Source organism: Xiphophorus hellerii, chromosome 3 (genome assembly GCF_003331165.1).
Source record: "Xiphophorus hellerii strain 12219 chromosome 3, Xiphophorus_hellerii-4.1, whole genome shotgun sequence".
In the NCBI taxonomy this organism is placed as follows: domain Eukaryota; kingdom Metazoa; phylum Chordata; class Actinopteri; order Cyprinodontiformes; family Poeciliidae; genus Xiphophorus; species Xiphophorus hellerii.
The window spans coordinates 2,588,229-2,650,978 of NC_045674.1; the positions used below are offsets into that span (position 1 = coordinate 2,588,229).

The 62,750-nt window shown below is 38.8% G+C and overlaps 3 protein-coding genes across 6 annotated transcripts; 1 reads left to right on the top strand and 2 right to left on the bottom strand.

The window, feature by feature from the left end:
• Nucleotides 1-324: 324 nt before the first annotated feature.
• On the bottom strand, nucleotides 325-34,005 carry otud7b (OTU deubiquitinase 7B). Of its 3 annotated transcripts, XM_032559378.1 has the most exons (13): nucleotides 33,808-34,005; nucleotides 31,802-31,937; nucleotides 11,886-12,115; nucleotides 10,709-10,879; nucleotides 9,024-9,254; nucleotides 8,841-8,942; nucleotides 8,394-8,521; nucleotides 7,029-7,135; nucleotides 6,676-6,803; nucleotides 6,075-6,224; nucleotides 5,246-5,363; nucleotides 3,909-3,987; nucleotides 698-2,140 (listed from the first exon to the last, which is right to left on the bottom strand). In XM_032559378.1, the coding sequence occupies exons 3-13, from the start codon at nucleotides 11,968-11,970 to the stop codon at nucleotides 698-700; spliced, it is 2,742 nt and encodes a 913-aa protein (XP_032415269.1). In that variant the 5' UTR covers nucleotides 11,971-12,115; nucleotides 31,802-31,937; nucleotides 33,808-34,005. The 3 variants fall into 3 exon arrangements, with proteins under 3 accessions (XP_032415270.1, XP_032415269.1, XP_032415271.1); XM_032559379.1 differs by lacking the exon at nucleotides 31,802-31,937 and having other exon boundaries at nucleotides 325-2,140; XM_032559380.1 differs by lacking the exon at nucleotides 31,802-31,937 and having other exon boundaries at nucleotides 5,246-5,360.
• Nucleotides 34,006-35,126: 1,121 nt separating this feature from the next.
• rbm8a (RNA binding motif protein 8A) lies at nucleotides 35,127-38,403 on the bottom strand. 2 transcript variants are annotated; one of them, XM_032559479.1, is made up of 6 exons: nucleotides 38,246-38,403; nucleotides 37,117-37,176; nucleotides 36,939-37,016; nucleotides 36,551-36,687; nucleotides 35,718-35,854; nucleotides 35,127-35,455 (listed from the first exon to the last, which is right to left on the bottom strand). In XM_032559479.1, the coding sequence occupies exons 1-6, from the start codon at nucleotides 38,310-38,312 to the stop codon at nucleotides 35,407-35,409; spliced, it is 528 nt and encodes a 175-aa protein (XP_032415370.1). In that variant the 5' UTR covers nucleotides 38,313-38,403; the 3' UTR covers nucleotides 35,127-35,406. The 2 variants fall into 2 exon arrangements, with proteins under 2 accessions (XP_032415370.1, XP_032415371.1); XM_032559480.1 differs by having other exon boundaries at nucleotides 38,252-38,380.
• Nucleotides 38,404-42,428: 4,025 nt separating this feature from the next.
• afp4 (antifreeze protein type IV) lies at nucleotides 42,429-44,866 on the top strand. Its single transcript, XM_032555886.1, has 4 exons — nucleotides 42,429-42,531; nucleotides 42,650-42,724; nucleotides 42,885-43,035; nucleotides 44,481-44,866. Exons 1-4 carry the CDS (start codon nucleotides 42,444-42,446, stop codon nucleotides 44,734-44,736), a joined length of 570 nt encoding a protein of 189 aa, XP_032411777.1. The 5' UTR covers nucleotides 42,429-42,443; the 3' UTR covers nucleotides 44,737-44,866.
• Nucleotides 44,867-62,750: the final 17,884 nt, after the last annotated feature.

A 62,750-nucleotide genomic window follows, 5' to 3' on the forward strand; every position in this document is an offset into this window, starting at 1 on the left:
AACAGCTGTTTATTCATTTTGGGAATGAAGGGAGTTTTCAGAACGCTGGTTTGTAATCTAGTTTGACTGACCTATCTGACTATTTTGTTGACATTCCCTTTAGCGCAGCTCCATCTAATGGATGCATAATGTAACCCCAGCCTCTACTGTAGCGTCTGTTCTATGCGGAAAATACGGTAAATAAAAATAGTTGCACAAACAAGCAACCAGCAGGTTGAGCTCAGAACTTTTCTTTTTAAGCCTTAAAAATAAAAGATAAAACAACATTTCTTGATGCATGAACCAGCAAATGTAGCTCAGTTGATTGACACCATGTTTCCTTTGATTCTGTAAATGTGGACTGACTGGTTGACCTTTGATGACCTCTGGAAATATTCATTAATATCTTTAAAATGATAGTGGCACAAACGTAAATTTGTGCTGCACAAAAATGTAACATTTGACACAAATATTGTTTAATTAGAAGAAGCGGGATTTGGGCATAACTTCACTCAGGTGGAGAGTTGAAGTCCACACACACACACACACGCCCACACACACTCAACAGCTGCATAAGAGCAAAAACGTAACAGAAGTGCAGTCAGTTTCTTCGACAGTCTACCCCCCAGTTTCTTCTCGTCGCCTTCAACAGGAAATGACACGGTAAGGGGTCATTCCCGGTTCTGTTGAACTGAAACATAAAAAGGCCACTCTTCGCTCAGAAGCGGTGGACGGCCGGCTCCGTCTCCCTCTTCCTCAGCTCCTCTCGGTAGCAGTATGAGCAGTAGTTCCCCGTCTCCGGGTGGCCGTAGTAGTTGCAACTGGGTGTCCGACAGCGGCTGGACTGCAGGCAGGACAGGCCGCCCGCGCTGCCCAGAGAGTAGTGTCTGATGGGGGGCTGCCCGCTTCGACAGTCCAGACCGGCGTTCAGCTCCCGGAAACCGTTGGTGTAGCCGCCGGCGACGGGCTCAGCGCCGGGGTAATCGGGCGGGTCAAACTCAGGCGGGTAAGAGGGGGCGAGCCGGGAGGGGCTGAGGGACGAGGGGATGTACTGAGGATGGGAGGGACCCGGCGTGGCGGGGCAGTGGCGGGGCAGCGTCGCGTAGGCGGGGAGGCCCGGGTAAGAGGCGGCCGGAGAGCCGCCAGCCAGCTGGCGCCGTGCGTCCAGGTGGCCGTGCATGTGGAGGTGCTGAGTCAGCGGCGTCGGCACGTGGGGCTGGTCGATGAACGACGGGCGAGGGATGGGGATGACCGCGGAGTAGAGGGAGGGGCTCAGCGGCGTGGGGTTGAAGGAGGGCGGTAAGGACTCCGTCCGCTCCTCTTTGGCGTCAAACGGCCGGTAGCTCAGCTCCTCCTTCTTTGGCGGCTGGAGGTTACTGGCGACGCCTTTCCGCTCGGCGTCGCGCCGCTGCTGCTCCTGCTCAGCGCGGAAGCGGTCCTCGGCGTCGGAGAGGTAGCGCTGGATCATCTCCTCCTGGAAGGGCTGGCGGTTGCTGGTGGTGAGGAGGCTGGCAAAGATGAGCTTCCTCTCGCCCTGCATGGCGGCGCGCAGGATGCCCAGGCTCACCTTCACGTCGGCGCTGTACTTGTAGTGCTCACTTTCTGTGCTGCTGCCGCCGCTGCTGCTCATGCTGCTCATGGTCCCCAGGAGGCGCTCGCTGCCCGACGACGGCGATCCCTTCCCGGAGTCCTCAGAGGCCTGGGTCGACGGCGAACTGTCCTTGCTGCCCTTCCTGCCCCTGAACGAGCCCTTCTTCTTCTCCCCGCCTTCCGGTTTGGCGCTGGCCGCTCCGGCGTTCTTCCCCGTCATCAGCCCGCCGACGTTCTTCTTCAGCTTGCTGCCCAGCGTCTTCCCAAAACTGCCGAGCTTGTTTGCCACAGTGTCCGCCCTCTTCTTGTCTTTCTCTTTATCCTTCTTGGTTTTGTCCTTCCCGCCCGTCCCGGTGCCGGCGGACCCGCTGCTGGAGGAGCTGGAGGAAGAAGACGAGCTGTTTTTGGCCAACGACCCGCTGCCGTTGGCGGTGGAGCCCGCCGTTGCTTCTCCGTTGCCGTTGGAGCTGCTGCTGACCGACTCCTTGTCCGACTCTCCGGAGTCGGGAGGCGTTCGGGCGTCCTCTCCGGCAGACGCTGTGGGGGATTCGGGCTGGGCCAGAGGGGCTTGCTGCAGGCAAACCAAGCATAAAAACATTTAGTGCACCAGATTAACGTTTAAATAAAATGTAATACAACTTTAGCTCTGGTTTTAGTTCAGCGAGAGAAGAAAAATAAACAAAGGTGTAAAGAAATAACACATGTCAAATAACCGTGTCCCAATAAGCAATTAATCACATGATGAATTAAAATAAGCTTGAAAAGTTTCATTCTGATGATTAATATTTTTACAGGATTTTTTTTATGGAGAATTCATAATCCATTTTATTTATTGTAACGGTTGTGTGTGGTTTTTATTTTCGGTTATATTTTATTTTGAATATTTAAAATTTCTTTCAGTTCCAGACGGGGTGTTTTGTACAAAACTAAACTGCATTAGTCATTGAGAGGACAAACTTACATTAATATGCCATTATCAATATATTGCCAGAACTTTTCAACTTTTAATTTCAACTGCAACATCCAGTGTTAGAACCAAGTCTAAAGGATTCAAGGGCCAAAAAAATATATAAAAGGAACAACAAAATAACGTGATTTTTTTTTTAAACCAACATTAACAACAAACTGAGCCGCAAAACTATATTTCAATGAGTAGTCACAGTTTTTGGGATGTGTAAATGATTGTAAAATCAAAACATATTAATAGTTTTGCAGGTTTGCCTCATTAATAAAAGGGTCCTCTGTAAATTTTTAAAGGTCTGAAATAAAAATTGTTTTACATAACAAGATTTAGGCCTCATTTATTGAGACGTTTATAGGCAAGTTTAGCAAATTCATTAAAAGCAGATGTGGGAGAATCAAACCCTGTTGTGATCTTCACCAGAGAATACAACAATTGCATTGTATTTACGTAGTCATTTGTGTTGCAGCCATTCTTTTAAATTCAAAGATTTTAATTTGTCTATACTGATTTTATTCTGATTCAAAACAAAAGCCTACATCTGCAATTGCAGTCATGTGCCTCACAAAATCAGTTCAGGAGCCACAAACGGCCCCCAGGCCACACTTTGGACACCATTGCTTTAGAAAAAGGAGACGAATGTGAAGAAAATCTAACCAGAACATCTAAACCTCGATTCACGTTCGTCAGATAATCTGGAAGTTTAGAAGAATGAACAGGGACAAAAACAAAAGTTTTTAAGTTTTTTAATTGGTGAACAAAAGCCAGAAATGTTGACATTTTTAAATCCACTGTCTCTTTCAGGTCAGATCCACCTAGATCAGAATTAATTTGTATCCTGAATCAGAGGTGTGGTTTTTACTGATAATTTGAAGGAAATGCATTTAAATATTTGTCCTGACTGTGGGAAACTGATGCGACTGTGAATGTGTGCGCTGTGAAAGGGAAGCAAAACTGGTCCGTCGATCTCTCATCCTGTGGTTCAGGAAGGCCGACAGCAAACTGCTGAGCCTGTAGCTTAATGAGGGAGTGCAGCAACGTCTCATTAGAACCTGGCGCTGATCCATTCTGAGCGCTCAGTAAACTCAGAGCCAACAGACCACTACACGTTTGATTGCTTTTAGACTCAGCACACACAGAAGTACGGCTTCTGTGTTTTTTAAGGGAATTTTACAACACTGCACATGTTGCAAACATGACATGCATGAAAGCGCACATCATGATTGGATTCATTTATTTTACGCCCATATAAACGATACATTTGGACTTTTTATTCAAAGATTTTTTCACACTTAAACACAGCTGCTGACATAAATGATTTATTTTGGTTTGTTTTCAACAGGATGAGGTGAGTTTGATGGGAGCAGCTCGTTTTTACCTCACACGGCAGCGGCAGCCAGGTTACCGTCAGATAGGTGTGTAACATCTGGAGCTTGGCCTCCAATGAGAGCGCCACACTGGGTAAGGAAGGAAAAAATAGATAAACAAGTTCAGTTGTGAGACGGACTCTGCTGCTAAATGTCCACTTTCACCACATGTTGCTCAGCAGGAATGACTGCTGCAACCGGCTGGGCTTCCTGAGATTAAAGAAAAAAACTTAGTAAAACTGGCTAAAAAAAAAAAAGATCTGGATTGAATCTGAACCTCAGTACTGATCTGATTATATATTTCTATAAATAAATTACACCTGTTAGTGTTTAGGGAGGAAACAAATAATTGCATCAATTGCTTATTAAAATAATCATCAACTTTAATAATTGATTAATCATTAACATAGATTCCACAGACTCTAAAAAAGGCCTATTGTTAAAAGAACAACAAACTCAGAGCAGATAATTGTAAAGAAAAAAAAAATATATATATATATATAATCTAAAACAAAAATTAAAAACTTTTGTAAATATGTTCTTCCCAGAAATCAAATGGTAGTTTTAGCTTACCCAGGTTCAAATTCTGTAAAAATAAAAATAATAAAATATCTGTCTTTAAGCACCTTTTGTTATCCAATTACTAACCAGTAAACTAAAAAATAATCAACAGATCAGCCCTGCACTGTATTGTTGTCAAGTCAAAGACAAAACAAAAAAAATGTTGTGTCATTGCATTTTAGCCAAAAATATATTTTTTTAATGAATCAAATTATTTATTTGCATCTTTTATGCATTTCTAAAAAATGAATGAAAAATCTGCATAATGTGGCAATTTTATTATTCAATTAATCACTACTTGCAGCCCTATTTGTTTTGTAAAATGAGGTGAAATGGTTTGTTTCTGAGCTGCCAATTCTAATGTTTCAATACATTTAATAAAACACAATGAGATAAAATAGATCATAATGTCTTGTATTCACATTCTGCTGTAAACCTTCAACTTCATGACCTTTAAACACACTTGCAGATGAGACAGTCACCACTAGCAGCTGAGTTAATAAGGTTCTTTTTCCACAGAGCTGCTATTTTTGGCGCTTGCACCTCTGGTTCATTCACTCAAAGTATTTACGGCTAATCTCATTGTCACTGTCAGTGGGTATCTGTAATCTGGTGTCAGCGGCCAATCTCTGCACGCCTCCACCTACTGCTGAAAGCAGCGCTGCTGTTTACGGGCCTAGGAGCACGCTCACACCCGTAAGCATGTGACGCAGCATTTTGTCACATTTTGTTTGCATTGTTTGTGACCTTTCTATAGAAAGTGGACGGTTTCATTTTGTGCGTTTACCTCGCCAGCATCACATTGTCTGTGTCATCTTTTCCCCATTCCCAGTCCTTCCCAGGATCCACAGCAAAGTGCAGAGGCAGCATTTTGTGCTCCGAGTCAGTGAGTGGAATCACAACTGCTGGTAGAAAAAGACAAAAAATGAATAAAACTGTGTTGCAGTTTTATTCCTCATGCTGAGTGTGACCACTAATAATCCAGGATATTTAAATTTGACCATGTCATTGATTTCCAGGGACACATTCTGGACTGGTCTACGTCTAATCGTAAGCATTTGCAAAAATGCTGATGAGAAATTGCCAAGATTATAATATGTTTGGCACAATTACACATTTTATGGCATCTTTTTAAGGATCTTCAAAGTTATCTATGGAGTTGTTCTTAAATAAATGAAGAATTGCCATCATCTTCCTGCTTATAATTTTATAAAACTGGGTTGTTTCCAGTATTTTTTCATCAGTTTTAGACATTTACAGGATACAGTGGCATTCTAAATGATGAAAAACCTTTGTTAGACATCTTGGTGGGTTTCACCGTGAATTTTTTTTTCTTTATTCCAACTCTGATTTTATGTCTTTATTAGCTAAAGAGCTAACATGTAATAACACAATACACAAACAAAAGTAATACGTGTAAATTTGCAGAGTTCAAATTTCATTTTACGTGTAAATTTCACTTTCAGGTTGTGTTGAACTTGAAAGTGACATCACATAAGGCAATAATAATGGTTTTTATTGGGAAATGTATTTATTTTTTTTCCTCCTTGAAATCCTGGCATCTGAACAGGGCTGTGTGCCGGTTTTAGAGCCACTGCAGACATTAGGGGTCTCACCTTGATCTTTGGAGCTGTCCTTCTGCTCCATGGAGACCAGGGCAGAGAAGTGTGCCTGATCGTATGCCAGGACCAGGGGAGAGCGATGGCACTTGGCAGCTGGCACCTCCAGCGGTAGGTAGATGCCTCCAAATGGGATGGGAGCAAAGGCTGCAGCAGAGAGACGGGCACAGGGGACATTAGATGACAAAAGGTAAACTATTTATCAACAAAACAAAAGGAATAATTAATAACAATAACAATTGAAAAAAACATGGAAGACAGATGTTCTTCCATGTTTTTGTGAAAGCAATGTCAATAGTGTGTTGAAAGGTAAGGAAATAATTATAATATTGGGAAATATCGGTTATTGATAGTGGTGTCCTGACCATTGTATATCCTCATAAAGCTACTACAGCAGTGGAAACGCAATTATCCTGTTAGTTGGAAACTTTATCAGTATCGCTTAATTGTTATGTGCCAAAAATTAAAAAACGACAAAACCGTGACATACGTGTGATAATTTCATTCATGTCTAGAGTGGAAGTGAAGCATGGCGACCCTCTGCCTGAATCCCTCCACGTTAAAAAGCATTACAAGGCGGAGGTTCTGCCGCACCAACCTTCTCCTCCAGAGTCCCTCAGCATGGTGTCGGCCACCACCACGATGGGCCTTCTGAGGACGTGAGCCAGGACGAAGACGTGAAACTCCTCTAAGCTCTCATAGACCGGCTCGTCAGACGATTCCGCCCTGCAGAAACCAACAATAAACACAAACAAACAGTTGTTTACTCTGGAACTGACCCAGACCGTGTAAAAAAGCGTTTCATTAAAAAGCATGGCTTGCATGGCTGTTTATGCGTCTCAGAGGACATGTCACAGTGACGCGCCGCAGTTGTTTGTTCGTGGAAAACAAGCAGCGTGTGACTAAGTGGCGTGGGTTAACAGTCGGTGCATTGTCCGTGCCAGACCTTACCCGTTGGTGCCGTTGGTGCTGTAGTGGATTCTTGGCTCGCTGGAGGCCAGCTTCAACAGCTCGTTCCACTCTTTCTGCCACTCCTCCTCCGTGTACACCAACCCGGACTGAGAAGGGGGGGAAACGAAGGACACAGCTTTGTCATTTAGAGAGACGGTGTCGAATGACACAAAAGCATGAGCCGACGTTCCTGCGTCTTACCACGAGGCTACAAACTGACAACTGAGCCCGGAGCGTCTGTGCTGCTCAGACAGCAGCGCCAGAATTTCTCATGGAAAATAAACGCTGCAAGAGTCGCAGCGGCCGTTGAAGAACGACCAAATATTAAGCAGTTATTGGTGTGGCCTCTGCTCTGTGGGCGTCTGGTCTGCAAGCCGGCTGCTGCCATGTTAAATCACACACTTGTTGCACCACAAAGCTTGCTTTCATACCAAAAAACTACAGTCTGGAAAAAAATGAAAACAACCCCAAAACAGCCTGGTTTTGTTTCGGAGTCACAGTACTGAACATTTATAGCCTTATGAGAGGATCAGGAGTTACAGCCGCCTATCGAGAATACTGTTAAACATTACCATCAGCATGTTAATAATGTGGGTCAAGTTAAAAAATAACTGCAGGCATGTCTAAAATTAGAAAAGATTTAATGTTCTTAATACAGTTTAACAGAGTTGGAACAATTAATCATTGAAATAATCATAAGCTAAATTAGTAATCGATTATTCACTAATTGGAGTACACAAACTCAAAAAAAAGCCATTTGCTGAAAGAACAACATTATTATAGCAGTAATTAAGCCAAAACTGTCCAAAAAATAAACACATAAAAAAACATTTTATTTTATTTTATGCCTCTACGTATGTTCTACCCATTTTTCAGCTTTGGAAAGTGTCTCTACATTTTACCTTTAAATTCCTACTCACATTTATACCAATTATTGGGCTTTGGCCCAGCTATTGAAATCCCTGTTATGCAGCCAAGCCTTGTTAAATATGGATGCTGCATTGCTGAAGCAGCTGGCGATGAATAATGTACCTGAAAGTTTGGGTTTAATTGCAAAAAAACACAGTTTTAAGCTTCGGGAGCCGTTTTCTCTCGCAGGTTGAGGCAGATTCTTTTATCTGAGGCTCATTACTGAAGCAGTTTGTAGTTTTGTGTAAAGTGGGGGTTTCCAAACTTTTGGTCACATGGACCAAAATTGTCAAGGCAAAAGTGAACAACTAAAATCAAGCAAAAAAAGTAAACAACTTTTTTAAACTAAATGGATGTTATTTATGGTAAATCAAAAACTGTGCTTTCTTTTTACTATGACTTTAGCCAGACAATAGCTGATGTGTCTCCGAGCGACGGGCAGTCAGGGTAACGCACCTCTTTGTTCTGCTGGGTCTGCTGCCACCTCCACCTGCGCTTCAGAGCTTCTCTCTCCAGGCCGTGATCCATCAGCGCATACAGAGACTTCCGCAACATCAGGTCACGATCATGGAAGCCCCACATTCCTGAATTAGAAACGCACAACATTTTGTTTCTCTCTCCTACATAAAACATAAGAGAACCAGAATTTCTACAAATGTAGGCCTACATTTATGTTTTTCTCATGAGACGTTAAGCTAGTGAACAGAACAAGGTCTAAATTGATGTGTCCACATCAGCTGTGGCCTTATTAATTTCTCTGAACAGGCATTCCTAAGAGGGCCACAAAGGGGAGGTGGATGCGCTCAGCAACACTGCAATTAGTTCCTCAATCAACAGCAAAGCTCTCCTGTTGAATGCTAATGGAGAGTGAACCTGAACAATATTGGAAGGTCTGAGACTCACCGAGCGAGGCGGCGTGCAACAGGCAGTTTCCGTCTCCGCTCGTCGCTAGCGGCAACAGATTCTGACAGTTTGGGACCACTTTCGTCCACCAGTTCAGTCGTCCTGCAGGCAGAAAACTTTGACTTTAACCCCTGTGTTTAAGACAGCGTTCACCTTTATGAGACACATGAGTGAAAGTCTGACCGGCGTTCTCCAAGGCCACCATCATGGACTGCTCGATCAGGTCCCTCTCGATGAAGCTGCGGAAGTCGTCCCTGTACACAGTGAGGTCCGGTAGTTGGAAAGTGCAGAGCGGCGTGTCGAGGAGCGGCTCGCTGCTGCTGCCGCCAGTGCTGGAGACGTGAGAGCGGGCCAGCGAAACGATGGTGGAACTGGCGTGAGAAATGCCCCTCGACAGACGCTTCTCTGACGCCGCTGAAACACAACGGCAGAGAGGAAACGATGGGAAGTAAACCTAGAAACTGTTATACTGTTTTACAATTAGGTATGCAGTTTACTGTATTATTTTTAACAATGCAGTTTATTAAAAGATGGAAAGGTTAAAAACTTTGTGGGGGTTATATCATTCAGGTTTTCTAATAAATATTGAAGAATAGAAAGTTTAGTGGAAGGAAAAAGTTGGGTAGATAAGTAACAGAGATAGTTCAAACAGACTTTGGTTGGATACCAAACTTAACACCCAGTGCTGCCATCTACCATCGGACCAGACTGTGAAAACTAGAAATAGATGCTTTAAAAATGTTTTTTTTTCCTCATTACTTCTGTTATAAACTGTTAAACATAATCATCAAAATTACTAGAAATATGTTGGCAGGGGTGCATAAATTTGTGTGTAATTCATGTATGCAACATAATTTTTGCTTTTGACTTAATTATTAAAATAAATGAACTTTTTCATGATATTTTATTTTAATGAATCTGCAATACTTCCCTGTTTTTAACTTTGATTGTTTTACACTGTATTGTAATTTCAACCCAACCTGAACCAGTCGACATCGTGTCTGAACTCGATCCAAACCAACTCATTTACCTCAATTATAGGCCTGAGGCCAAAGTAAACCCGACATAATATTTTAATAATACATAATTTTTAGGTTATAATTTGAGTAAGTAGCGTAACTGTTTCCATTTCTAGCTTTTATTTAACTCCATTTTGTCACTTGTTGTCGGTCAGGTGAAGATCATCTGAGATGTGTGAGTGATAGGAGCGAAGCAGGGCGGGGCGCTTGTTACAGTCTAATGAACTTCTGCCTTTTTACTTTCTTTCTTCACAAGTCATGTTTATTTGTACAGCACATTTCAGCAACAGGGCAGCTCAAAGTGCTTTACACTGAAAGTGTCATTACCTACTGAATGACACTTAATGACAACAGTCATAGCCATTCATAAAGACTCTTTCTTGTTCATGATGTTATGTCATGTTTATGACAGTGTGATATCAGCCTTATGCACACCCGGTCAAATAAAGTGTTACCACACACCTTTATATCAAGTATTCTCGTTTGGCTTTCTCTGTATATGTATCATTGGCTGATTAAATGTGCCACAAAAACCAGAGACTGATCCGACCATCAAAGGAATAGTTTTGGTCCGACCCGGCCTGGACATAAATCTAAACTCCACTGTGTTGAAACTCCTTTGCGTTGTTGTTGTGAGGGTGATGTGTAGCCAGCAAAGTAAAGAAAGCTGTTGAACTTTAGATAAGTCAATAAACACACCTTACAACCTTTGACAAGCAGAACAAAAAAACTAAATATTTTAAATGTTTCAAAATGGCTTCCAAGTCTAATCACAACCAAGCGACCACATAAATAGACTTTGAACTCTAATGAAAAATAAACAAATATTTGCAAATCGTTGCGCCTCACCTTGCACCACCTCATCTTGCCGGTGGAGAACAGGACGCCCCACCCGGGCCATCTCCTTCTCGGGTGGCTGATAGATCCGGTCTTCTGGGAACGAGTACGTCAGGTTGCCAGCGTGGACCTGTCGCAGCTGCTCGAAGTCACTGAGCGCCGCCGTGAAGTCCCAGTTCTTACCTACCCAGACGGAGGCAGAGGGGAGAAAACATTCATGTGACTCAACTGGATGACGGGACTCGACAACCTGGATCTGTTTTACAAGGCGAGCAAATGACGCGTCGTTAATGAGTTTAAATATTTACCACCAGTCACTGCAGCATGGGCCGTCTTATCTCATGCAAAGGTGCATTCCGTCACTCGGGTGAATACCAGCGTTTGCTGCTGCAGCTGCATTACATTTTCAGAGCATATATCTGCTGGCAGCTTGCACTGCTGCTAGGCAACAGAAATCTTCTTCACTTTAGCCATACCTTACTTCTCTCAGTGTTTGGTAGCTAATGATAATAATAATAAAACACAAACAGCAACTGAAACTAAATATCTTCAGTGATAAAGCTCTGCGTCTCCATGAACCCACATGACCTTTGTTCAGTTGCAGGTCGGGTGGGTGGAAAAACAAAGAAAGAGAATCGCAGTCTCACATATTTTAGGTCTTAAATATGTAAAAAAAAAATAACAATAATCATCTTTTTCTCAATGATTATGTTTTGACGGTACAAGAATGATAACTCCAGTACTAACTGCAGAAATACACCACTCAGTCAGAAACAACCAATCAGAGCCAGGAGGAGGGTCTTAGTGTTGTCAATCAATCTCATGTTCACCCCCTCGCGATTTCTCTTTGCTAAGCTACAGCTGGTTGATGTTAGTTAGCATAGCCATTGATGACGGCAGATAAATAGTTTTTCTGTAACAGTAAGTTGTTTTTCCATCATTAACACATTGAGCGACGTACAGGGAGTTGATTGACAGCGCTAAGACCCTCCTCCTGGCTCAGATAGATTGTGACTGGGAGCGTTGCATTTTTAGTAATGGTACCACTGGGAGGTGGTGGAAAAGTTAAATTTTTTTCACAGTACCTGTTTGACAGCATACTGTCTTGACATGATGACAGTTTTAATAAATATGTAAAAAAACAGATTTTTTAAATAAAATGCTGAGGCTTTTAAGGGATAGGTCTCACCTTCTAGAAGATCTCTGGCCAATCCCGGTTCAGCTCCAGTAGAACGGACAAAGTCGGACAGGACTGCGTCCATGTCCACGGTCATGTGATCATGAATTCACAAGTTGAGTGGTTGCTTCCAAACATTAAAAATACAAAAAGAAAAAAAAAACACGGACTCTGCTCTCCGAGACGGGACAGCCAGCGAGGAGGTGGAGCCGTCCTCTGGTGAGCTACTCTACTGGCCACACCTGAGAAAAAAAATGGAAAAGGTTAAACAGAGATGTTATCAGATAGTAAACGATTACATTACAGCTTCTTGTTAAGAGATCACAGATATCTTACAGTACGTGCTTCGTCCAAGCTCCTTTTAAATGCCACGGCTTTAACCCTCTGTAGCCAAAACATTATCCAGAGACGAGGCAATCATATAAATGCCTTCAGTCAGTCAACTCTCAAATACTAAATCCAAAAAACAGGGCCTGTTAATTCTGAACAAGCAGACTGCTTCGTCACACTGTCCTTTATGCATAACCCGATGTTCCTGATTCATATTGGCATTTCAAACAGTCAGACAGAACCAGAATGTATTATGCTCCTCTCTTTACATGCTGCAAGGAAAACAAAACACCAAATTAAATTAAAATGTTTTCTCAAAATGATGTTTTGCTCCGTGTCTTGCCTTATTTGTTACACAACTTGCCGACGTCGAGTTGATGCAAAATGTACAAAAATCCTACATGAGATTGCCTGCACTAAACATGGGCCTGTTACAGTTGTGAAAGTTCAGTTGATAAACTTTGGGAGAGCAGAGATTAAAATTCAACAAAAGCCTGAAATTCAATGTATTTTAAAAATTAGCAGGTAAAACTTTTTAAACATTTTAGCAATTTGTGGGCCCTTGACTCCTGTGAATACTCGGGTCCACTATATTAGCAATAAACAAATTTCAATAAGAAAAAGAAAAGAGCAAAAACAATCTGGCAGTATACACATCTGTTGTGGTATTTTCTGTTTTGATATTTTTCTCCTTTTTATTTACATAAGCCATATGCACCTGCTCTATACATCCTTAAAGCCCTCATACCTGTTAATTACCCCCCTGTGTTCTCAATGCCAGCCTACTTGAACAGTGTGTCAATAGAAACCATTTAGACCCACCAAACGGATCAGTATCAGCAGATTTCTGCTTGTTCTGCTCTGATGGGAATACTCTTGTAATTCATTCATTTTCTGTTGGATTCAAAAACTAATACTTCTAACTAAGAACCCACAGCACATTTTTCCCTCTCTTTTGTGATATTCTACTCAATAAAAAGTTGGAGACTGATTGGTTCTCCTCTAGACATGACATTTTATGAATAATAATAATGCATGCTGATTAAACACAAAAACTTTAATAGGCCTATACAACCTCATAAATCATATCTAAAGTCATCACAAAGACACATTTGTATCTCAGTTAATGTCATATGTAAATTTTCTGCTGGCTATATGAGATATTTTCATCTCACTACAGCTAAATTATGCGTATAATATCAAATACATGAAGAATAATTATGCCTGTCGATGCTTTGAAATCGATCACATAGCTCCACTCCTTAAATTTCATCGGCGGCTCAAAAGGAACTGTGGGGTTGCATCAGTCGGCCACTGAAATCAATGTAGAGACATTATCAAGACCAAAAGAATAAGAGAGTCAGCATCAATGGTCTGTTGACACGAGGGATGTAGAGGGCAATCGATGCAGCAGCCGGACAGAAGGGATGAGTCAGAAGGCAGCCCTGAATCAACGGATGTTCAGTCGAGGCTGAAATAATACTCTGTACGCAGAGACAGGCCTAGCACGCATCCCAGATGGCTCAAAGTTGCACTTTATATCAAATACAAATCTTAAATACACATAACTAATGGGTTTAACCTCATGTTATATCCATGTTCAACCATTTTTAAGCAACAAGCGCATGATAAACCTTCCAGGATTCACAGCCTAAGTCATCATCATTCCTGATGACCGGTTCAGACGCTGCTGGATCCGATCCTGACCCCATCTAGTCATCTCTTCCCCTCTGTTCCACAGCTCATCCACCTCCCAGTGCTCCTGGCTCAGCCGTGACTCAGTGAACTCTTTTCCACTGTGTCTGATGACTCACCAGTTTACTCTTCCCCACCATCCTTCTTGCCTCCCTCAGTTTCTTTATCTTTATCAAAAGCCACGCAGGCGGAGGCTTTCTGAGCCAGAACTGGATTTCTGCAGCATTCCCTGTAAAACGTCAGCCACTGTGCCCTGGCATTCCCACAGTCTGTGGAGAACTTTGATGTTATCTGATTAAACTCACTTTGGTGTGAGGAAACAAACTTTGATCTTATTCACTGCCACACAAATAGAGATAACGCTGTTTAATTACCATCAAGGACACTGCTTACAAAACTCGGGGGACCAGAGGAGGTGGCAGGTGTACAGCAAACTATGCCAAAGGTTAACCATGTTCCTCTTACGACGTTGGAATTTAACAAAAATATCTGCAGGGGGGTATCTCTGATATTATGTAACTATGTGTACCGTGCATTCATGTGCTTGGTCTTTATCTTTGGGGCATGAGGTGTTTTAGCTGCAAATGACATGGAAATGAAAAACATACATTTCATATTAAAGCAAACAGACATCAATACTATACATATAAGTATTTGTTTACTTTTCACAAGATCTATCGTGTGAGGGAAGATGCTTTAAAATGAATATGGAAAAATCTGCACTGATATGAGAGCCATGATATTAATCATTCCATTTGTATTTTAATTTTAAATAATAATAAATACAGTGTAAAGGACAAAAAAATTAAATAAAATAAATAAAATGCCTAGAGTCCGGATGGTTTGGTACGCACATGTACTGAACAACTACAGTGTTGTTTTATACCTGAACACGATGTCCGAAACAGACAAAACTCCCAGTTATTATTAAATCATTTGGAAACATTAAGGTTCATCGTGCAGCTGCAGTGTAGAAAGGAGAGTGGACTGAAAGAAAAATTTGTCAGGGTATGCATTTTTCAACAGCAATAGGGCAGATGGCTCACTCTGCTCTTTACTAAATGACTCACCTGAAAAACCAAACTAAACATAAACACCACTGGTTCTGAAAAAATATTAACTAAAGTCCAAATCCAACTATTGACAGGATTTTACAAGTCCAAAATGATGCACAGCATATGACTTGTAAAAACACGCCAGTACTGTCTGAGCAGAGTGGATTTAAAGAAGATGCATTTTTATGGTGCATTCAAGTACATCTGGTACACACAGTGTCTAAATATCAGGCTATGCAAAAGTGATTTAAACTTTTTTTTTATTCACAAATGTCTGCACTGTCTAATGTATAATTTTGTAAACAATAAAAATTTTCAACAGGGATGCACAATATATCAGTATCAGCAATAGCATCAGAACATGTTTGTCCTCATTTAACATGGTGGCATTGGTTGGATAAGTAAAACTGGGCCAATATTAATAACCAAAATATTACATAAGTGTATCCCCAATTTTCAAGTGTGCTTTTAATTAGAATATTGTCAATCTATTCATCCAGCTATACTTATCCTTTAGTAATAATAAAACACTGAACCAAATCTCTAGTCCATTCTACACTGACCATTTTTTGTTTCTCTTGATTGAAACAAAGTAAAGTTAGCCTAAGACTTTGCAAAAAAAGTGGTCAACTAAACAAGACTACAGCTTCAAAACAAACTTTCAGCAACTCCATCACACTTTCATCTTGTTTAGGCACTAGGATAAACGCCACTATTATAGATTAATAATAAAACCTCCAGCAGATAGTGTAGGGCAGTGAGGGACAGGAGTGAAATATGTTAGAGTGATGAAGGCAAAACGCTACGGACAGAACGTACTGAAGTTAGTCTGTAACTCTTGCTGTGAGCAGCTGATGTAATGTCATTTGTCCCAGATTCAGACACACTTAACTGCTTATCTTCAAATGAAAAGGCCGGTATAAATTGAACATTGTGTCCCAGCAGTCTTGTGGGGTTATATTCTCTAAGCATAAATCACTTGTTCTTTACTAGTCTAATAACATGTGAGTGAATTTTGAAGCTTAGACAAACCTTTATTAGGAAATCAAAATACCCAACATAAACCCGCTCTTCTTCTGTTTTAGTGGAAGAAGAGCATAGTAGCAAGATGGTAGATGTCATGTGTGCCTCCAAGGTCTCAAAGGCCCCCGTTTGCCACAATGCTTATCGTTTCTTTAGGTGCTTTTCACACCAGTCCTGTTTAGTCCCCTTTAAGCACATTGCCTAGAAAGTCCAGTTCGTTTGGAGAGGTGTGAATGTGAAATCAAACTCTGATATGGACCAAAAAAAGCCAACTCTGGTTTGCCTAGTAAAGGTCTTGGTTTGACTAAAGCAAACTCTGGTGAAGTTCAAATGCATATGTGAACACCAAGCGGACTCGAGACTGCTCCAAAAGCAGGATGGGGATTACAACGCAAGGCATTCTGGGTAAATACTACCAAAACAAAGACACATCTAGCAGGAGAACTGGATCAAGCTGAGCCAATTGTTGAAGAGTAATTTGCCAAAGACAAAAGAGAAATCCTCCTACAGCTAAAATCTGACACCATTCCATTTTTGTTTACATTTCATGAATAAGCAAATTGTGCTCAGTGTCTTCTTCAGAGGTTCTCATGTTGTTTCCTTTAGTGGTTCTTGGTGCTGCACCACCATGGGCAAGGGCGTAAACAGGTTGCTCCAAGGGTTTGGGTCGTTTGACACAGAGCAGTATGAAAGATAACTACACCAGCTAAAAATGTAACGTCTTGCAATTTTTGTCCCTAATCAAACCTAGTCTACTCAGGTTTGAAACCATGCTTTGTCTTTGACTTCATCAGCATACAGAGTGATGGCATGGTTCATTTCCAAGAACCAGAAATTTCACGGATCCGACTGGAACACGTTTTGGCATTGGGAACCTTGTTCTTGAGGTTCCCAATGCAGAAATGGACTCCAGACCATGTAGAAAGCCTTTTATTACCCCTTGAGAAGCTGTTCCAGGGTAGAGGGGTATATGGTTTTCTGCCATACTTTTCCAGACTGAAGTGTTGGCAAACATGAATGAATCCATGTGGGTCGGAAACCATGGAGGGATTTCAGATGGGAATTGGGAATTAATATCTAAGTGCAAAAATCAGGAGCAAGTTGCACATTTGTGGTTGTGGGTTTTTGTCTTTAAAAACAAAAGGCAGCTTTGGTCAAACAATCTGCTTTTATATCTCAGTGGACGTCTGGCGAGCTAAACCTGAAGCCAATAATAACGGTATGGTCAAGACCATTTAAAGGCAATGGCGTGAGAACACATAAACGTGTATAATTCAAAATTACAGCCAGTAAAAACACATTCTAAGCAGAAACATCAGTAAGTGGGATTACTAGCTAACATTAAGTGCTCTGCTGCCAGCAAGGGCCAGTCAGTGATTTGTATCTGCGATGGCTGAGCTTTTGTCTGGCAGGAGAGCTTACATAAGAGGAGCTGCTGAAAACACGTGGGTGCTGAGCTGAGGGCTCGGGAGAACCGGCTGGATCTCAGAGGGAGACGGGGAGGTCACCGTTCCACCGCTTCAGCCGTTGGTGAGATGGGAGGGTCAATTCACTGGTGAGCATGCAAGATTGTGTTGCCATGCTTCAAATGAAAAATATGGTTTTGATTGCTCCAACATTCAACAGAAAGAGAGAAGAAAGATGAAGAAATGGAAATACAAAAGTTCTGGCATTCAGAGATTATTTTTAAACAAGGTGTGTTTTGATTTTGAGAAACCGATATGTAGCTTCTGGGTTGTCTTGGTTTTAAAGTTTGAGTTCGATTTGCTTTATGTTTATTGAAGTCATTGCACCAAACCTCCCACTGCTTCCAACTATCACTGCACCACTAAAGCTTTCAGGCTTTGCATTGTTTATTTAATATTTATTAGTTAGATGCAATGTAGACATAATAATAAATGTTTGCATCAGTTTTGTTAGTTTGTGTTATTTAATAAGTTTTCTCAGAAGACTAAGTTCTTGCCTGATATGGTCTCCAAAAAATAATAATAAATGAAGAAAAAAAACTTTAAGATTTTATTTATTTAAAGTAGTATTAGTTCTTATTTTCATCTACATTAGATCTCTTATAGTAATGACTTGGAGTTAGAGATCAATATTCTCCATTACACTAGACCCCCACCAATTCGCATTGGCAGATTTTTGTGTGAAAAATAACTGATTTATTTGCAGAAAGTTTATATCTTTGCTATCTTTTTATATCTTTTTTAATAAAAAATATCTTAAATATAACGGAAAAACAGCATATTGGCACATTTGCAGCAGATGTAAAATCCTTCTTAGCATATTGGTATTGGTCCAATAAGTAACTTGAACAAAGTTCTCAAAGGGGCTGGGGGCTGTATATATTGGCTTCTGCAGTAGTGCTAACACTGTTTCAACTGTATCAATGCATATTAAGATATATTTGGTTTATGAACAATTAAAATGGGCAGTTATAAGAATTTGAGGGGATCTCAAAAATTTGGTTCCTAACCCCCGCGAATACCAGGTGTCCACTGTACATGAAAACCTAAAGTTTGTTATGAGTGTTCCCATCTGTTGACCAGTTGGAATTATACCTAAAACCAAATTTAGCCAAATTAATCATAATCAACATCTAACCTTTGAATGGTAGGTTTACACCTGGATTAAGTCTAATTTGTGACAAATCCTGAAGAAATTATTATTTCCAAAACAATTAGCTCTAAGATGTTGCAGCGCCTTCATATGACCAAGAAAGCCAATCAACACTTAAAAGTTTCCACACCATTTGTCTTGAAGTTTGTCAAGCTGCCTTACAAAAACATGTGCGTACCTTAGAATCGTGTGAGGCTAACAGGTGACTGCCTTTCACTTCTTTTCCACACTTCACAACACAAACAACATAAATTACAGTCACCCGACCATAAACTGAGCCGTGCCTTCCTCCTGTCTGTTGGAAACCAACGTTGGATAGACGACTGCCTGTTTTTCTGCAGTGACTGAAGTAATAGTTTCATCACATACTGAAGATGGAAAAAAGAAAATAACCCTAAAATTTCATGTAAATAAATAGGCAACCCATAAAATAAATAAAAACAAGGAACAATACCGCTGTAAAACTGGGCCTCAAGTCAGTCGTATGCAAAAGGTTGTTTTCCACCAACTCTTCTATAATCATTCATTAAGTGGGTCACTTACAAACACAACTACTATAAATCAATATTTTTCTTAAAAATGGTGGTTCTGTCAACAAACTGGGTCTAACTGATTTATGGGACCAAAGTAAAGATTGTCTAGCTGCACAGCACCATCATAAGAGAAAACTATACAGCATATAAGCAACTCAAATATACAATATTAATTTTTATTTTGACAAAAAAAGTGAGATAATGCGTTTGGATTAAACTCCTGGACAATAATTAGGGGATGGAGCAACATGCTCCATCTTGTGTGTCACATGTCAGGGTTTTATTACCACTGAGGTCATATGTTCATAGAACCTGCTCTTCCACATAGCTTTAAAACTCAGCTACACGTCAATGCTGTACATTTCTGTCACACAAAAACAGTCATGTACTGGAACAAGGTTCTCCCCCTTATCGTTTGGTCCAACTGGGTTTCATTCATCTGAAACATAAGCTTTCTTTTACAATGAGAAGTAAAATGAGCTGCGATTAAGGAATGAGAAGTATTCACACACCACAATGACCCGAACTATTTTTCCTTCCACATATTTCGTGGTCAGACCAAATGAAGCAGAAGTATCCATCCACCTACCTACATATCTAAATGAGGAGCAACATTCGCCTTTAATGGATGGGCCTTGTTAAATGACCATATAAATGTGTCTGTTCTATTTTAGTTCAATCACATAAACCCTTCCTGTGATCTCAGCTAATGCTAGACGCCCTCTCTGAATTGCAAAACCATATGAGTAATGAGATTAAGGACAGAAGAAAACATGGAGAGGCAATGTGACTGGTGGGAGTTGTAACAGGAGTGCTAAGGGTGACCCAACTGCTCCGTTTCCAGTGCAGAGACCGGAAATAGAAACCAAAACTGCCAGCCTGTGAATGAAGCAGTGAGCACTACAGTAAGACCAATAAACCATCTGACTTAATATATCACCATCTGCATTCCTTTAGTAGAAATTCAAGTAAGATTGCTTCAGTTTCTCTGTTTGTTGGGGAAAGTATTTTGGAGTGCAACAATGTTTGGAAAAAGAGAAGGCAGGGGATAGCCAGGTGAACTATGCACTAATACTAAAGTTTGGGCCAATATTGGTTTTGCACTTAAGACACATCAACCGTTGACTGTTTTACTATGGTAGAGAAAAAGCGTTTAAGAAAATTGAGTGAACTACAAATTTTTTCCCTCAATTTTGGGTTAAATGACATTTGAGCCTTTATTGACTTCATGCCACCATTATGAATAAACGTGGTGCCATCACTAGTTCACAATTATTGGAAATACATACATGAGGAGGTTTTAGAGCATTACCACCAAATATTAAAAGCTAAACAGCTCTAAGTTTATTTATTGGGAACTAAAGAACTTGACGAAACAAAATAGCATTCTGGATATTACCAACAAATCAAATCTGGGACGTTATGCACTAGATCCATAGAGGAGCCTAAAAGCTGAAATATCTCCAATAACAAGCAAGTCATTATTTCTATGAAAACTACAAATAGAAGTGTGTTTTTAAAAAGTTCAAAAAGACGAGTGAACTAAAGCAGAGGAAGAAAGAGAAGACAAATAAATAAAGGTGTGGTGAGATGTTTGATAGTCAGCAGTCACTTTGTCTAGTGTGTTCAAATCTGGGTAAGTGACCAAACCCAGTCAGCCTACACTGACTCATTACATAAGAGCTGGGAAGGAGAGGGATCAATGCTGGCTGACTGAGGAGGGAAACCAAAAAATCCTTCATAATAGAGAGATGAAAGCAGGAAGCAAGAACAAACCCAGTCAGTAAACTAAAATACTTTTTCTCACAGAACTGAGTAGTGTTTCTTTTACAGGTTATATAGTTTTGTTCATTCCAAACAGGAAGAAAAGCAAAGTCTGAAGAAAAAGCAGGAAAAATCTGCTAATCCCATCGTCTTGTGTGTGATGATTCATCTCGAAGGGCGTGTAAGCGTTTCATTGGAATAATGTAGGCACATCACCTTCTAAGGCATTGCATGAAGCAGAATCAAACGCTCCTCCGCCTATTTGAGGGACAGCATTTGCAGATTTCTCTTCCAAGTTATTTGTGGGAAACTTGTCTATTTTCACAATCTTTTCCTAGAGCATTTCTAAAATAATGGGTGACGGGAATCTTTAGTTTTAATGTTGCTGTCTTTAAAAAAAAAAGGTCCAACCAAGGACTGCGTTTGTAAATTAGCCTGTTGGTAGAAAACCTTCATACAAAACAATGTTGTTTTTAACATGCAACATTGTTCACTGTGGCGTTCTTGACCAAATAAACTTGATCTGAAAGAAAATATTCAAAAGAAAGATAAAATACCTGGGCGCAATACACGTTATTGGCTGGTGTTTTATAAGCAGTCAATCCAGGAGTGGCATTAATTGTTCTTGGTAATGATTGGCCCCCAAGGAAGACTGTAGATGTCAGGTACTGCAGTAGTGCTAAGGTGATTTCCACTGTTCACATTAATGCATATTAAAGTGTATTTGGGGTTTGAAATATTTAAAACAGATTTGCTGCAATACTGGCTGTTACCAAAGATATTTCAGTTGTGACAACATTTAATTTGTTTTTGTTTTCCGATCACTGAAAGAGACTTCCAGTCACGTCATGATGCATCTATGGAAATACTTCCCATCTTACACAGTGCGACTAAGCTTTCTTATTTCTTAGTGAAAAGTTTTCAAACAATTTATCTACTTGGAAACACAATCGGAAGGCTAACTGGAATGTTGATAACTTATGAACTTTAAAACACACAAACCTCTCTGAATTGATGTAGCTTCTTTTTAAAAACAAAAATGTAAAATTAAAAATAAGGCAAAGAGTAGCAATTTCCCAAAGCACTAAGTAATAAAAAGGGGAAGGAACAAATCTTTCCTGTTGTAATTGCTTACATAGAAGAAATCAATACAGTAAATTGGACTGTGACCATTTCTCTGGACAAAAGAAAGTACACTAGCAAGCTGGTCACTGAAGTGAAATCAATAAAAACCCAGTGAAATGCAGTTAAACAGAACATCCAGAGAGCTATTAGTGACGTCGATTTAGACTGGCAAATGGACTGTTTTAATAGCATTAGTTTAAAAAAGCTTCTTTGTGTCTTGAGTGAATTTGGATCCAGCTGCTGTCACAACTGCCCATCTTCTTCCCAAATAAGGACTTGAACCGTTTTCTCACTGCTTCGCTGAGCCTGCACTCCAAGAAGTGTCAAACGTCCCACATGTTCCGAAGGAAGGAGACGACAACTTAAACAAGGTGGATGAGATCAGCAGAAATGCCACTTCTCTGCCCTGATGGGGGCCCAAACCACCAGCTGGGGTAGCAACGGTACATAATGTGAAAGACAACACCGCTGTGCACACACACTTGATGTCAGAGATTCCACATTCATGCCTCCCAACTCTGAGGTTATGCCACTGGAGCTGGTGGAGTCCAAAAGCCGCTCAGTCATCAAAGAAATGTCTGCACGGCCTAATTTCCCTCCTGCGGCCTCGCTAACCTGCTTGACGGCTCGGAAACAATCGAAGCTGATCTGTGTGAATTCACTTTCTCCTCCACATGACAGCACAAGGCAGAGTAAGACGAATAACTCAAGAAGATCATTTTACCTTGGTAGTATGTGTCGGGTTGTTTTTTAAAGAGGTGCAAGCTATTATATCTGCTTGTTATCTTGTTTCAAAATAATCTACCAATCCATGAAACACAAAAGATGGGGTGTGTGAAGTGAGTGCAGCTCATTTGTGGCTTTGGTTTAGGATTTTGTGGTTCTTTTTATGATTTCATGGTGCTACTTTAGAAATATTTGCAATATTTTCCTCATTAAACACACTCCAAAATAGAAAAAAGAGGAGGGGAAAAAATGACAAGCATTCTTATTCTCTGAAGAGCTTAAAAAGCTAAATTTTTGTTACTCGCCACTTGATCACTGACTGTAGCGGGATGTCAAGTAAAGGGCTCAAGACACAGAAGGCAACGTCGCTCCCTCTCCATTCATTTCCTATGGAACTTGTGTGATAAGGTGGCATTTGTTTACCCCTCCTCCAGCCAGGCGGCCGGTGAAATTCATGCATGTGAAATTTCGAGCATGTAGACGTGCACGCACGGTGTTTTTCCAAGAAACTCTTCACATTACTGGGTAGAGTTCATTCTAACAAAACAACCTGAAGCGGTGACCTGTAGATTCTGCAGCGCCTCTGTAGCTTGAAGAATGCATTCATATCTTAGATTCATGTTCTGTTCTGTGAGGCAGTTATGGTAAACAAAATTAAATGGAGGATTTAAAACACCCAAAATTATAGACTGAAGTATACAACAGAAGTCTGTCTAACAAGGTGGTAGCAATAAATACCGGAGGTATTTTTAGGAAGTATTTATTGTGTAAAAAATGGATTCGAGCTGTAAGAAGGGTCACTCTGTGTTTTCTGGACAATCATTAAAAGTATTTTTATTTAGTCAGATAGAAAAATTATAGAGGTTTTGAAACCATAAATGTATAAGACTGTGGTTTATTTTAATACTGGTAACCAACTCATGCCCAGTTTTCTCTCTTTGCATGTCCAAACATCAATATTCATGCCCAGAGTTAATAGGGCCAGATTATTTCATGGAACATGAATCATATCCGTTGGCCAGTTAAATCACATTTTGTTCATAAACATAACCACAGCTACATTAACAGGTTATTAGATAAACATTTCCCCTGCATGTTGTTTAGCTTCTGGTTCCTTATGGTGAACCTGACCTCTCGTCATCTGATAAAAATTCTGCGTTTTCCCACAAACCGTGCCTAAAGTTATGCGAGTACTTTGTCCTGGTTTCCTTAAGCTTAATGTGTGCTTTTGTTGATATTCACTGGAGCAAAGTAATAAGTGCTAAATCCAGTCTGGTGGACCGGCCAGTAGCTGCGGAGCATGAGTGTTTATCGGTGCCTGAGAGCTGATGTCATGTAGCAGAGCATGCAGCAGAGACGTCCGAGTCCTCTGTTCCCTGAAGCGCTGCACAGCATGCCACAGCAGGAAACAACAAACTCCCTTTTAAAGGGAAGAAAGAGCCTGTTCTGAATGAGACTAACAGACATAGCTCTTCATCCTGTGACTACAGCACTATTTCATTTTAATACTCATGTTTTTTTTTTTTGGCTTAATCGTAGAAATATTTTCTTATCTTCAAGCGAATGAATGTCATCCAAAAGCTTTTGTTCCTTTATTTTCACAGGGACCACCTGACAATGTGTCACTTCCTTTATTGTGTTGATAAATTTAGTCGAGACAAACTCAAGAACTGATAAGAATAATGGTAAGTACGTTCCCCAGAAGGCGTAACACTGCAACCTCGTTATAGTTTTGGTTCTCTTGAGTTTAGCTGTTGTTTGTGCGCTCAGAGGTTCCCAAACGTGTGCCCGAGGCCCATCGCCGCAGTCCGGTCGGCCCAGTAATCACTGCTCACAGAGTGCTAATTAACAGCCACATGAAGCAGACTCCTGTGGACAGGGCTTTAAAGAATCACAAGTGGCATTCCCACATTCCACACCACACTGAGTGCAGTTTCAGTCAAAAACCGAACAATAACCAAGAAAGTATCCAACGTCATCCTAAACTGGTTAAAGTCTGGGAAAATGTCCCTTTATTTGTCTATGTTGCAAAAAATGTCAAATAGAAAAAAACTGTTGCACAGTTGGTAGCAGTGTTGCCTTACAGTAAGAAGGTCACAGATTCAAAACCCTTCCTGAGGTCTTTCTTTATGGAGTTTAGATGTTCTCCCTGCATGTTTTCTCCAGGTACTACAGCTTCTTTCCACAGTCCAACAACATAACTGTTAGGTTAATTGGTCTCTGTAAGGGTGCGTTCACATCAACCCGGTTTGGTCCACTTTAAATAGACATTTAAAACGGCTAGAACAAATATTTTACATGTTTAAAAAAAAAAACAGGTGATCAAAAATCGGCTACAAAATTTTGAGCAGTGCAGCTGCCTATATTAATTTAGCTTTGCATAGCTACCAATGCAGTTAATGGGCTCTTTGCACCTGCCGCGCTGACGTCACAACCGCATGCGCAAATACGGCTCTCTTTTTTCCGCTTTGAGTTACCGTGACAGCTAGAAAAGACAAAGTCGTATTTCACCCGCAAATAAAACAATATTATGCACATTGCTGTCTTCCTAATATAATGGGCTTTTAAGTTTTCATGGATTTCCAAGCGGTCCTGAATTAAGAAGACGGTGGCTTGTAAATATTCGTCGCTACCAGTTAAAGCTAAAGCCGCACAGCAAAGTTTACAGCCTTCACTTCACTCCAGATCAACTTCTTCAGCCTAAAGAAGAAGGTAAAGGAGCCTCCTGTGTTATTTCCATGGAATCACTTCTGTATTCAGCCTGAAAGAGAGTTTATGGGAACCAGAGAGCAGACCAGAGCCAGACAGCCGAGCAACTGATCCGCCTGTACACACTGCTGTAAACACCGTCCTGCTTCACAAGAAACATGCAAAACTAATAAAGCGAAATAACATGGAGACCTTAAGGAACACGGCCATATTTTTCTAAAAGCAACAACTCTGAACCTGAACAGTCAGCTGAACTAGAACTCAGACACCAGAGCTGCTCTACTGTTAAGCTATGGGCTTGTTGTTCCTCAGGCTTCAGAAGCAAAAAGCCCGAACCGTAAAATCCCCCGTTACTTGGTCTCTGACACTAACGACAATAAACCACGTAATATACTTGAAAATATGGTAAAAACATTGTCCGTTAGAATGGATGAAAAATGTTTAGATACTTAAATAGCACATTTTTACAAGAAAAATGTCTAGCATAAGCTAAAGCTAATGTTAGCCACAAAGTTTAAAGAAAGTAAAACTCACCTTCGTATCTGTGTATAATGAGGCGAACATCTTAAAACCTTTCTCCAGCTTACTTGTTGGGGCTTCGGATCGATGTTCATCATTAATTGTTACCTTGGACAAGTCCTGCAAATACCCAGTGGAAAGAGCCTTTTTCAATAGATCGGAAACAATTGAGCCGCTTTTCCCCAAACGCGGAAGCTGAGGTGCAAAGAGCCCATAGGAGAAAGCTGGAGTCAAACTGGCATAGATCCAATAACAGTACGAGAATGTTAAAAATCTGCAGAAAAAAGGAGCAGAAAGGAAAGGCAGAACCCCATGCTGTTCTGCCTCAAACGATGAAGAAAGATGGATAAAATGATGAAGAGTAGGTGTTCAGGACAGCTGCCAAGATACACTGCAGACAGAGTGAGAAGTCCTCATTCAGTCCTACCGGCCTCCAGCTTAGGGAAGAAATACGAGCCTCTGCATCCATCTGAACAATGCTGACCTAATTATCAGCACACAGATGGGAAATTCATGATCAAATAACCAAATATGTTCATGACTTTAAACCATGAATGATTACTAATGGGATTTTTGAACCAAAGCTACATATGCCAGGTTTTAATATTGCTCTTAAAAAACTTAGCAAGTAATATACTTCTTTAGGACACCAGTAACTGTTTTTATTATATTTTAAAATGTATTGGTGTCTATTGATACGCTCAGTGAGCAAACTATAGAGAAAATACTAAAACTAAAAATCCAGACAATATGAAAAAATTAGGATGATTTCAAACATCATTAATTGGAATTTATTGTGACAACAATGAAGCTAGATTCTTGGACATTTATCACAATATGATAAAAATATGATAAAAACCCACCCCAATATAAAATTGTTTTCTACTTAAGATGTTGATATAATAGAATAGAATAGAATTCAACTTTATTGTCATTGCACTGTCACAAGTACAAGCAACGAGATGTAGTTTGCATCTATCCAGAAGTGCTCTACGAGATATAAATATTTAATAAATACCGTCACATGTTTTATGCCATCAGGGTATGTTGAGGAACAACATAAAGGTGTGGGAAGTTAAAGTGTAGACTTCTTTTCACTCCTGTTTGGATAAGTACGGTAGCTAATGCAACTGATTCCTATGTTTTTTATTGTGTACTTGTTTAAATATATGCATGTATTTTTGCTTTGTTATTTTGTTTATTGATTTGTTTGAAATAAACAAACATCAGAAAGCATAGAGCCTTTTTTATATTACACACAAACAAGCTGTTCAACAATAAAGTAGGATTTCTCCACATCTGCAGCACAAATTGACTAATGGTGGAATAATGTGATTTCAAAACTTCATTAATAATAAAATATGAGACTCTTGTATGAGCTGAAATAGATATTTAGAGATTTGCTCTTGTTCTGTGAAGCTGACTGGATTCTTCCAGATTGAAACACTCATCTCTGCAGGCAGCACTAACTCATGTGAATCCCCATGTGTTGCCGGCCGGGCCATGTACGCTGAGGACCGACCCAACGTCACGCTCTCAGTGACGTCATTAGGGATAACAGGCTGATCATTAGACCATGTGTGGGATTACTCCTGCTGTCCTGCTTTTAACAGGGCACGGCTGAGGATGACATGTTTCCAAGTCTGAACCGGAAACTGCTGAAGTAACTCAGTCAAAACTGAACTCATAACGACGCATTCTGGCTCTTCCCATACGTGCTTCGGATCTGATTAGTTTTTATCTTTTGAAGCAACTGTGGAACAAAGATCAGCTGTATTGGGCTGGATTCAAAAAATTTTTCATATGGGAGAGGCTCTCTTGTCTAACTCAATATCATTTTATCAGTGGTAAGTGCTTGTTCTTCAAGAATTTATGAGATTCTTATCAGACCAAACAACACGTCTGTCTACGCAATCAGGAGATGAATGTAGGACCACATTGAATTTTCCCCCATTTAAATGCAACTAAACACCAACTGACCTCCATAGAGCTCCGTTAGCAGGGCTGCCTATTTTATTCTTTCATCTCTTGACCTTGGCATTTTGGAGTCATTAGTGTTCAATGTGAGAATCAGTTAAAGTTAGACTGAGTCTAATATTATATTAATATGTAAAATACAAGCTATGAACACTTTGAATGTGCTAGCCAACAGTTATTGCACACCAAACAGCCCTGTGTGATATAAATAATGTCACTGATGTTGCATTGAGGTAATATTCAGAATATATTGTACAGCCATAATAGTTGCTGCCTTCAAATGTATTTTGAGCACAAAGTATCTGCACCTTACTTTTCCTGCTTTGTCTTTTCACTGCTATGGTAACCACAAAATCCAAATTCATGTCTATGTGTGGTTCAAATTCCTTCGTCAACCATGAAGAACAGAAGTAAGCGGCTTTGACGACCATCTAGTCATCAGATTTACTCAAACCCTTACCTGGTTGTGTCTCCTGTCTAAGGGTGCACCGGTTGCAGTTTTCTGGCTGTTCACAAATCTCTGAAAAGTCTGATCTGCCAATTCTGATTTTGGCAGATGTTGACTTTTTTGTAACCGACACTGTCAGCTGTTATAAGGTCAAAATAAATCCTCAATGTTCCAAGCTTATTTTATTAAACACTAAACAATACCCATGACACAATAACTGCACAAAACAGAAGTCTAAAACGTAAAAGGTCAACAAAATTTCAGATCTTTGCAAAGGTAGATAAAATCAGTTTCTTATCGATCAATCGCAGATCTCCTAAAAAAAAGGAAATTGATCGATGGGTGCACCTCTAGGAACCATGATACTGCTAAAGCAGAGCTTGAATCTTGCTGAGTTTTTTTTTTTTTTTTTTACTTATTTTATTTTTATTTCACTAAATTTTACAAAAAATACATCAAAAACATGAAATGAAAACAGCTAAAAAACATAACTGTTTCAAGCTTTTCATTTTCCACCACCAGATATTAGTGTACTTTTAATTAAAGCGGTACTCCCCTCCTGCCTCATCCATCATCGTTTCAAGAACAAAAATCTCCCATTCAGCTAACAATGCATCTTGGGATACAGAGGGCTACAAAGGAAACATGAGTCTTTAAAATCTGGGGAAAGGAGGATAAATTTGGAGGAACCTTAAGATTTGGACAGCTGTCGTCGCATCGCTGTGACGTAATCTGGAGGCAGGTTACGTCATTGGACACACACATCTATGTGTCCAATGACGTCATTACGTCAGCAACTGACGTAATGTGTCAGTTGCTGACACATTACGATTTTGGACACACCTATGGTTCTGTTTTAGCTGAAAAATTGCAGACGTCTGAGTCTGCATCCTATTTTAACAGAAAAAACTGATTAAAAACAAAACAAAATTTGTTTTGTGTGCTTCACCCAAGCCTCACTCAATCTGAAATCATTTTATTCTAAAAGTCACTAAAATTAGAGACAAAAAATATTCTATTCATCATGGACTTAAACCCATACCAGAAATCATGGGGCACCCCCAGGACAAGTCACCATTTTATTCCAGGGCCAAAACAAACACCCAGACAGCAGAGGGGAATTAGGAGTTGCTAGTTAAAATACCAAGCTTGTTTTTTACTGGAAGAGGAAGCTGAAATATCAGGGGAAACCCATTCATGAGCATGCAAGCCTCTTAAGAAACGCCGTGATGACCTTCTAAATGTGAGGTACCACACCACCGTTTAATGAAGTTCCAAAGTACACCAGGCTCTACGGAAAGCAGTAAGATTTAGAGTTTAACATGACGTGAATGAGTTCACAGGAAACTCAAGCATTGGGGAAAAATCTCCCTCCTCAGACAGAAACATGGGAAATATTTCTCCTAATCAGCGTGGGACAACAAACCTGTCCTCCTGTTTCCAGTCCAGGCAACCAGGGTTCAGTTGCTGTTTTAAATGCACTGAGATAAAGGCTGAAGTCTCCACTAACTAACAGACTGAAGCTGTGTAACTCTTATCAGAATTCAACAAAAATGTAACTGCAACACAACCTGGAGCTTGTTTAATCACTCGCCCCCAGCAGCAAGTTCAATCAATATCCAATCCTCATCCTGTAGTCCATGGAGAGAGAGAAAAGGTGAACTGCAGAGAGTAACTGATACAGCACGCTCTTATTACCACAGCTTCTGTTATGCAGGTGGAAAATCATGCTGAGTTGAGTTATGGCTGTTCGCTCTCCTCTATTTCGTTTTCCCTATTAACATTATTACTCCAGTTTAATGGCAAGTGGTGAGAGCTATCTGAAGCCAACAAGTGTAGCAGTATGAACGTCAATCAGACGGCGTCATCCAGACAGGTGCCTCGGTTCTGAGTGTCTCTGCCATGAGACAAGCCGCCCGGAGAAGGAGCAAAATGCTGCGTCACAGACTGGCAGGCGACCAGGCATGGCGGGGAGGGCGGAGCCCTGGGATGCTTTAATAATGGCTGTCTGGACACAAAGTTCCCACACAAGCCATCTATTGGTTTCCTTGCATTGACACTTAAAGCTGCAGTACGTAACTTTTATACAAAAATAACTTTTTACATATTTTTTTAAATTGTCACCATGTTGTGACAGTATGAGACATATAATCTATGAAAAGAAATTATCTCCTCCCAGGAGATCTACAAACAAACAACCAATCAGAGCCAGGAGGAGGGTCTTAGATCTGTCAAACAAGCTCATGTAGTTCTTCTGAGACCATTTCAAGTAATATAATGTTGATGGCATAACAATGAAAGAACATCCTCTCAAAGTTCCATAAATTTTAAATTTTAATGAACATTTAACACTGGAACTGGAAGACATTTGAAATATCCAAAATAAATAAACAAAACAGAAAAAACAACATTAATTGTGAAGTCTCGGTAAACTAAACTGTACTTTTAAAAAAAGGCTAGTTAGAACAAAGCAGACTTTTGTCATCTAGTTTTTGGTAGAGAGAAAAGACAAAACGATAAATTGTGCAAATGAAAAGTATTGAACTTGTTTTAATTCATCATGCGATTAATGAATTTATTGCTAGTTAGATACTGCAGCTTTAAGGTGTTTAACACACACTGCATCTAATCCTGCATTTATGATGCATCACACATAATTTTATTTATCTAATCAGTAAAGAAGCAGCTTCTAGTGTTAGCTGTCGCCCGTTGCAGGCGGATCACTACAGAAGGTCGAGTAAACCCATCATAAATGTGATGCATTCGTCCCACTAACCTGGAGAAGCACTTATCTACTTACTTATTAATCTGACCACACTTTCAGGATCCTAAGGGAATAGCTGTGTGGCCAAATAGGCCTGGCTCAGTCAGTGACACTGGATCCATGAAACACACACAGGCAGCGAACAGCTGTTTGGGGAAGCCAGGGAGAAATGAATGTTAAATTTTCATACCCTGTGTGCAGCTGAGGACGCACAAGTGCAAACACAAGAGAAAGCAACAGCCGCTAAGAGTGTTTACTGCAAAATGCATAATACGAGTTAAAGAAATGGATAGAAAAGTTTAATTTCATGTTTTCTATTTGCATTTTTCAGCTCAGGTTATTACAGGCTGCAAACCACAGTAATTTTGAATAATAGGGCAGATTTCTGTACAGAAGCTTACAAATTTACATCAGGATCCGCAAATTTAAATGACTCATAAAAATATACAACTGCAACAGCTCAATAAGCAAATTAGCTTCCGTATTGTGTTTGGTTCTTTGGCAATGCATGCAGGTTGTTTGTTGTTTTTTGTTCTTATCACTGTTGCTTCATTTCTGAACGTGTGTATTAGATTCCTTTTAAAAACTATTGTTTATTTTGGCATCTGAAAGGAATGGATGCCACACCCTTCAAAGAATACCTGCTCAAGGTGTTCCCTGTGCTGCTGAAAGCTTTAGGATGACATTTCCTTAAGCATTGGGAATGTTCCTGATGAACCCGGATGTTACATGGAGGCGTGGAAACGTCTCCTGTCCTGCAGCTGTTCAGGGTGGAACCTGCAACTGACGAACTTCTTCAATAAAATCCTCCAAGTTAAAATCATGGATGCATTCTGGATAACTTCCAAAAGTTATTCTTAGGACATTTCAAGACAATTTGCAGCATTAAACCAGCAGTTCAGTATTCTTGCTGTTACGGATCATTTTTAAGCTGTCATCCTTCAACCTAGCAGTCTGATACTTCATTTTTAGAGCTAAATATTAGAGATGCAGCAATCAGACTTAAATTGGCCAACTGCAATTTCCAGTTTTCTTTTAATGCTGACCTACCAGTTCTGATTTTTTCCTTAAGGGTTATGACACATTAAAGAGAATCAATGTGCTGCAGGTTCTTTGATAAGAGACTGTAGTTTTGAAACCAACATATAATGAAGATTATCCCCACTTATGAAATGAAGTATTAATCTCCAACCTTGTTTTTCAGACTTAAAAAGTGCACCAAAGCACAAACTGGTAGTTTATAGAACAAAGATTATAGTTTTAATGTATAACATAGATAAAATTGATTTTTCTCTAATTAGCAGGGAAAATTAACCAATTGATCCAAATACAGAAATGCCATATACACTTTTTAGCCTGAGAAAAATGCTGGGTCTCTAAATTTTAATGCTGAAACTGTTATTGAAGGATAATATTCCAAAATTCTTAAGCTAAATTATTTTTGGTGTGCAACATTCCCCCTTACTAGTCCCATAAAGGGTCACTTAAAACTATCTTAAAGTATTTTAAAGATACAAACGCATTCTGTATAGATCAATAATAAAATATGATGCAGAGTTTTGAATTTGTGAATTCATGTCAATTTTATTTAGAGTTAAGGAGGCTGTCTTCCTCCTCTGTGCCCTACAGCCTGGACATGGAGTTCTCCAGAGTCAGGCACATTCATCTGAAAATGCTGCCAACATTGCAATTATCCAGTGAATAGATTGGAGAAATGGCAGGATGTGACAGATTATCATTTTTGCAAACAGTCTACAGATCCCGGAGCCAAATGGAGTCCAACTCCAGTAAAAACCACTGTCCTACTTCTTTTGTTGACCATCAACCCAACGTCTGCCAAAAACAAAGGCCTTCACAACTACAAGAGGTGAATAATTCAACGCTAAGAGAAACTCAATCCTCTCTCTCATATCGAGGAGGTTCTGGAAATGACTGCAAATAAACCAAGTCGTGGTTTCAACCCAGTAGGTGAACAGCAAAGCGCAGCTTTGACCCAAAACGATCCGAGTTTTATTGACTTTACAGAAGCCGCTCGTTCTAATTGTAGGTTCGGACTCGCACGTGAGCAGGTGTAAACACTGACTTCTGGTAATTTCCCGCTAAGCTGCAGCTTTAAATAAGCGTTACATCACGCCTGCACCTTAAACACACACCGGTGTCTGATGTTCTGGATCGTGACTGCCAGCTTTGACCAACACAGATGATGATGTCTTAATTTTTAAGGGATTAAATAAAAGTAAGTGTGGCGCAAAAAATTAGGGGGTTATATCGCTGATGCTTTAAAAATAACACCCAGAAAGCTTTACATTTGCAAACAGATGCAGTTTGCTACAAAATCTAAACTGTGAGTCAGCTATTGTAGCCATGACTACTCTTTGAAATATCTACGAACAATACACATGCTTACATAAACGCGTTTGGGGCTGATGCTCCGTTTACATACAACCCCCGAACTTTACATTCACCCACCACAATGCAGTATTCATAAATATCTTGGTATACAGGTGAGCATGAATGCCAGTCAGAAAGAACGGGAGTGTTTTATTTCCCCCAAGCCGTTACATTTAGCTAGCAAGGCGCTACTTCACGCTAATCAAGAGCTAACCCGAGCTAACGCTGCTAGCTGGAGTATCCTCTTACTGCTTACCTTCAGCGGCCACGCAGATGTACTTCTCATCGTCCCGTTAAGTTTTCCAGGAACTCCCAGCTTGTAAGTATCACATATATTCCTCAAAAATTTGAATTTTAACTTTTAAGCATATTCACGGCTTACACAGAGCACAGGACCCCGAACCGGACCACCACCGACAAAGTAATTCTCTACCACTTACAACAACAACGTCAAGCAACGGTTTGGGCCCGCCCACGTGAGCGGAGGAGCCAATCACGACGTCCTGCTGCTTTAATGGATGCAGACGCTAACCAATGAGCACGCACAGAAGCTGACTGATTTTCCCCAGTAGAGTAAACACCAAATGAGAACAGAGGCTGCTGGAAGAGAAGGGGACCAGAGGGGTTTGTCCCAGTACCCTATAGGCGGCGTGGAGTTGACAAAAAGCAATGAATGAGATCATCCCGAATGATGTAAACGCTTCGTCACATAGGTCGACTGATGTCTTTTTCCATAGCTGATGCCGATATTTATAGGGCACCTATTTGTTTTTCTTAAGCCATGATGGTATACTTTTCCAAGACTCAAATTCCCAGAATTTTTAGTGATTTTACTGAATTTTTAAATCTAAAGCAAAAGTTATGGAAAAAATGTCTGCAGTGGTCGAGATTTCAGTGTTAAGACTTAAATAAATGTGTTATGTAGGGGCGTGTTTATGAATGGATGGAAAACGAAACAAAAAGGTGAATTGTGTGCCCAAAGAATGTCATTTTGATAAGGATGAAAACTGGATTTTAGGAAAGCCAGATGGGTGTAAAGAGTAGACAGTGATAGGGATTGATTGGATGATAAAAGAAGACTGACAGATAATAGTATGGATAGATAGATGAATGAAAGGACTAGTAAAGAGCACAAAAACTATATGGATGAATGAACACATTGGTGGACAGAAAGATGGACTGATGGCCATCTAATTGAACAGATGGATTGATTGGAATCAAACCTATGGATGGCTTGATGGAGAAAAACTCCAATTAACTTATTACAATTGGCATCAGCTGATGTTGATCAGTCTTTAATGTCTTGAAATAGGTCCAATAAGTCAAATATTAACATTTTTATCTTGTTGACTTTTGTGTATTTTAGTGTCAAAAGGGTAGGGAAATATATATACTTATGTATGTATGTATGTGCACGTACATAAACATACATGTGTACATGCATCAGCTCGATATTGCATTTGGGCTGCGAATAATTTTTTAAACTTGTAACCTTGTTCTAAATACTGATATTAGCCAGATGATCCTAACTGCCTCCTATCAGTGATGTGGCATAAAACACAAAGAATACATTTATGTTTTAAAACTTTATTTGTCCCCAGGTAATAAAAGCACAAAACAATCACAATGAAATTCAAACACAAACATTTGAGGAAGTCGTGAAAACTATAAACATGTATGACCAAAGTTTCACTAAGAGACTTAAATGTGCTGCAGATGATGCAGATAAATTGGCTTCTTCTAGCATCTCCAGAAACTGGGTCTAACTGTTGCTTCAAACAATATTAGGGAAAAAATACCAAGATTTTTATTTTTAAATCAATTGTGATACGGTTTCACTCTTTCATGCAAGAACTCAACGTCGTCTCCGGTCTGGACTTCTGCTGCGTCTCCGTCCACCTCCCCTATAACAACACAAGTCACATTACATCAGCCTGAGGGTCTAACAAAACAAACTAGCATGTTGGTTAACTCAAATTATCTTACATTCATTTACTATTTTTAAATTAAAATCTAAAAATGAAAATAACCATATTAAACAAAATGTTGCATGTTCGAATAGGTTTAAAGACATTGCAAGCCATATGAAGTTGACTGTGACAAATATTTCAAGTTAAGCATATTTTAAAGCAGCAGATTAAATCAAAATAAGGCCAAACGTTTCACCTCCTCTTGTTCTTCGGGGGTCCTCTGACAAACGCCCAGTCTACGCTGATAGTCTGGCCCATCATGTCCTGACCATTGAGGCCCTCCATGGCTGCCTGCGCTTCTTTGTACGTCTCATACTCCACTAGTGCATAGCCCTGAGATAAAGATAGAAAATATCACATGCATCATCAGAAAATTACAAAAAGATACATACAGTCATTTATGTTTTGATCTAAAACTGCTTATACAAAGTATTTAAGCAAATTAAATATGTAACAAAAGACGCACAACAACAAAGCAGACATAGTCCGTTTCTACTGTATAACTAAGACAGTCCTGCCACCTTGTGGATTTGAAATGAATATATGCTTGGACAACACAAAAACAAAAAACATGCAAAAAATATTTCAAACTCCTTTCATTAAAATGCAAATTTGACCATATAAAGTTTATCAACACATTAGCAAATCTTCTAATAGCTGGCTTTAGGCAAACAAAGTCAGTTTAATTAAAATATGAGAAATATTTGCAGAGTAAAGGGATCCAAAAGTATCTTAACCAGAAAATGTTTTACTATTAACCTAAATAGAGGAAGGTTTGTAGAGCAAAATGAATCAACTAAAACTATTAGTGTTTATAATTAGAACATCTATTTTTTATGTACCATCACAACATTTCTAATATGAATAACATGTTTTTTTCCCTTCACATTATGAAGAGAAAATTCCAGTTTTTTGTGGTTTTTTTATGTTGTTGTTAAAGGACAAGAACGAGTTGGTCATAAACTTTGCAAATGTAAAAATTTTAATACTGCATGCAAGTCATAATCTGACTGACAGTATTGTTCTTACCTTCAGGTAACCTGTTCTTCGATCAAGGTTAAGATGCAGGTTCTTAATTTCTCCAAACTCTGAAAACTTGTCATGGATGTCCTCCTCTGTTGCCTCCTCATGCACACCAGTCACAAACAGGATCCAGCCCTCCACCGCTGCAGCAAACAAACAAAAAATATATCATATCCTTTCACTCCCTACAAATCCGGAGGAAAATTTAACACAGCCAACTATCTGTAGTTATGTTAATAACTAAATAGTAAATTAACTGTTAAAATAAAACTGGAGAGATCTGCTTGTTAGTGCATGCCTGGGGTCAAATATGGAGCCAGTAAAGGATGGATAAATGATTAACAATAAATTAATACTAACAAAATTCTAAGAGAAAGTTTAGTTTAGGACTTACATCTCTGAGGACCTGGTTCATCCCCATCTTGCTCCACAGTGTCATAGTCCTCTTTAGCTCTGGACCTGGATCCCTCCTCTGTAATCCACAACACATTTTTAAGACATTACTAAATATTTTCTACCAGTTCAGGAAGGTTTTATCATGAGGTCTAATGAAAATGACCAGAGGAAGTTACCCAAGCCGAAGCCTCGTCCTTTTCTCTTCTTGGCCTTCTCTTTCAGCTTGTGGATGCTCTCTGAGGAGAGGAGGAGAAGGTCAGTAGGGAAAATTTCATTGGCCGATACAGATAAATTATGCTCGGTATTTTTTGTGTATTTAATTTGGCAAATATGTTTGTTTCCCTTTATTCCCCCCAGTTCTGATTTCTTTGGGCATTAGAGGAAATAACTAGTTGCCTAAATTACAGCTTCTTTAATTTCCTGCAAAATAGCTAAGCTACAGTCTTGGAGAAAAAGCTACAATTTAACAAGAACAAAAGGAACACCCATAGTTTCCTCTTTCAAAGGTCAAATCAATACTAGAAGTAACCAATAAAACGTGGAGACTTCAAAATCAGTTTCATTTGTGAAAGTTAACTAAAAGGCGTGACAACTTTTCTGTTTAGTGTAGAATAACCTAGTCTATGTTTGAGTCTAAATAGTTGAGTTTTTTAACTAGAGCAGATTAAAGATGCTCTAGGAAGAAAAGTTTTTACCGGATTCAGAAGCAATATATTATCACATATGAAAAGTCTGTAATTTTAATTAAAAAAATATACATCTACACTCTTCGATGTTATCAAAATTCTTCATTATATCCATCTTTTAGCAATTTCTTTTAATGAGCGGTTACAGTACGGATATTTTGTTTTACAATGTCATCTTCTGATCAGCACTTTGCGATATGTCTCCTGTATAAAACGTTTTTACTTACATTACTGATAAAATCACAAAACTGCACATTGAGATTACGCTTTCTATATGGGTTTTTGTTGTTAGCCAGCGAGTAATCTGAGCTGCACTTCACAACACTGTTGATCAGACACGTTACAAGTAAAACAACAACGAAAAGATACGTTATGACGCAAAAATGTATTTAGTCTTTAAATAGGCAAACTTTAGCTGACTGGCTAGGTAACTAACACGCAGAGACTGAATGAAATAACCGTTAGCATTGTTAGCTTAGCTCGTTAGCTGGGGCCTGCCAACACGCAGGGCGGCCGTTTTCTCGGTTAACCATGTCCACGAGAAAAATAAACTTCAAAATTGACCTATCACTTGTACATTAAAAAAACGAACCCTACGGCAACAAAATAATATAGTCACCATCACCATCCTCATCCATAGGAAAGTCTTCGCCTCCCGCCTCATGAAGATCTAACACGTCCGCCATGATGCCGTTCTCTGTGTACAATAGCGTGTGTTCTTCTTTGCATTGATTCAGCTTTACTGCCACCTAGTGGTCTGGGTGTGTCTTTCTGTAAACAACTAGCTGGTGTTTTTCTGGGCTTGGCGCTGTTTTACTGCCATCCACTGGACTGCATATGTGTGGGACATCAGCCACGAAAATTTCCACATTTTATTAATAACTCCCCTTTTTTGAATGACAAATGTCAAACAACTTGTAAATAGTGTCATTAACCTTTTAATGATTGGACAACAACAATCCATACAATAATATCTACTATTCTGAAGATTATGATATTATGCTAGTCTAACAAAAACATTTTCAGTGCAATCAGCATGTCTTTTGTTCAATAGCTGAATATTGTTTGTATTTTTCAATATGTACTACTGATTTTCTATTTATTAATTATACAGATCCCTTTTTTAAACTCTACCGACATTTTTATATTTTATGTGAATTTAGTTCTGCATTGTCTTTAAAGTGCTGAATGACAATAAAGTGAATCTTGTAATTGCTAACATATCATTGCTGGTATCGTTCTGTTTTGTCATTATTTTAATACACACCTGTATGCTCCTAAATATTTGCTATAATAAAAGAGAGTGTACTTTTTAAAACATAAATGTAAATGATAGAATATAAATAATCATCTGTAAAATTAACACAAATATTTCATTTTAGACAAAAAGACAAATTAGCATAATTTAATTGAAAACAATATAGATTTTAAAATGTACATAATTCTCCTATAGATTTATTAAAACTCATAAAAGAACTACATGATATAAAACAGCTTCAAAAGATTCAAAAACCATATAAGCTGACCCTAAAATGTAGGGAACTAATACATTTAAATTTTCTTTTAAGACCACTTTGATAATGTGAAAAAAGACATTTACTTTTTTTTTTGTCACATTAACCTTTAAAATCATTAAACAAATTATCATATAAAAAATAAACTGAGTAAACGTAAAAGCAGTTTACAAATGATTATTTTGTTTATTCGATTTTATAAAGTATTTGTCTCATTAACTGGGGTGTAAAACTAACAGCATTTCAGATAGAGAATGTCATCCACATTAAAACACAGAGGTGGTAGTGTGATGGTGTGAGCCTGACTTGCTACTTAAGAACCCAAAATATTTTCTTTAATCATCAGAGTCATGAATTTTGCCTTCTAGGAGAAAATCTTCAAGAGAATCAGACGTCTGTGAGCTCACAACCTCATTACCAATGTTCACCTGTGCAACGTGAAGCACATCACCATTAAATGGTTTCTATTTAGTAAAAAAAAACAAAAAAAACCCCATAAGAGTCAGACAAAATTCCTCCACAATGATGTAAAAGGCTTCTTGTCAGGTTTTTCAAAATCGATAGCAGTTTCTTCCAGTAGGGACGAGACTACCAGCAACAATTATAGGACAATGTGGATGCAAAGCTTTTTCCTCTTAATACATGGGATTCTTATTCTGTTAAGAATAAAAATCTTATTCTTCTGTTAAGAATATTCTTAACAGAATAAGAACCCCATAAAGATTAGAAAAAAAAAAGATTAGAAAAGACTCAAAACAAGCATCATTCTGTTGTTGGTGCCTCACGGAGGCGAATACAGTTTCAGAAATGAACTCAGCCAGAGATTTTCTTTGTAATCGCTTTATTACTCTCATTGTTCCTGAAGGAGCACAGCACAATATCAAGACTTTAAAAAAGCAGACAGAAATGCAGGTTGCCATAGTGATGCTATGAATGTCCAACCTTGCATACTGCTGTGAGAATGTGAAAAAGGAGATGAGAGGAGTATTTTTGTGCACTAAAAAAACCTTCAAAAAGATTTAAAGAATTATTTAGAAATATAAGGGCTGAACCTTGGAAAATAAAGACAAACTAGCAGATCAAATGTTCTTGTAAAGTGAACAGTTGATGTGTGGAGAGAAGCTGTGTGACGAGTTTATCGGGAGCTGCTGCAGATTGTTAGGTAACTGCTGATAAAAGGGAGCAAATGGGATGTGAGACTTTATCTTGAGCTGTTTTTCATCAGATGACCCTTGTTTCAGCAGAACAGCCCACGACATCGTAAAAATGAGCTCAGCTGTCAGTGCAAGACACAATTTAAGATCAAAAGGCACAAAAATTAATACTGTCTCTAATTGTTGAGAAGCTACAAGATATTATTTGCATTCTTTTATAGGTTGTTGAATGCCTCTCCTGCTAATCGAAATTGGAGCTGAAGGTTCTTGAGTGTTTTATAACCTGAGCAGGCCTTCTTACCTCAGGTTGGTCAGACTGCATCTAAAAGTTTCTCTTTGCAGTGGCAAAAAAGGAATTCATTTGACAGATTTATTAAACAGATCAATAGGTTTTCCCGGCTTTCAAACCATACACCCAATCAGATTTAAAAAGGCGTGGCAAATGCAAACTGATGGTGTCATCAAGGGCAAGTTAATGTAAAATACCACGTTTCGTGCTCAGATATTGAGCTGTTAAAATGAGAATCTCCTACAGCAACAGTCTTCAGTCAGTACCCTCTTCATATTTGTTGCAAGACTGACTGCTACTGGAGATCCTTCCTGCCAACACCATCAGCATCCATTATCTCTCAATTTAAAATCAGTTTACAACACGTCACTTTACAAAAAAGTTAATTAATCCAATCAGACATCTGTTCCAACTGATTCCAGTTATCAAGCCTGGCATCCAGTTCAGATTATTAATGATTAATTGATTTAAAACGTTTTCTGTCAAAGAATACCCAGCAGATAGCCTAGACTCATTAACTTGCAACATTTACTCCTCCTAAGCATGCAGTGACAGTGGAGAGAAAAAACTCATCTTCAACTGGATGAATCTGTTCAAAAAGAACTGAACTGAACTGAATAAAATTGAACTGAATAACATCAGAAACTCATGCAATGTCAGTGTTACTGGAAAACATTGCAGTGACAACATATGTTGCAACAAATCCATATTTTTCACTGACCTTCTTCTTTTCTCATCTTAGTGCTGCTGACCAATCCTCAGAACAACATGACAGTCAACAGAACTTATCAGAGATCTGAGAAGGAGAACTGTAGATTTGAACATTTTGTGAAAGTTTTTCTTAAGTATTTGAATTTGTCTCCACCGCTTCAGAGGTCAGGACCCAAATTATTCCTGCATGAGGAAGTTTGGATGTTCAGAACCAACCAAAGCAAACAAACAAACAAAAAATAATCTGAGAAATTCAAACTGGTTAAACCTTTCCATGGACTGAGAGGTTCCTGAGCAAGAAATATGTCTTTACTTCAAAATCTACACCTTTAAGATTTTGCTGAAATTTGCCATGACATGAAATATGTTTAGAGGAGTCAAGGTACCAATTGCCAAGCAAAGCATGGAGGTGGCAGCATAATACTGTGGAGCTAAGTCACTAGAGTTGCCGCATTGCAGAAAGTAGATACTTCGACTTCACCCCAAGCACACATCCAAGCTGACAAGCATTAAACTTCAGGAATGGCTGATTTCATCCTGGTGGATCTTTGTTCAAAAGCTGGAAACTAATCAATTTAAAAGAACTCTGGTGAGGTCAAAAAGCCAGCCAGAAGCTTGTGGACAGCTACAAAGTGGTACAACCTGCTAATAATCTTTATGTTCGAGAGTTTATATGCACATAGTTAAGCTTGTATGAGTAAATCCCAGATAAATTCAAACATGTTCTCCCAATTCCCGTTTTTAAGTTTCTTGAAGTTGTCTAAGAGTAATTAAAATGGAAAAAAAAAACAAATTAATGAATGAATTTGTAATTAGCAGGTTTGTTTTTTCTGTGTTTTTAAAAAATTAGCTGCTTTGCTGTTGAAACCTTGATATTGATCCAGGAACTTCAGTTAAATCAGTTGAAATGTCTTGAAGCTAAAGCAAAAATGTATCTTAAAAGTGAAGTAACCCCATCAAACATCCTGTGTGTACCTGACTTCATCAAGCCGGAGCTTGAAGCTTGTGTTTCCAGCTCGTATCACAGAGGGTGGACTTTGCACCCCTCTTGTCACGGACGGTGTCAAACTTCAAGGTTCAGCCAGCACAGTGCTTGTTCTGACCTTTTAATGCCACATCTTCTCACTGGAGGTGATTAAAGTCTGAGTAATGGTGATTAACTCATCCTGCGCCGCTATAAAAGCCTCTGACATTCGGAGAGAGGGCACCATCAAGTCCAAGAACCCCAGGAGTGAAGGTGAGTCTCCTTTTCAAGGTGTTTGGTTGTATAATCATAGATCAGAGCTCTTTACATGTGCAGCTGCAGAAAAAGCCCGGAGCGCTGCTTAGAGAGCTGATCTTTTCTCTGTTTTTAGGTTTGTGCTACTCCTCCGCAGCCATGAAGTTCTCCCTGGTCGCCACTATTCTTGTTGTGCTGGCTGTTGCTCACGGTGAGGCATATTTACAGAAATATTATCACTATATTTACATTTAAACCACATGCTTTTACATTAAAATCCCTAAAAAATAAAAGTTTCGGACAAAATAAAAGCGTGAACACTAATTCCAGCTGAAAAGTAAACTGTCTCCTGAAAACTCCTTCAATCTCAGGCTCTGAGGCCAGGTCGCTGGTGAAGCGTGAGGTCCAGGCAGAGGTGGACAGGATCACCCAGCTCCTCAGGGAGATGTCTGCCAGCGTCACCACGGCAACCCAGGACATGGTGGAGAAGATGAAGGCTCTAGAGATGACCAACACTGCCCAGTAAGATAACTTCAGCTTTAGTTTGGACAGAACACTCAGAGGAATGTTTCTGTTGTTAAGTCATCTGATGACAGTGACTGACAGAAGTGTTTCACCTGATAATATAAAATATGCATTTTTCTGGGATTTCATGAGACCAGCATAAAGTAATGCATGATTGTGAAGTGGGAGAGAAAAATCAACATGATCTACATGCTTTGTCTTCAGAGTTAATCAGGGTTTATAGAACCACCTTTCACTGCAGTTCTTTTGAGGTATGTCTCTGCAATATTACATATAGCAAAACCACTAAGCTGAAAGATTTCTGCAGAGAGAGAAATCACACATCAGAGTGAATGCAAAGTGCAATTTTTTTTCATTTCTAGAAATTACAGCACAAATACTATGACACAAGCATTTGTCCCTCCTTTCTCAAAATAGGGGGCCTGTTTAATGATCTACTACTAAATCACAAATTTGTGTCACATGGAAAAGTCATGTTCTATCAACTTTTTAGCAGACTTTTTAGACTGACCACTTGGGAGCTCGAAGAAAATCGGAAAAGCAGGATGAACGCTATGAATACAACAAAACAAGATTCCCCAATGCTACAGTCTCTACCACCTTTCCACATCTAGAAACTTTACTTTAAAATCGTTGTCCTCTTTTAAATAACGGCTCAAACTCAATCGGATCTGATGGGGAGAATTTGTGAACATAAATTTAGATCTACGTCATGAATACTTTGATTGAAACCACTGACCTATTCTTTACTTATCCTTTATTTAGCTAAATCAGTATTACAATCAACTTCCCACAGCATGATGCTGCCATCATAGTGTCTCAGAATAGACATGCTGTGTTGAGGAAATACCCTTGCCCTCATGTTTTCTGCTGGCTGAACGTTTTGCTTTTGTAAAGATCAGATTTGAGGAGTGCAGGGTTTAATGGCAGCAGAGTTTTCCCACCTGAGCTGGTGATCTCTGCACCTCCTTCAGAGCCGCTTTGCAGTTCCTCAGATCAACAGACTTCATAGAAAATCTGGATAATGCAGATTACACGAAACAAAGGAAATATTTTTTATTAATTAAGATTACTTCTAAGTCCAGCTTGTTGCACTGGATTTCATTTGTTGCTGTAAAGGGAGTGAAAACACATGTACACTGCACTTTTCAGATTTTTATTATTTAAAAAAAAATCTTTTTCAGTTAGCTTTACAATTGTCCACTACATTTTATCTGAAGAAAATACAATATTGTTTTAGGTCGTAACTTGACGTAAATACTTTAAGAAAAAAAAAATCATTGAATAATTTCAAAATAAAAAAAAAGACAGTTCCCACTTTACAAATTTGACTTTATTTTAATATGTGAGTCTTGAATATTTCTAAGACATTGCAATATGAATCTTCTGTATAAATCTTTCTCAATGTTTTCATGTTTGACCTCTGGTTCTGTTCACCACAGGACGTACATGGAGGACAGTCGGGCGAAGATCCAGCCTCTGGTGGAGCAGGTCCAGTCCGAGGCAGCCAAGCTGCAGGAGCAGGTCAAACCCCTCATCTCCAACATCGAGGAGCACATCCGGCCCCTAACGGACGATTTCAACGCTCAGGTCCTGACTGACAACCTCCAGAACCAGGTGAAGCCCCTGACCAGCATGATGGAGAAGTTCCTCCAGCAGGTGATGGAGCAGTCCAAGGCCCTGCTGCCACCCCAGTGAACGCTATGGCTGGACGAACAGCCATAGCGGAATAGACTGGAGCGCAGAATCCGCTCTGAACACTAAATACTTTTCTGTTTCAGTTTCACTGAGAAGCTTAAACTTCATCATTAAAGTTTTCTGAAAGTCATCAGTTTTTCCTGCTTTTTATTCACGTTCATGTTTAAGAAACTAAAAGGATCAGATGATAAAAATAAAATAAAGTGAATCTGCATCTGATCAACTCAGTGCAATAAGATGCATCTCCTCTAAGCTGCAAGTTTCCGACTTTTCCTTCATTCATGGTTCAAAGTGCTGAAGGTTTATCAAACTCATCGGAGTCCTGCAGTATTTCGTGCAGTTCCAGCCATGCTGAATGCTTTAAAACACAAATCTGTTTCCTCAAAACAACTGTGTGAAAACTTTAACACATTTAAAGAACATAAAAGAATCATTTTTAGTGTTTGAACATTTAACAGCTTATTTTATAGCAAAACAGTTCAGTTTTCTGCAGAAAATCCTCAATGTGACTGATTACGAATCCTCAAGTATAAACACACTCTATAAAATAATTTTTCATGGGAGGATTGTTTTAGTGTGCTTGTGTCTCGAAGCAGGGAGGGAGACAATAACTTGTTGTCTGTCTAAAAGCAAAACAACAAAATCACTAGTCTTCCACTCCACTCCGGACCAACTGGACCCCTCACGCATGTCTTCAGATTTTATTTCTGCCCATTTTAGTGGAAATGTCAGGAATTTAAACGTCATTCCTGAAGCGAACAGAGGTGTTAAGACAGGGCGGATGTTGAGGGAACCTTGGTGGCGGCTGAAGGCCGCAGGCTGCAGCTCCGCAGCAGAACTGGCAGTCCTGATCAGCCTTCTCCTTGTCCTCGCAGAGATTAAACCAGCCGGTTGGCACACCTTTCAGAAACATTCTGATCTGACATGACAGCCTTTCACTCAACAGCTTTCATTCTTCAAACCAGCAGTTTCAAGAGTCCCAGCATTCACCTCTGACCCCAGAATTCTGCTTGACCTTCAGTTTCTCTGATTCAGACACTCGATTCAGAGACCCGGTGTGTGAGGACAGGACTGTGTCCTGCAGGAAGGACGACATGGGTGAAGCAGAGCCAGGGGTCACTGTCAGGGTTATCTGCTGCTCTCATCCCAAGTTTGGTGGTGACCATGAAAGCTGGAACAGAGAGAGAAAATAGCGTCTGACGAACGGTTCTGGCACGCAGATCGCCGAGCTCAGATGTCCATCTTTTACACAGCAGGAATAAACGGTGCAGGAATCAACCCGGAATCTAAGATCTTTACCTGAACAAACAATTATGCAAATTTTAAAGGTCAATTTTTCCATTTTTATATCCACTCAGGAAAATCTGTAAACTTTATGAATTAGTCCATATTTCAGGAATTACATGTCAAATATTCTATTTCCCTTCTGCTCGGGACGGTTAGAGGTAGTCGTTCATTTGCAAAACACAAATGAATAGAATCATCGCAAAGATTAGTTGTTAGGAGCCGTACAAGGCTAAAAAAATGATCCATTCAACCAGAAGGACTTTGCATCCCCTCCTTTAAGATTCCCAATTAACTCTCTAACAGTGGCTGCATTAATTTAACATAATTGATGGAAATGGTTCGGTTTAATGACATCGATGATTATCAGATATTTATTGCAGCAGACGTCTGAATCGAGCCTCTGAGCGCAGACCCACAGGCGATTGTTTCTCACTGGCATTTTGCCATTTTGTTAAAGCTTTCATTGGAGACATGTTACACCAATGGGAACATGCAGCACTGATGAATGCATGCTGTATAACAGGATGTGATATATGCAGCTTATGCTCAGACTGTAATCTCGTGTTTGAACCAATTAAATTCTGTCATAAATTTTAATGTTTGTAATCGTTCCAGTCATCTAGCTTGTTGTCTAACCTTGGTTTTTGTGACCTTTAAGTCTTTTTGCTTCTGCTTTCTGAAAAATAAATGCTTAGCAGAGACGCACCAATCAGTCAGCCGCTGATCGGAACTGGCCAATTATCCCTTTATCAGCTCTGATTGGTGAGCTGATGAAGGGATGGTACAAATGTTGCATTGTTTGACTATTTATTAAATCCATCAAATCTAAGAACAACCAACTTTTTGAGTCTAATAAAAATCAGATAAAGGCTTCAGGATGACAGCTTTGATGGAGAAACTGGCCCAATTTTGTAAGTTTTTCATTTTTGTTAGATTATCTTTTTTCAGGAAACTTGAAACACTTTTTTCTCATGCAAAAAAAAATAAATAAATAAAATAAATCATACAATTGGCCAAAATCTGAATCAGTTGTAGAGACCTTAGAGAAAACCAGATATAGTCAAAAACCAGGAAAAGTCTGATTGGTGCACCTCCAATTACATGATTTAAAACTGCCAACTCACTGGACTCTGCTCCTGAACTACCCAGATTTTGTTTTTTTGCACTCACTTCTGCATGAATTCAAAGTATGTAACAGTTTTCAGCATGCATGATGGGAGATTAGTGTTACTGTCAGTTTTAATTGTGATTTTTGTTCTAGTTGCAGCTAGAATTGAGATGAAGAGGTAAACCAGATTTGTCAGATGATTCTGCAGCCTTTTTATGTTAAAACATAATATTCATGTGAGAAAAAGTGGGCGACATTGACAGATGATGAAACAAACATGAGTTGAAGTAAATAAAATGTCCATTAGAATTAGAAAATCTATATTGGAAAATATGGAGCAGCACAGAGCGATGCAGGAAGCAGAGGTTTCACTGATGGGGAAATTGTTTCCACTTACCGCTTCTGAATTGAACACCTGGGGTCATCCACGCAGGGGGTCGATGGCCGCTGCACAAAAAGGACAATTTTCTTTGCAAAAAAATTTTTTAAAAAAAGAGGAAGAAGAAGAAAGAAAACTGAATCTAAAAAGAAAATGTTTTCAAAAATGTACGCTTGCGCTCTGGGAAAATGACAAAATGACTCAGAGTTGAGGGTCTGAGATCTGCAGACCTGACAGCCACTGATGGCCTCTGCGGAGGAAAAGCACGTTCTGTCTCGGCTGGTCGGCGGAGAACAACTGATAGATGTGTTTTTGCTGGCACGGGTTATGTTTTTACTCAGGACTGACAGACAGACAGCCCCCATGCACACAGGTGCTATTCAAGGAAACTGTGTAAACGTGACGTCACAGAGAAAAATCTGGCCCATAAACCTTTTCCAGCACCAAAATCCCGCCCACTACATGTTCATATCTTTCCCCATTTTTCCACTTCTCTGTTTCTCTCCTTGCTTTTCTTAAGCTTTTTGTCTTCCTGCCTTTCTAGACTTATATCGCCATAAAATACATTTCAACAAGCTACCATTCAGCAAACCTGCGGATAATTTCCATATTTACGTTTTTAACTCTCTTGTTTTGCTGTCTCCTCATCTCACAGACTCATAAGAACACAATATAGCTTGAGCTGTCAATGTCAAATCAATAAGTGTTTGTTTTCCCTCTTCCACGTATGATTTGATTGTCTCTGTTGTTTTTGCGGCTGTTTCTTTTTATTTATTTTTTTAGGCGACACCACCAAAAACGAAGCTTACCCCAATTTTCATAGCCCTCCAATTTGGAGCGCGGCTGCTTCCCTCTAATGCTGAAACACCACTTTGTGAAATTACAGTACAATTTTGAAAAGTAGAAACAGGCAGCAGGCAATTCAGGTGCTCAGCCTCCGCAACAATGGACCGCTGGCCTTGGTGATGGTTGCTAGGCGATGGAGGAAATACAATGGCCTCCTCTGAAACCAAAGGCCCTTAAGTGGACTGACAGGAGAGAAAGCACACACACATACATACGTCCATACACAAACTCACGAAACAGAGCAATGCAGGGGAGAAGGAGCAAGTGAAGCTGTGCACCCCGCCTGCAGAAACGTACCTGCTGCCTGTTCTGGACATGAAGAACAGGCTCCAAGGAAAACAGCAGCTTCTCTTCCATCTGTATGTATATATTCATTAAATCTGTTTAAATGAAAAGTTAAGTTATTTAGCTTTCCCTTAGTCAACCTGATGGTGACTAAAGATGGAAAAACATTCTCACTGATCTCTGTCCTTTGTACATTCAAAAAACTGTACAAGCCCATCAAAAAACAACAAAGATGTTTTTGAAGAATTGGTTAATATTTACTGATCTGCAGAGCAGCAAAAATACACACTTGATGTAGCAATATCAATGTGGGCAATTTTGCAATTGCAAATGATTACTTGGGTGCAATGTTTGGCATGTTGTTATATTTTAAATGACATTCATTACCACTCTGCATGCAACCTGACCCAGATTCAGGTGGCATGAGGGGGTGGAGTCATGAACACAGGAAAAATGGCAGAAAAGTTAGTAAAATGTGGGTTAATTGCAATATTAATACAATATTGCAAATTCAAATTTTCCAAATATTTCACAGTGCAATAAATTCACCTGGCTGGATCCACTAATATGCAGATATTTTTGAAAATATCTGGATATATTTCAGTATGACTGGGTTGACATCACTGCAGTCTGAGGTCTGAACCATCCTGGAGTGGCCTTGATGTTTTTGGGCAAGAAATGTGTCATTGTTTTTGTGAGCAATCTGTTAATTCCCCATCAAATAAAAATCTGAGAGTTAAAAAGTTGAAGTGATATAAAAAAGTTAATATTTCATAAATACTTTTATTGTTCTGAACTGTAAAAACTTTGACATGGTATTTATTGTTTCAATGACAAATAGAAACTTGAAGTTTCAAATAGTTTCATCGTTTTTTTGTTGCTGTTATTTTTATTATTACCAGCTCAGCAGTAAACTGGATGTTATATTTTAATGAAACAAATTAATCATTTTATTGTTTTATAAACGTGCCTCATTAAAATAAAAAGATATGATTTCCTGACTTTTATTGAATTAATTAATTTTTATTTTCATGGCCTGGAAAAAATATTTTTCATTCATTAATTCTTGCTGTAAAATTTTTTTAAAAATATAATAATTTACTTTTGAGTAAAAGTCACTGAATGTTTGGGATCCTTTTCACCATCAAACTAAAATTAAAGCAAGAAACGTGGCAATTTATAGAGAAATATTGTGTGTTGTACATAACCTTTTCTATTTTTGAAAGGTTTAGTCTGTAGGTGTAAAACGTGACACAATCTGCATCAATCACAAAACACAAAGAAATTGCAAAAAAAGAAACCAACATTTTCTGAGAACCTCGGGCCAAACTTTAGCCACACTTGATTCAACTGAATCAGTCAGGGAAGTTTTCGTCAACAATTTTCTAACTGCCTGTAGCAGCCAGCTGTACTGCAGCTGTTCTTTTAATTTCTCACTCTTAACTTCTGTAACCATGTGAAGAAAAACACATTTTTTTATTCCGTTAGGTTAGCTATTTAATGTTTTTACTTCTAAGAAAAAGAAAAGTTGGATTTCTGATAAAAATACTCGGAAGGCTCATTTTCTTCTCTGCAGCTAACAGACGTGTTGCAGGAAAGAGGAACAAACTGAGCTTAACAGAGGTGCTGTTGTTTCAGGTGGATGAATGGGACAGTATGAGGTCATATACAGCACCACAACAGAGTTTTAACTGATTGAAGTGACATTTGCAGGTGACTTTTCATGCTGCTTAATGTGCTGCAGCTGGGGAGTTAATTAGCTTTACGCCTGCATAATAGCGGCACTGCTCTTTTCCCCGGCGACTATTTCTTCAGGACTCGCTCAGAATTTAGGACAAAGAGTGTAATCATGTTAAAGGAATCAGACAGACAATACTAATAGTCATGGAAAGGGTTGTTAAAAGTTTATTTTAGGAAGCTCACAAGCTGTTTAATTGGATCTGTTTTGAGAAAATAGATGTATTTAGAGAGCAAATTCATGAAAAAGTTTAGTAAACATCGAGAGTTATTCGTTCTTCGATGGGATGTTGAAACTGGTGGAAATGACAGAAAAAAGCAGATTGTTTCTAATATGATAACAAGAAAAATACAAGTATGTCTCAGTAAATCTCAATCCCATGAGGCCAGTTGGTCAGACTAAAAGTAACATTTTAAGAATCAAATATTAAGCAGACTTTTTATTAGGATCACATTTCTGTCTGTTTTTTTTCTTTCTTTTTGGTCTGAAGTAATATTCTAATTGTAAATGTGCTTTTATTAGCTGTAAGCAGAAAATCATCATAATTAACCAAAACATAAGTTTAAAACATCAGTCTGTGTTTAATAATTTATATAACGTGTTTCACTTGGAGGTACTAATAATATATAATTATATTCTTATCACCTAGTGTCCATGGAATCACCTTTTTAATGAGAAAAAATAACTTAAAAGAAACTTTTGAGCAAAATATATAAAGTTATTTCTAGTCAGTAATTCTTGAATATAGATTTTGTTTTAATAAATAAGTAAATTTGTATCTGTCCAGATCTCGGTTGTTTGAATTGGTTAATTTCTGGTTGGTTTCTTTCTTTGATTCGATCCGTCGTGTTTCTGTTTTACTTTGGTTCAGTCCTTTCTTAGTGTTTCCAGTTTATTATGTTTATTTCTTGTTTCTTGTTATTCTTTCATTATGTTTCATATCTTTAGTTACGCCTTAGTGTTAGACTCTCCTTCTCTCCCTCTCCCCTCACACCTGCAACCTGTCTGTACTCAGCCATCAGCCTCTCCAGTATAGACACAACTCATTCTGCTTCCTGTCTCTGGATTCTTGTTTCTGTCTTGGCTCTGGTCCCTGTGGTTTATGATCCATGCTCCCAGCTCCTGTCTGCATTTTGGGTCCACCAACAAACACTTCAAGGCATTTTTCACTTATAACAAGGCATTTTTCCTGATGTAAGTGAAAAAATCTGACAGTAGAGCTTCTACTTTTTTAACCTCTATTCAAGATTTATAGATTTTAAGCAAGCTTATTTATCTTGCAGGAAAGTTGCTAAGTTTTATCTTATTTCAAGGGCACTAAAGTATTTGAACTAGAAACTAGGAAAAAATACTCAGACAGTACTGATAGCAGACTTAACTTTGCTGAAGCAGCTTTTGATTAAATTTCAAAAGTGTATCAGTCAGGAGAAGAGTAGAACAAATGCTCAGCATATCACAGTGCTATGAAAGTTGTCAGCAATAATTTGAAAGAAATATGGAGAAATAATGATATTACAAAAACTGGATGCTTCATGTTACGTACTGAAGAAACCAAACTAAAACTTCCCCCACAATGAAGCACAGTGGTGGCAGCATCATTACCTTACTTCAGATGGAACTGGGGTTTTCTGGCACAGTGAGAAAAAATTAGAACAGTTTCAAATATCAGTTAGATTAGGACCAAAACTCCTGGAAAGTTGATTATAAAGAGAGTTAAAGAAAACATCCTAATAAACAAATTAATGACGATATAAGAGGAAAACTAAAGACTCCAGTGCTAAATTTGACTGAAAATCTGTGGATCACCTGGAGAAGCTGGTATTCTCACAATCTGATATGTGGGGATGTTTTAGAGTAGATCAGTCAATATGGAGAAAGACTGAATGCTGAAAATGAAACGAAAGGTGCATAAAACATCTTGTACTTTTCCGAGAGCGAACATACCCCTGCTACAAAGCTGCAGCTTTTTATTTTTACATTTTCCTCCGAACACATTAGTTTGTGTTTCATTTGAGCTCTACCAAACAAAAAAGGAAGTAATTTATTGTGGTCTCATTTTCTGACATAATATTCTGTCTGCACACTTTTGAGAGCTTTTGTATGCTTAGATGTGGTTCAACATGAAAACATGCACAGAAAATATATGCATACAGACACACACAAACAAATGCATTTTTTAATTTTATTCTTTTAAATCTGAGAAATATTGAATGTCTCAAGCATACATTTTCCACTTATGGACAGGATGGCTGTGGCTGGGATGAAGTGTTTCCTGACTCATAAAATAAAGATAAAAGTCTTCAAACAGATTATTTCTTTATTATTGTTTCGTTAATATTTCAACAGTTAGCAATAACATAATGCCTAAAAATGATTGAAGTGCTCAGAATAATGGCTTTCTTTTAAAAAACAATTTTTCATTTTTGCATACATGCAAATATGTATTCTTTTCTTTTCTGTAATAATGTAAAATGTGTGTTTTAAAATGACAATATAAAGCTTTCTGCTTATTAAGCAGATCTGGTGCTTTAAATTCAGATATTTACTGTAATTTTCCTCTATTCATTTAAAATAGAACATCAAAATTAACATGTTTTCTTTCTGTGATCTCTTGGATCGTTTTATTGGTCGTTGCTGTAATAAAACATTTTTTAAAAAGTCAGATTTTGGTTGATATTCCAATATTGATTAAAATTAAACGGATGTGCCATAAAGAGTGAGAAATGTATGCATTTCCCAGTGATTAAACATGGTTTTGTATTTTCTTTATTGCAGAGCCCGGAGCAGAAATGTGTGATTTTCTTCAGTCTCTTGCAGAAACAATGAGCCCAGCAGCAAACCGAAGTCAAATTGCAGTGCGGCATTGAAAAAAAAAAGCTCTTCTGGGGAGAAGGAATTGCTGCTGTACAACACTTTTCTACTGTTCTTTTGTTAAAGCCACACTATAGCCGGGGGTGTTTGACTGACTGAATGTGATCATTTAGCATAAAAAGAATGCATTATGGTCATTTTTTCCCTCCCTCCCATGCGGTTACCTCCTGAAGAGTTTGTCTGCGGGTCAAACATGAGCGCGTGGGAGAAAATAACAACATTAAATGTATATTGTGCGCGACTATATGAGATACATTTCAGGGAAATTAGCTTTATTAATGCAACAAATGGTGTATTCAAGAACAAACAGACCAATGGTAATGTCTTTATTTCTTCAACAATAGCGTCACAATTTGGAGGTGCAGCTTGGGTAATTACAGCGGGGCAATTTGAGCATCCGGGGCCACACCATAAACACTGAGCGATAAAATGAGTGGCCCAGCACACGCTGACCTTTTTTCCTTTTCTGATTATTTTTAACAACCCTGAAAATACTAAGAAGGCTAGCATCTCTGAAGTACTCCCTCTCCCCCCCCCCCCCCCCCCCCCCCATCAATCTCATATCCCCCTACACATCTCCCTCATCTACTGGAGAGAAACTGAAGCACCACTTCAAGCCAGCGCTATTATTTGCTCCTTTCGGGGCCCGGCCCCTGAAGTACTGCACTCAGTTAGGACCAGTAATGTAGATTCCATTTTAGCTGCTATTAGGCCTCATCCGTTAAAGGAGACCTGCTTGTTCGTTAGTCCTCCTCTGCTCTCTTCATCCTCCCTGTTGCCATCCGTGTTTTTTATTCTGCCATCCCTGCTTCGTTTCTTCTTATCTCCCCCTCGGTCCTCCACCCATCTGTCCCTCGCGTCCCATCCTGCTATCTCTTCCTATTCTTCCTCCATCTACTTCACTTCTCTGCACTCCCATCCCCAGCTTTGCCCCCAGGGGAGCACTGCAAACTGCTTATTCAACAACCGGCCTCCATAAAGATATGTAATGACATTTTCGAAGGCAAAGAGGCCTGTGTGGTTTTTAATTCATATTTAATGGCTGTCAGGCTAAATAGCCCACTATCCTAAGTGGGAGAGAGGCTGCTGCTCTTCCACTTAAGACTGAGAGTCGTCTGCTTGTGGATGTTTGCCGGCTGCTCAGGGATGTTGCTCCTGCTGTTGGCCCTTTCTGTTTGTTCGCCTTATGGAAACATTACAGTCCAAAAAACAGTCGATGATGGTCACTGAGGCGTGAACAATCATCTGACAGGAAGTAGATAGTCATACTTCTTACCGTTAATATTAGAGACACTTACGTTGACAGCTTTTATTTTTTATGAAAATGTAAACATTATTAGAGTATGATTTAAAATCACTTTATTGAATAATTATCATTGTTGTGTGTTGTTTGGTTTTATCACATATTCTTCCCATCTTAAGCCTAATGATCTGTTATTAAATATTAATCAAGTTTAAATTTTAGACACAGCTGTGCATCGCTAACATTAGCTGTGCTAATCCTAAAACATTAATCATAAATATTAATTTCACTGATGCTAAAATGCTTAGCTAACATGATACTTAGCGAAATGCTAAAGTGCTAAATTCAACCTTGTTGATACCTACTACCATGAGGCACAAAACAATTCCTATATGTGAATTTTTGCATGTATTTGTTTAATTAACAACGCCGGTTGCTTATTCATATAAGTGTAGCATTCTTATCCATACCTTTTTCATTCGTTACATAGCCATTTGCTCATTAAACATTCTTGAAAAAGAAGAAAACGTGAGAAGAGGAAACTGAAATGCTGCGCAAACAGTCTTCACCCCCTTCAAAATAAGAGCATGAATATAAATAAACATCAAACTATTTGAAGAATTTTTAACAGTCGATTACCAGAATGTTGAACTTCATTGAACTGGAAATTTTCAAAGCAGCCAAGTAAATCAACAGCACTTTAATATTTATCCAGAAATATTAACTCAGGGGAAACTAAGTGAGCTAAATGTTATCAAAAGTTTGCAAAATCACTAAAGCTCTAAACTAAATATTAGCTACTGGATTAGCAGATGTGTGCCCACCACTAAGTTACTCATTTAAGGAATAAAATTTATCCAAACCACGCTGGGTTGAATGGGACCAGAACTGACCAAAATTAACACTCATCTCACATTTGTCACGAAAACATCCTGATTTTCTCCCAAGACTTTTAGGAAAGTACTATGAGTTTTCTCAAGACAAAAGTCAAACTTTTTCAAAGTTCTGACAGATATTATGATGGTAAAATGAAGATCTGGGGTTGATTTGCTGAATCACACCTATTTGTGGTCCAACAATTTCTGTGGCACTTCAAACTTCAAATTATTTGCAAAATATTCAACTATTTGCTGATTCTTTTGCAATTTATCTTACATTTTCAAAGAATAAAAAATAAATAAGGCAGCCTGGGAAGTTATTCTACTTTGTTGGTTATTTGCAAAGCAGCCAATCCAGGAATGTCCTTCATTTTCCTGGATTGGCTGCACACCTAAAGGTTCGACTGAGGAAGACCATGGATGTTACCTTCTGCAGTTGTACTAAGAGTGTTTCCTGTGTGCAAATGAATGCATATTAGGAGATGTTTGGTGTTTGAACTGTAAAAAGAGGCATTTAAAATCCATTGATTCTGCAGGTGATTTACAAACACAAGATCAACATCAATATTTTAATATTTGTTATCCAGTAATTGGGAGGTCATTTCTTTCGCTCATTCTTCAAAAATTTCTAAAATTCTTTCTTTACAGTAAGTGTTGGGGTCTTGTAAAAGCTAATGAGGGTTTCCGTTTCAGCCACTAATTTTATGTAAATGTAGAGACTTTAATCAATCACCAGCCAATCAAATGAAGGGCATTGTATGATATCTAAAATAAGTAAATGTAGAAATTTTATTTGATTTGTATTTTGGGTAGAAAGAAATTTGTCTGCAGCAGATGGTGACTAAATATGACAAATATTTCATGTCCAGCCAAATAAAAAACATAAAGAAACGTTCTGAGATGATCTGCTATCATCAAGCTTTTCCAGGACTTCTCACTACAACGTTTTTGTTTGCTTGTTTATTTCATGCTGCTTGATTTCATATTTTCCTCTGAGTAAATTTAAAATCTCAGTAGGCGTCTTGTTTCTCCCTCACACATCAGAGGTTTATTTTTGTAGATCTTTCCTTTTTTCTTCACCCCATTGTTAGGCGCACCGTAGCAACACTAATTATCCTGGCTTTTTATTGGTTGTAATTGTGACTTGTGATGGTTCTTCTGTTTATATTGCTACAAGAGTCTCCTTTAAATTTACCACATCTTTTCTTTTCTTTCTTTTTTTTTTGCACTGACTCCATTTATCAAGGAAAGTATGTTTTGGATTTCAAATATGCAAGGGTTTCCTCGTTAAAAGGGCAGCTGATAGTGCTTGGATTGAATATTACTATTAAAATGATGGAACGGCAGCGTTTGTATCTGACCTGAGTTTTTTTTTCTCTGCCAGGGTTGCTTTTAGAGCGCTTCTCTGTAATTTTATTGCTCCGTTTTCATTACAAGACAGCTGTAAGCCACATGCAAAGGGGCAAATTATAAGTTATTATATATGTTATTGTTTGCTTAAAGCCCATACATGCATCACCGGAGCAAATGTGGTAGTGGTGCAGTTTACAGTTTGTTAGAATACAAAAATATAAATACATAAATACAATGTTTCTTTCTTCTCCCACTCATACTCGCTACTTTTGTGTGACAAAAGCTATTGAATATTTGATCAAAATGCATCAGTGAATATAGTTTAAGCACCATAAAAAAGCTGTAATCTTTTAGAGAAACAGTTCCTAAACTCTTGATTTTCCACCTGCAGGCCGACGTTCAGTCAATTCCTGAGGCTGGACACCATCCTGGGAGGAATGTCACCGGTTTTAAAGCTTCAGCCGGGCTTATAGAGTTTTCCACGACTGTCTGGAAAAATGTGAGTTTTTTAAAAATTGATTTCTTCCCGCATGAGTGTTTCTGTGGGTCCTCTTAAGGGGAGGCAGAGCAGAAAAAGCCCCATCGCAGTCAGAAGCGCACTCTAAAAGCTCAAAGAGAATGTGGCATTCATTGGCTGATTTGTAATAATTACATAGCAGGCACAAATTAAATCCTTGAGGACCATTTACCATTTTAGATTGAACATTTGGCCTAATATTTGGCTCAGCAGGGGATCTGTACAAATGTCTCGGACCTTTTATAAAATGAAGTGATGACCTGGCTTTTTGGAACGGCTCAAAAGTAATCATAGTGGTGTAACAACCGAGAAGTCTGACACACTCAGTCACACACCATAATGCAATCATGTTCATTAAATAGTCATTGATTAAGTGTTAGTTAAGGTTAATTAGAGGGAAAAAAGACTCCCAGCTTCCCTGTGACATTTGTTCAACCATTTCAGGAAATATCATGGCAGGCTCCAGTCTCGACATAAAGGCCGGCTGATGTGCAGCCAAACATTTAATAGTGCATCATGCACCATCACCAGCAGCATTAAGTCATCATCATGAAACAATAGATCAGGGGTGGAACATCATCGCTACTACAAAATATTGATGCTCCGGCCTCCCTGTGTCGTATTTTTTTCCGAGAGGGGTCCAGGCGCTGAAATGTAAATAAATCTATCATGGCAAGGAGCTGCGAGCTCCAGTTACCACTCTGAACAATCAAGAGGCTTTTCATGCTGCCCTGGAGGGCCATTCCTGTAACGCTAGCACGCTGGAGAGAGTCACAAATCATCGGCTTTGCTCTGCTGTGGACGCTCCGGCTCTGGTCCTTTCATTTTACCTTCCTTTTTTTTTACTAGCCACACTTCTGTTATTTCTCTTTTTTTCTGTTTCTGTCCTCAAACCTACTCTTTCCTCAAAGCTTTTAGTGAACCCCAGATAAAAAAAAATAAAAGCCCAGTGAATATGAAGCATTCGTCTTCTATTTTTACTTAACATATTTTAATAAAAAATAATCTTAACCTGGATTGCTGCATGTGTGGAACAGTCCATAAAATAAAATAAAAAATAGAAAAACATTCACCAATTATTTTTAAAATGTGTAATGATTACAGTGATTTTTTTGAAAAGCATAGTTTAATACAAAAACTATATTTTTTAAAGTATCACAGATTGAAAACAAACAACAAAACAATTACTAACAAAAACAGTACAGCTATAATTACTAGCATTGCTTATTAAAGTAAGAAACATAATAATGATTCAATTATGGATGGATAGAAAAACTGACAAAGCACAGCTGAATTTTATCTGACTTGATATAAAATCCTATAAAAAAGTCATCAAGAATTTAAATAAATATACTTAAAAAAGACAAGTTGTTAGTGCTAGTACTGTGAATAATGATGCCTGTCACCGTTGATGGATTGGATAGTGAGTAGTACATCCAAATGGAGGTAAAAGGTCAGGAATTCACAGTGTTCTGCTGAGTCAGGACAGGGAACGTAACCTTTGCCACAAAATTTTAATCTTTTTTAAACTTATAATGGACCAAATGTTCACTTGTGACTGGAAATGAAATGCTCCATTAATGTCACAGAAGTGATCAAATAATTATTATACAAATTAAACAGAAAGTAAAGGCTCTCACATTCCCACTCACAGGTCACTCTGTGGAAATCCACTGCAGGACACAGTAATCACATCGAACCGTTTGGCATACAACACGAGCTGAGAAGGTTGAGTCAGCGCCATTTTGTGGACAAAATGGAGTCAAATTTTGAAGAGCATCTGATGGAAGAGATTGGGAAAAATAATAAAAGAAGGTAAAGATTTTCAGAGAACAAAAAGTATGTGGGAGAAAAGATCTTACGCACAAACCTCCATGGTTTAGTCATAGTTGTGTAAGTTCTGTAGCAGTGGTGCACAGATGGTGTGGAAGCTCTGGAGCTAATCCCCAAATTTATTCAGGATGAACAAATAAACCAGTGGCAGTCTTGCTTATGTGGAAATTAAATTGTTTATGTAAGTCGTGTTGCTGGAACATAACGTTATATTTTCCTACATCAATGAAATGAAAAGCCAGGTAAGCCCTGGTGTGTACTGGGTATTAGAAAGAAGCTGAGAACCCATCAACCAGCCTGGTTCTGGAGTCAGAACCGTCAGATTCTGCTGTTTGCATCGTCTGCCCTTATGGACGAGTGATGCTAATTAGCTTCAGACCTGTTTTGTTGTGAATGCAGCCAAGGATGTATAAATATTAAAAATGTTGGTTGATACAAATGCCTCCCATACTGTGGATGCTATTATGAGGGTTTTGGTATTGACTAGTGGTCGGAATGTGAACTACACCTGGTTAATGGATATGTAAGTACACAGAAGAGCAAAAGTAATATATTTTCTTGTACAATTGGACATAAATTCAGGGATGAAAGGGTTAAAACCTTTGTCTATTTTTTATGTAGAGTTCCTGCAATAGTTTTGCTAAGTTTTTCCTTAACGTGTTTTGTATTCCTTAATAATTTTCTTCTTTTTTTTTCTGGAGCGAAGTTTGGTTGAACCTGGTCCAGAACCAACAGCCTGTCACCCTGAGTGACCTGCTGGCCAAAGCAGCAGCTGCTTTTGAGGATATTTCCCTCATGTCAGAACCAAATGAGCAAAACTCCACATGGTCAGTTCTTTCTTTGGTGATAAAAGCTGATGGGTCCAGGAAGCTGAGACTTTAAATTCAGTTAAATAAATTCCTGTTTTCATTCCCGTCTCAGATGAATGTAGAACTTAGAATAAAATTAGGATGCAAAACTCCTTCTTCAGAGAGACCAGAAATATTGCACAAACCTAGGCATCTTGTATTAGTTAATAATACAATAAATATGTTTTAACTTAACACAAAGTGCCAATTTCTGTTTATTTTCTATGGCATCTTCAATTAAACTGCTCCTTTCAGTGTTGTTCCTTAACCAAATTCCTTAAACAAAATAAAAAAAATTCTTCTTTTATCCGATAAAAATCACTGAAAAGAGAGTGAAGAGTAAAGAGAAAGTTTTAAAAGTAAGGCAGAGCTGGTGTGGAAGTGAGGAGGTGGACAAATGATGTCGAAAATGAAGCTGCCATGCAGGGAGGATGAACAGAGGAAACAACAGAGAAAATTCAGGAATGCAATGCAGTGCAGTGGTGGAGGAAAAGGCTGGGCGGAAGGCAGAAGATCCTCCATGAGCTGCTGAATGAAGAAACTTAACTCTGTGCTGAAATAAAGCAAAAGGGAGTGAGAAGGTGAAAGCTGCAGATGTAAACGCTTTGACTTATTGTCACTCAAGGCTGGCTTTCTCAGAACCAGCAGAGAAAATGACACAGTTCAGGTGATTGAAAAATAAAAGCCAGGCATCTGTTGATAGAGACTGAGCTGAAAATCGAAAGAGACAAACCAAAAATGATGGAAACATATCTGATGAAAGGGATGTTTATCCCTCATGTGTCGCTTCGGTGGGGAAATCAAAGGATGGAAAAAGCCCCGAACCACAAAACAAAGAGAGAGAGAGAGAAAGACAGATATCCAACTCCAGCAAAAATGTTCAAGTTAGCCAAAAACTGATTAAACTTTCCTTCAATGAAAAACAAGCAGAACTGAATCCCATTAGCTCACCCTTATAGCACAATACCTGAGAGCCAGCTGTTTGTGTTGTTCACCCCACTCGAATCCTTTGTGGTTCAGAAATGGATTTGCTTTTAAAGACAGCAGGCTCTTTTGAGAAAAAACTCACTAGACCGGGCTAAAATGGTGCATGTAGGTGTGGAGTTTTTGTTCAGAGGCGAGAAAGAAGGTTTTGGCAGCCTCTGAATCATTGATATTGATCGAGCGTCTTACAAACCCCCTTATACACATCTTATCAATTAAGAAACCAAGGCTTTTGTTTTTGTTTTCTGTTCATTTTAAGGAGGCAGTCGTGCTTTGGACAAGCATGCCATCTTATTTAGAATCTTCCCAGAAATAACATCTGTTGCTGCTCGTGCTCTTTGAGCGACGCTCCCTTCGTTCCCTGATCAATGGCGGTCTGAGCCGCTCATCGATCCGTCTGGGTCAAGTTCTGGGACTGCTGTCTTCATGTCCACAGAGGGTGGAAAGGGGACACGGGTCAGGGTGACGGTTAGTCGCAGTCAGAGGTTAATATGAACTATGAAAACATGACATACTGGATCATTTTATGACTGAGGTTTTTGATCAGGAGGGGGCAGTACTGAGCATGGGAAGCACTCAGAGGAACTTCAACCAACCCTTACTCCCTGTGTAAAAACATCAACTTGATATTTTATGATGTATAAATATATCAATTTATACTTATTTTTATTATCTGTAATGTGAATAATAAAAAAAATCATATCTGACTTTTTATACTATCCAGAAAATTAAACAGAAGGACACAATTTAAAGCTGCAGAAAAGTTTTAGAAAAATAAAAAAGTGGGTTTTCAAATCATATTTGTTAAAACTGTCACCATGCCATGACAGTAGAATATGAGTCAGATCATTTCTGAACAAATTGATCTCCTGCCAGTTGAGACGATGCACAACCTCTGACCAAAATCAACCAATCAGAGCTAGGAGGAGGGTCTAAGTGCTGTAAATCATTCTCAAGTACATGCTGCTCAATGCGCTAATGGTGGAGAAACAACCGTTTATCCGCTGTCATCTGTGGCCATGCTAACTAACTTTAGCATTCAGTTCAGGCTCTGCTATCAGGAGGAACAGTGACTGATGAGCAGCGCCACACAGAGGATGATTAACAGCACTATGACCCTCCTCTAGCAGCTGATTGGTTGGTTTTAGTTAGCACTGGCAGAAGGCAGATTATCTGTCTCATACCAAACTGTCAAGACACAGTGACAGTTTCTACGAATAGGTAAGAAAATATATTTTTAATAAATGTTACATTAATGATGATAATGTGTCAGATGGATATGTGGCTGCTTACTGGATTTTTATTTAAATGTAAAACATTTTAAAACAATAAATTTTCTGCTAGCATACCAAAACTGTTTCTTTTTCAATCATTCTTACGTCGGGATTGTAAAACAAGTCTGAGCAGATCACAGCAGAGTTAACGCCACAGCGACAGCAAAAAACACAAACTGTAGCTCGGGGTTTTACTTTTTTAGTTTTAGAAAATGTTACTAAATTAAAACGATAATTATTGTCTTTCCTCAGTCATGTTTACCCTGAATAATTATCTGCAGCAGCTTCATCTTTTCCCGTTTAACTATCACAAGTAAAACACTCGGATTATGTAGAAAAGATTCTTCCTGACTCTTCTGCTGCACAACTACTGTATATATTTCACAATAAATGTTGTCTCAAGGCATTTCAATTCAGTATTACATCAAATAGTACAGTATGCTATTATTTAATTTTCTTTGTCCATTAATCAATAAGACTAATAGATGAGAATATAAAGGACAATATTTCTTGATGTAAAATCTCGATGCAGTGAAGATGTGATTTCCATTTAATATTGATGATTGGTTG

Excerpts from the sequence above, each read along its gene's own strand:
- otud7b (XM_032559379.1), bottom strand. The coding sequence starts at position 11,970 with ATGACCGTGGACATGGACGCAGTCCTGTCCGACTTTGTCCGTTCTACT. Across the intron at positions 8,522-8,840 it reads GTTGCACGCCGCCTCGCTCG|GAATGTGGGGCTTCCATGAT; the intron begins GTGAGTCTCAGA and ends TTTCTAATTCAG. Across the intron at positions 7,136-8,393 it reads AGACCCAGCAGAACAAAGAG|TCCGGGTTGGTGTACACGGA; the intron begins GTGCGTTACCCT and ends CCCCCTTCTCAG.
- rbm8a (XM_032559479.1), bottom strand. The coding sequence starts at position 38,312 with ATGGCGGACGTGTTAGATCTTCATGAGGCGGGAGGCGAAGACTTTCCT. Across the intron at positions 37,177-38,245 it reads TATGGATGAGGATGGTGATG|AGAGCATCCACAAGCTGAAA; the intron begins GTGACTATATTA and ends TCCTCTCCTCAG. Across the intron at positions 36,688-36,938 it reads TGAACCAGGTCCTCAGAGAT|CGGTGGAGGGCTGGATCCTG; the intron begins GTAAGTCCTAAA and ends TGTTTGCTGCAG.
- afp4 (XM_032555886.1), top strand. The coding sequence starts at position 42,444 with ATGGTGATTAACTCATCCTGCGCCGCTATAAAAGCCTCTGACATTCGG. Across the intron at positions 42,532-42,649 it reads CAAGAACCCCAGGAGTGAAG|GTTTGTGCTACTCCTCCGCA; the intron begins GTGAGTCTCCTT and ends CTCTGTTTTTAG. Across the intron at positions 43,036-44,480 it reads GAGATGACCAACACTGCCCA|GACGTACATGGAGGACAGTC; the intron begins GTAAGATAACTT and ends TGTTCACCACAG.